Source organism: Elaeis guineensis, chromosome 5 (genome assembly GCF_000442705.2).
Source record: "Elaeis guineensis isolate ETL-2024a chromosome 5, EG11, whole genome shotgun sequence".
NCBI classification, from domain to species: Eukaryota; Viridiplantae; Streptophyta; class Magnoliopsida; order Arecales; family Arecaceae; genus Elaeis; species Elaeis guineensis.
In genome coordinates, this window is record NC_025997.2 from 131,431,024 (window position 1) to 131,483,841 (window position 52,818).

At 36.1% G+C, this 52,818-nt stretch overlaps 2 protein-coding genes across 17 annotated transcripts; one reads left to right on the forward strand and one right to left on the reverse strand.

The window, feature by feature from the left end:
* Positions 1–10,305: 10,305 nt before the first annotated feature.
* Positions 10,306–15,735, forward strand: LOC114914243 (laccase-7-like). The gene is made up of 6 exons (XM_073258657.1): positions 10,306–10,509; positions 11,403–11,554; positions 11,719–11,966; positions 12,123–12,251; positions 12,611–13,567; positions 13,671–15,735. The coding sequence occupies exons 1-6, from the start codon at positions 10,423–10,425 to the stop codon at positions 13,850–13,852; spliced, it is 1,755 nt and encodes a 584-aa protein (XP_073114758.1). The 5' UTR covers positions 10,306–10,422; the 3' UTR covers positions 13,853–15,735.
* Positions 15,736–23,020: 7,285 nt separating this feature from the next.
* Positions 23,021–44,522, reverse strand: LOC105046314 (uncharacterized). 16 transcript variants are annotated; one of them, XM_073258658.1, is made up of 8 exons: positions 44,097–44,482; positions 43,204–43,446; positions 42,851–43,083; positions 40,328–40,576; positions 34,734–34,807; positions 34,024–34,087; positions 32,782–32,867; positions 24,506–32,117 (listed from the first exon to the last, which is right to left on the reverse strand). In XM_073258658.1, exons 1-3 carry the CDS (start codon positions 44,293–44,295, stop codon positions 43,076–43,078), a joined length of 450 nt encoding a protein of 149 aa, XP_073114759.1. In that variant the 5' UTR covers positions 44,296–44,482; the 3' UTR covers positions 24,506–32,117; positions 32,782–32,867; positions 34,024–34,087; positions 34,734–34,807; positions 40,328–40,576; positions 42,851–43,075. The 16 variants fall into 16 exon arrangements, 1 of the variants encoding a protein (XP_073114759.1); XR_012141769.1 differs by lacking the exon at positions 43,204–43,446 and having other exon boundaries at positions 44,097–44,522; XR_012141762.1 differs by having other exon boundaries at positions 42,851–43,483; positions 44,097–44,513.
* Between the last annotated feature and the right edge of the window lie 8,296 nt (positions 44,523–52,818).

A 52,818-nucleotide genomic window follows, 5' to 3' on the forward strand; every position in this document is an offset into this window, starting at 1 on the left:
AAATCGAATAAAAAAATTTAAAAAGGGGGAAAATTTTGTTTAAATCTTAGGTGGGAACAATGATAGTTTAGTCATAGAAATATGAGGAATCAAATCACATACATTTTTTCTTTAAATCTGAATAAAGAAGGTAACATATTTGAGAGAAAAAATCAGTTGACTCATACAAAAAATATAGGACCATCTGCATAGAATCATTTAAAACAATTCTTTTGTATTGGCGCTCCCATAAATTTTTTATGTGCCCCATTCATTTAAAGACCTTTTCCCATATATAGTTTTTATGAGGATGCTCTCATACATCATTTTTTTTATGTGCCAGGAACCCATGGGAATCCTATGCGGACATGCTTTAGTTCTTAAAACCCTAACCCTATCTCACTCTCCCACCGCCACCGCCACCGCCGCTCCCAAAGCCTTCTCCTATCCCTCTGGTTCCCCACCACCACTCCCCTCCTCTCTCGGCAAATGCAGATCCCGATCGCACCCCCCCCCTCTCTCTCTCTCTCAACCAGGAGACCGGCCATGGTATCCTCCCAGCCCTTCCCCTCTGGCGCCCTGCGGCTTGGCCCTGGCTTCAACCCCCAACCCTACTCCGTGGTCGACACACTCCAGAACATCCAGATCTGCCACCCCTCACCACCCACCACCGCCACTCCTTTCTCCTCCCTCGCCTCCTGTTCGGCCCCCTTCCCACCGCCACCAACATCTCCCATCCTGGCCATCCCCCCTTCGCCTCCCGACCCTGTCCCTCATCCACCCTGATCGCCAGTAACAGACCTGCCTTCAGACTCGGCACCCCCCCGCCCAGTAGCCGCTCCCTGTATCTGCACTGGCCTCGATCAGGGTGCCTTCCCCTTCCGTAGCCTCTCCCTAGCCCTTTGTCCGAGTCTCCACTGTCATCTTCCTCCCCATCGGTGCTGACACGATGACATAGGCAACCCTCACTTTTTTCGGTCCTACCATCAGTTTCATTCCATCGAGCAGGAGTAAGGCAAAGCCCATCCCTCGATTTTTCCTTTTTGGTTTTCATCTTCAGAGAGCATGTGGCGGAGCATGATGCCCCCAAAGCCGATCCTATGCCGAGTGGCATAGGTGCTGTGCACCTTGTTCGGATGCATGCCGGCGTTCTCATTTCTGGCCGAATCAATGCAAGCTAAATCTCATTCACGACATCTATAATTCCTAACCTTCTTCCAATTCCTAATGTCTCTGCAGCCCTATCCCCAACCGTATGTCTAACTTGACTCTAAACCCTAACCCTAAGCTGAACCCTAGCCAAGTTATAACCTTAACCTAAGCCTAACCAGATCCTAACCGCAACCTTAAGCCTAACCAAACCCTAAACCCTAATTGAAATCCTAACCCTGACCGCAACTCAAGCCCTAACCCTTAACCCTTATCAGACTACTAACCCAAACCCTCACACCCAACCCAAGTACAACCCTTACTCAAATCTAGATTTTAATCCAAATTCTAGACGCAATCCTAGTCTGTTCTCTAACCCTAAACCTAACAGTTGACCTAAACTGAATCATGACTCCAATCGAACCAACCTTGGTTCAATGACCCATTAACCCAATTACCTATTATCCCAATCGGATTCAATAATGGCGGATATGTAAACCTGTTACTCGATCATCCGCATCCTGATTACTGCACTCGTTAACCCGATAACCTGTATCCTTTTTTTTCAGTTACCCGGATCCATTTTTTCTACCTTTTCTATTCATGGATCCCTCACTTTTTTTTTTCTCCTATTCTTTCTGTTAACTAATCCCTCACCTGATCCCCCAATCTGCATGCATGTCTTCTCTCTGTTCACTGGAAGGTTGCTGAACCTCAGCAGCAACCATGACATATGTTTTTTTTTATTTTGTTTAAGTATAGTGCAGAAGGCTACCAAATCATGGTAGCAATCCTGTGTCCCTTCGTTTCCTCATATGATGTTGCTAAAATAAAAAGTTGGATAGCTGCCGAAACCAATACAGCAACTCTCTATTTTTTATGAGAAATAAAATTTTATTTATTTTTTATATGATGAATAAAAAAATACAAAGATCATTGGATTCCCACCAACAGCCTTATACAAACTGATGAGGGAATAAAGATTTTTAAACAACAAACAAACAAATAAAAAAATTAAAAAAAAATTTAGCACTCACCTTTCCTCAATTCCTTGCCTGTCAAATACTCAAAACACCATCTTTCTAAATTTTTTGTATCGTCAAAAAATCTAACTGAACACAAAAAAAAATAACAATCAAAGAAACTAAAAAAAAAAAAAAAAGATGGTAAAGAAAGATACTATCAAACTCATCTTTCTTCTTCAGTTCTTCTAACACCAAACTTTTCTATCTTTGAATCATCTTCTGAAGCTTCGCACGTATGTATAGCATGATCCAACAAAAAGATGTGATGAGACAGTCCATTGTATTCTCTATTTTTTTTTTTTAATTTTTACAGAAACCTTCTCTCTCCATTTAAAGTCTCTGAAACTTCTTTTCTCTAACTCTCCATCCCTTAATTAAAGAGTAAGGGATGTCTGTGTTATGTCCCTTCGAATCGAATTCGACGTGTCCTCATTTTTTCTTTCGTTTGTTTTTCCTCACAAGTTAAGCTATGAACTTTTACGTGGATGCTGATTCGGCTAACAAGTTGAACGTAGAGAATGCTACTCTATTGCAAGCATGTGAATGCCACACTTTTGCTGGAAAAGAGTACGTGCTGATGTCCTCTCCATCCTACAATATGAGCATGTACATCATACTTTCCTGTAAGTTTTTTCTTTGACTCTCTGCCCGCATGACTTCTCTCCTGACCATAACAGATGATGGAGGGGAGGCTTAAGGCCCAACATGTTGACACGTGTCCCTCTTTGACCCTCTGTATCTTCTGATCGTAACAGCATTCTCTATGTGCATGATTTTTTTTAATAAAATAAAAGAGTTGGATGGCTGTCGAAACTCATGCAGCAACCCTCTATTTCTAATGAGAAACAAAATTTTGTTTGTTTTTTATATGATGAAAAAAAAAATGCAGACTGCCGAATTCCCACCAGCAGCCTTATACAAATTGATGAGAGAATAAAGATTTTCAAACAATGAATAAATAAATAAATTAAAAAAAATTAGCATTCACCTTTCCTCGATTCCTTGCATGCTGAATACTCAGAACACCACCCTTCTCAATTCTTTGTATCATCAAAAAAACTAATTGAACACAAAAAAAATAGCAATCAAAAAAAGAAAAAAATAATAAAAAAAAATACTATCAAACTCACATTTCTTCTTTAGTTCTTCTAACACCAAACCTTTCTATAGATGAGTCATCATTTGAAGCTTCACACGTATATATAGCATGATCCAACAAAAGGATGTGATGAGATAGTCCATTATGTTCTCTATTTTTTTTTTATAGAAACCTTCTCTCTCTATTTAAAGCCTCTAAAACTTCTTTTCCCTAACTCTCCTACCCCTAATTAAAGAGTAAGGGATGCCTGTGTTATGTCTCTTCGAATTCGACGTGCCCTCATTTTTTCCTTCTTTTATTTTTCTTCACAGGTAAACTACGAACTCTTAAATAGATGCTGATTAGGCTGAACGAGCTGAACGTAGAAAATGTCACTCTATTGCAAGTGCGTGGATGCCACACTTTTATTAAAAAAGAGCACATGTTGATGTCCTCTCTATCTTGTGGCATGGGCATGTACATCATACTCTCTTGCAAGTTTTCTCTGACTCTTTGTTCGCATGATTTTTTTTGCCTTATACTTCTCTTCTGACCTTAACAAACAATGGAGGAGAGGTTAACGCCCAAAATGTCAACATGTCTCTCTTTGACTCTCTGTTGATGGTGGATGTCTGGTCAAGACACCATCTCCTAGGATCTTTTCGATACCACACGTCGCAGCAGGAAGAAAGAAAAAATAAAATAAAAACAATCAGATTCGTGGATCAGCCAAAAAAGGACTCGCCTCTATGGGACATGCAAGCTTCACTATGAGAAAAGAGAAAAAATTACAAGAAGAGATCATCCTCAACCCTCATACACCCAATCTCTGCATCACAGGAAACTCTCTTTTATAAAAGCTCTCTTTCTAAAAAGATCCCTCTGAACCCCTGAAGCGATCGCTGTCTGCTGTTCAGAAGCTCTACTCCTGCTCCTCTCAACGTCGCATCTATTCTTGGGTGTTCTGTCGAACGAAATTACCACGCACGGCTTCTCTGTTTGTGAACAGGGGCTTATAAAGGCTTAAAACCCAGGGAACATCAGAAATAGACTCCTGATCGGACTTTTGGCCATCTGATTTGCATCGAATGATCAAAACAACCCACTGGATCACATCCAAAATGCATCATAAAAGCTCTCAGCCGTTGGATCATCATCGGGAGATCAATCCACCATCCGATCGTGCCTTCGATCTACGGAATAACCCATAGATCGTGAGAAATACAGGAGAAACATCTCCCGATCCATGGTGGACCGCGAGAAATCGAGGGGAAATGCCCGCTCGGTCCATAGGCTAGCCCATGCACCACTCGATCCATCGTGGACCGGGCTATCTGGGTGCGTGGGCCTGGGCGCGTGTGCTCGAGCCTGGGCCGCGCTCTACGTGCACTGGGCCGCGCGCTCATGCCCAGGCCTGGGACGCGCTCCACTCTCCCGCAGCCAGGCTACGTGCTGCCGCACCTAGGCCGTGCACGCCGTGCCACCATCGTTCCATCGGCCCGCCACCGACTGCCGCTAGTCCTCTACCGCTCCAAACTTCGTACCGACTTTAATCGGACGTATCTCCTTCATCCAGACTCCATTGGAGGTGATCTTGGGCTCGTTGGACTCCATTCATCATCATAGACCTCATTATGGGCTCAATATAGATCGAATCTCGAAGCATCAAATTCTAACAATCTTCACTTTGACTCGACATTCGGCCTCCTGACTCTGAGAGCTTCTGGATCTCCTCATCCCCATGCTTTGGGACAATCGCCTGCTGTTCATGGATGGACAGACATGAAAATCGAGCCATACCGCTCGATCTCATTTCCATCATATACTGTACTCCTCCTGACATGAGATTTGCTCGGGACATCATCTTGTGGCAATAGAAATCTCACCTTGCGATATCGCCTTTCATCCTCTCGAGTCTCGCATCTCGTGCTCGATCCACCTCCATCTAGAACTTCATCTCGCTCTGAGCTCCTCCTGGCTTTCGAAGCTCCACCTCGCACTGGGCTTCCCACCAGGTAGTAATGTTCTCTTATCTTCTTTTTTCCCTCCAGAATAATCCTATCACCATATAGCACCTTCAGAATTCCTCCATCAACTACCGTCCTGTAGCTTCTCAAATCCAATCTACTCTGTGAGACAAGATTCTGTCTAAAATCGGATATGTATTGGACCTCCTCCAATCTCCTCACTGCACCATCATGTGTCCTTCAGTTGACCGTCCTGATACCTCTGATCGCACAGCTCGATCTATCCGATAGTAAAATAGTATCCTCACTATTCTTCATAGAGTCAAACTGCTCCTCTCTGTAATATACATGATATGTGCATGCAGAATCTAAAATCTACTATTGGAAAGAAGTAGATACCTCATCAGATATCTCTAGGGCATCACCCTCTGAATCGCTATTGGCCGTCGCTACAGTAGCCATCATCCGATCTCTGAGTTGAGAGCAATCTCTGATTAGATGCCCCAACTCGTCATTCAGTAACACATGATCTTGCTCAAGTCCCTCATCCTAGACTTGGACCCCTCTCGTCGCGATTTCCTGTCACTCTGTCTACCACCTCCTGCTCCTCCAAAAATCATCAAAGCTAAGCTGTCGCCACTTGAGCTCGAAGCTGGGTTCTCCCTTCTGAGAACCTCGTTCTAAAGAATCGCCACGGTGACCTCATCCATTTTGATGATGCTCTTCTCCACTAGAAGAGCAGTCATCAAGGACTCATACGAAGGAAAAAGCGACGCTAACAAGACCAGTGCCCTAGTCTTCTCCTCAACATTCTCGTCAATGCTGAGGACGTCGATGAAGATCTTCTGAAAGTGGCTGAGATGCTCCTGCACGCTTTGTCCCTCAGTCATCTACAGTTGGTAGAACTGCCTCCAGAGGAAGAGAGTGTTGGTGAGAGATTTCGTCATGTACAAGTCCTCGAGCTTCGACCACAGTACCGTTGGAGAAGTCTCGCTAAGCGCATAGATCACCACCTCATCCGCTAGGTACATGTAAATGATACTCACTGCCTATATCTGTAGTCGTCTCAAATCCTACACCTCCATGGTGGTTGGCTTCTCCTCACATAAGAGAGAATCGATCAACCCTTGCTGGATGAGCATGTCCTTCACCCTTGTCTGCCATAAGGAGAAATTGCTCTTTCCATTAAATTTGTTGATCTCCATCTTGATTGATTTTGTCTTCTCTATCTTCAATCTTGCTCACCACCACTGCAATCTGCGTCTTTATACCATCTTGCTTTGATACCACTTGATGGTGGATGTCTGGCCAGGACATCACCTCCCAGAATTTTTTCGATACCGCACGTCGCAACAGAAAGAAAGAAGAAATAAAATAGAAACAATCATATACGTGAATCAGCCAAAAAAGTGCTTGCCTCCATGGGGCATGCAAGCTTCACTATAAGAAAAAAAAAATTACAAGAAGAGATCACCCTCAACCCTCGTACACCCAATCTCTGCCTCACAGGAAACTCTCCTTCACAAAAGCTCTCTCTAGGAAGACCCTCTTGAACTCCTGAAGCGACCGTTGTCCGCTGTCCAGAAGCTCTGCTCCTGCTCCTCTCGATGTCACTTCTGTTCTCGGGTGTTTTGCCGAACGAAACCACCACGCACGGTTTCTCTGTTTGTGAACAGAGCCTTAGAAAGGCTTAAAACCTAGGGAACATGGGAAATAGACTCCTGATCGGACTTCTGGCCATCCAATTTGCATCAAATGATCAAAACAACCCGCTGGATCATGCCCAAAATGCATCATAAAATCTCTCAGCCGTTGGATCATCATCGGGAGATCAATCCACCATCCGATCGCATCTTTGGTCCACGAAATAACCCGTAGACCGCGAGAAACGCAGGAGAAACATCTCCCGAACCATGGTGGACTATGAAAAACCGAGGGAAAAGGCCCCCTCGGTCCATAGGCCAGCCTGTGCACCGCTCGATCCATGGTGGATCGGTTTATTCGGGCCTCCGCTCCTGCGCGGGCGTGCATGGGCCTAGGTCGTGCCCGGGCGCACGCGCGCGGGGCGTAGCCCATCCTCTACTGCTTCGAACTTCGTGCTGACTTCAATCGGATGTATCTCCTTCATCCGGACTTCGTTTGAGGTGATCTTGGGCTCGTTAGACTCCATTCGTCATCACGAACCTCGCTGTGGGTTCAATGTGAATCAAATCTCGAGACGTCAAATCTTAACATCCGTATCTCCTGGCCTACGTGCGTGATTTTTTTTTTTTCTACTTTTTCCCTTGATGATGGAAGGGAGGCTCAGGACACAGGATGCTGATACGTGTCCCTTCTAAAAAAAAGTGACACATGTCGCGTCTAGGGAGCTCTGAACTCCCCTTCTATGTATAGTATAGTTATAGATATAGATATGTTCCATTCTTAGATCAGAGATACGCATAGATGCTCTCAGTGCCTTCCTCATCCGGCTTAATGTAACGTGGACGTCAAAAACTACCGCTTGAGTACTTTACCATTTACCAAGAGCCAGCCATCTCTCACTTCTATCTGAGATACGTAACCATGGCATGGATGCCCATCTGACCAAGGTTAGCAGCTCTGTTACGTAAAATGGCATAGCGGTAAAGGTAAATGCGTCAATAACCAATCGGACAACACGCAACTGCGTTAGCCATTTTGTTTTTTGACTTTCCCTGGGAAATTTATCTGTGACTATCAGAATTGCTATGCATTGACTGACTTGCCGATCTGTTTCTCGGCTCATATGCACTTCATGCGTTTTTTTTAAATCAACACTCCCACTTTTTTAAGAAATCCTCGAAGATGAGATGGTACTCTATCTTATCATTATGGTATATTCTAAGTCATGTCTTCTATCCGTTGTTTAGAAATTTTAACATCTACATCGTATTCACATATTTAATCACTATTTTTTTAGAAAAAGTTTCCATACCTCGCTCACCATCCTACCAATCTAGCCAACCAATGGTACGCAATATTGCATCTCTTTTGAGATGATGAGCTCAAGTTCTGGAAACTTGACAACGGACTCCACTTGATTAATGCACAGTATTAACTTTGACAATTCTTGGACGGCTGCTAGGAACCTTGAAATCCAAGACATATCCACGGGATTAGCTTCGGCTTTAGGAAATTACCCAACCAAATTATGTCATGCAACAAGTAATAGGCGCTTACCAAAACCTCCAACGATGCAGGCATTCCAACCAACGTAGAAACAAATGTCAATAACATGACAACATAAGGACTGTTCCGACTGTCTCATCAAAAAAGAGGAATGGTCCAACTCTTTAAAAGGTAATTTGGAGAGGTGGTGCTTCTTTTATATCAATACCAAACCTTTTTGGCAATGGATGTCGACGCCCTGAGATCAGTGGCGTGGCCAAAATTTTCATTATGAAAGTTCAATATATAATTAAAATAAATAAAAATTTAATAATATTATATTAATTAAAAATAAAAGAGAAAAAAAATAGAAAAAAATAAAAAAAAATTCAAATCTAAGACATAAGGGATGAAAGATGGGGTTGAAACAACTAAGCTAACTAAGATTTTTTTATTTTATAAAAATTTAAAAGTCTATATATATATATGCAAAATTTTTTGAGTAATATTTACATACCTCTAAGAATGGTATAATGGATATTGCACTAAAATTTGGGGGTTCAATTAAAACCCCAATACAAAAGGTGACTCTGCCCCTGCCTGAGATGCATTTGTTTGGAAGTAGTCAAAGATGAAACAGAACAATGGTTAGATGCAACTTGATTTAGACATGTAGAACTTACTTGCAGAAATGCAACGAGACCCAACCGGAGTCCCAAAACCTAACCTTGTAAGGCAGAGATGCCACATGGCACAAGAAGGTTGGTGCTTTATTTATAAAATGGTTTCGATTAGGACTGAGCAAATAACTGAAAGCCGAAGAAATTCATCCAATCCGACCCAATAAACATCGGTTTCGATCGGTTGAAAGACATAAATTGGATAGAATCGGATTGGACTTTATAAAAAATCGATTATTTATGGTCGGAATCGGTTCCTACACTTTTAATCTGTTTCAAACTGAACCTAACGGATGTAGTATTTTACAAACTCACTTTTATTTTAGGATGGTGTCATTTAGACTTCAATACTTAATTCTAAAAACCATCCTGTCACCTTTTTGGATTCATGAGAATATTAATGTTGAATTGTTGATGGATGTACATCAATTTGAGATAATTCTAAAATAAAAACTTTCGGATGTAGTTGCTTTCAGATAAATAAATCTTTTTTTTTCTATTTTATTTTGTATATATTCAAAAATAAGTCTAAAATTTGTAATTTATAAAATTTAATCATTTTTTATATTAAATTGACAAAAAAAAATAAAAAGTTTAAGCAGACCGATATTTGATCTAAAATTAATATTAGATCAATATTAAAGTCTAAACCGATACAATCCATCTGAACCTGCTACAAACTGTTCACTTATGTTTCAAACGATTTATACATGATAAACGGTCTGCAGTAGATTAAATTTTTTTCAATCCGATTGGATTCGATCGGATTAAATTTTTTTCTCAACCTAATCAAAATCGACCTATGCTCAGCCCTAGTCCCTATCCTCTTGTGCCATGTTGCATGCCAATTTTGCTGGGAAATGTTAATTCTGATGCCAAATTAGGCCCTGCAGCATTAGGAGAGCAATTAATGCCGACTTATATGTAGTAGTGGAGATGACTAAAATTGCATTGAACATTAATCAAGAATAAGAAACAAACCCATGGAAGGAAAGCCGGAAGCTGGAAGCCAAAAGCCAAAAGCGCATGGAATTTTCATCGCAACTAAAAGTCCATAACCCTTTTTCTTGAAGTAATTGAACTCTTGCTTGGTCGCGGAACAATAAGGATATCGTGTTATTATTATCTAAAATTTAAATAATCTGTCAGGTATTTGACAAGTCGGATAGAGAACTCTAAGCCGGTCACGCAAACGGAGGTCGAAGACCTTCTTTTGAAATCTATGTATTCTAGACACAAATCATAAATACTATATAAGAACTTAGCCCCCCAAAAAAACTCTATGTAGACTTCGATAGTTTGTGCATGGGTAGCAACTCCAGAGAAGGCTTTTTCGCTTCCCCATTTGCAGACTCCTCCCTACCTCACAAGACGGTCCACGATCTATTCGTTCTCCTTCCCTTTCTTTCTTAGAAATGGCTCGGTTGGTGCTCATATTGGCAATTGCTCTGGTCTTCGTCGCATCCATGGCAGATGCTGCCGTTGTCGAGCACACGTTCCATGTAATTTAGCCTTTATATTCTGTCTACTCCAAGCACGTCTTCTATCTTAGTTCTTCTTTGTTCGTTTTAAGTTCTATGGTGCTATAACAAATTTTGTCAAATAAATCCTTGAAAAAATTCCCCTTTTATTTGCGAATAGGCAAAAAAAAAAATCTTTACATTCTCAGGTGGAGGCGACTTGGCAAAAGTAATTTTTCTTTCAGCAAGTAAAATTTTCACCGTTACTTTTCTCTTCTCGAAAAGTTTGACATGTAGCATTTTTTTTTCCAGCTCTCCCTTTTAATCAGAGAGAGAGAGAGAGAGAGAGATGTAGCATGTTTTCCCCCGGATTGAGAGATCATGTAGCATTTTCTAACCAAAAAAAAAGAAGAAGGCAAAGAACGGTTTGACCGTACGTCTGTAAAGTTTTGGAATTAGAATTCCAGGATGCATGGTATCATCATATTTGTGCTCCTTTGTGACCATGCTTCTTTAGGTACATCAGCCCCAATTGCCAACTTATGTTACGGGAGACATATCTTGGCACTCAGGGTGGTTGGCTACAATATACAGAATACTGCTGCCATCCAGGCGCATTATTATATTTTGTCCTCCCCATATTCCATGACCAGAATTCCCAAGTTTTGACACAGAACGATGTCACTAAAATAGATGAACTTGGAGATCAGGCTCGTACCTAGCGTTTAAGTCCGAATTTTTGGATCCAAGATAAGAGTACGTAGCATCTCAACTGATATCCTTGGGTTTGCAGACAGTACAACTTTTAAAAGCATACCATTTCAAAGTCTTGTTCTAGTTAGGGGTGATATTTAGTGATGTCAATTTTGATCTACACGATACATTGTTTATTGTGAAACTAACATTTCTAAGTTTGACGGTGTTGCCATGTTTAGGTTGGAAACCTCACGGTACGACGATTGTGCCAGAGCAGAGTGATCACTGCCGTGAATGGTCGTCTTCCGGGCCCAACCATAGATGTCCACGAGGGCGATACGGTGGTGGTTCATGTCATCAACGACTCACCCTACAACCTTACCATCCACTGGTAAGATAGTATTGTAATTTTATGTTTCCGTATTTCTTCAAAAAAAAAAAATTTTTTTTTGGTAGAACAAGAAAGGAAGATAACATATATTTGGGCTACTTGAGAAGATTTATATCTCAGCAAGGTAGCTGGTCTCAAATTTACATTAATTATTATGACTGCAGGCATGGCATATTTCAGATACTGAGTGCTTGGGCCGACGGGCCAAGCATGATAACCCAATGCCCGATACAACCCGGGAACAGCTACACCTACAAATTCAAAATTACCGGCCAAGAGGGCACCCTGTGGTGGCATGAACATTCCTCGGTCCTCCGAGAAACAGTCTACGGTGCTATCATCATCAGACCAAGGCGAGGCACCAAAGCCTATCCTTTCCCCAAACCGGACAAGGAAGTCCCTATTCTACTCGGTATACACTTTTAACTCTCTCTCTCTCTCTCTCCGTAATCTTGGAAAAAAAAAATGAAGAACTTTTGCCTAGCTATGATCTGACCTTTCTTACTCCCTAGTTAATATCTCTTTACCAACTCCACAACTTTTGAATAACGAAAATATCAACGTACAGGTGAGTGGTGGAACGCGAACATAGTTGACGTGGCCACGCAAGCCTTTCTTACCGGCGACGCTATGAATGTTTCCGATGCATATACCATCAATGGAAAAACCGGTGACCTTTACCCATGTTCAACAGAAGGTAAGTGCTCAGTATATATTGCAGGGATAGCTGATACTTTAGCTTCACATGTGAATGTATACATATCTGAGTTTCGAACTGATGGGGAGTGCTTTGCAAATTACAAATTAGCCTTACAACTGGATGCTTGCATCTATAATTAGCTTCCTAAAAATAGATACGAGAAAAATTGAAAACTAAAATAAACACCAAAGGAAGCAGCTAGCACCTCCATGGCAGGTTTTGTACTGCGGCCGGCACCACCTTGAATAACATGTTCCTCAGATATAATCGAATATCTCCTACATGTGCGTTGAATTCGGATTTCCATGCAGTCTGGAGCATTTTAATGACCAAAATACCCTCTTGTTGACTCGCAGACATCTACGAGCTGGAAGTGGAGACGGGAAAGACCTACTTGCTCCGGATCATCAATGCTGCACTCGATAATCAGCTCTTCTTCAAGATCGCCGGGCACCGCTTCACCGTGGTAGCCGTGGATGCCAGCTACACCAATCCCTACAAGACTGATCTGATCGTCATCTCCCCCGGCCAGACCGTCGATGCCCTCATGGTGGCCGATGCAACACCGGCGAGCTACTACATGGCCGCCCTCCCGTACATCAGCACCGCTAGCCCACGGCCGGCCTTCGACAACACGACCACCACGGGCATCGTCCGATACAAATCCGCCTCGCCGTCTTCGCAACCCGTGATGCCGACCATGCCCTCCTTCTTCGACAACGATGCGGCCTTCCGCTTCTATTCCAACCTTACCGGTCTCCTCAGGCCAGGGGACCGCACCGTCCCTCTCCATGTCGACGAGCGCATGTTCGTTACGGTGGGGTTGGGCCGGACTGCTTGCCAGCCGGGTCAAGTGTTGTGCAATCAGACCGCGGGAGCGCTCGCCGCCAGCATGAACAACGCGTCCTTCCAGTTCCCCACCACCATCTCGATTTTGCAGGCACATTATGAGGGTGTGAAGGGGGTTTACACGGCGGACTTCCCCGACGAGCCGCCGGTGTTCTTCGATTTCACCAACGCCTCCGATCCATCTCTGCAGTACTTGATGTTCACGTCCAAGTCTACGAAGGTGAAGAGGCTCAAGTACAACACGACGGTGGAGATGGTGCTGCAGGACACGGCGATACTGGGGATCGAGAGCCACCCGATGCACATCCATAGTTTCAACTTCTTCGTGGTGGCGCAAGGGTTCGGAAACTACGACCAAGCCACGGCAGAGAAGAGCTACAACCTCGTCGACCCACAACTGAGGAACACCATTGCCGTTCCGACCGGCGGTTGGGCCGTCATCCGATTCACTGCTAATAATCCAGGTACACCACTTCATTGCTTCATGGCTGCCAGCAAGCTAAGCTTGTTGATAGAAAGGATAACTTATTGCATACTGATCTGTATTTTTCTGATTTGATGGTACAGGTGTGTGGCTCATGCACTGCCACTTTGACTCCCACTTGCTGCTGGGGTTGGCGACGGCTTTCGAGGTGGACAATGGACCCACCGCTGAATCCACCCTCCCCCCACCACCTCCAGATTACCCCACTTGTCAGATTCAGCTGAGGTCGGTTGCGGACAACTGGAAACTAAATAAGATAGAATAGGCGAAAGGCAAACGTCTCACACAAGTTTTTATTCTATTATTTTGTTGAAGAATCCCAAGGGATCTGTGCTTTCTACCTACTAAGTGTGTAAGATAATAAACAGTCCATTATTTGAAATAAATATTAAATCATTGGACTCGCAATTATAAGCAAATGTTTTCTTGTTCCTACACCGTTGGAGATCTTTCAACTTCAGCTTTCTAATTTTTTTTAAATGGACCCTTCAAGTGCTTTCAACTAATACGCCTAAATAAAACAATAAAGGACTCCCCATTCGAGAAATGTGATGCCATGATTATCTATAGGCAAACAGAGAAATATCTACTTAAAGGGAACTATGCGAAAGCTGATGAGAGAGAAAGAGATATTTCACGCCTGGTTCCGTCAGAAGAATTTGATGCAGGCAAAATGCAAGTCAATTAATTGGAATCGATGGTTAAGAAGACCACAATACAAGATATGAGAAACACGATCACAAAGAAAGCAAAACAACATTATGGAGAGCACATGAGAAAATGTATAAAACCACAGGGAGAAAACTAAGAAACGAGTCTTAAGCTTAGGTTCCCCTCGGCTATATCCGAATTGGGCAAAATTTATTAAATAATTACACATTTAATTTTAAAAATATTTATAAACAAATTCCTCTTTTACTAATGCTTGCTTTCTATGATATCCAATATTAAATTTCTTTTCCACACAAATTTTTAGGAAAAAAATCAAAAAAATAAAGAGAGAAAAAAAATAAAGACTTCCGATAGGAGCCTTCTTCCTTACCGAATCCAGTTAGAAACCAGACACTTAAGGCTACCAAAATCCTATGAGGCCCTCTATAAATCTCCCCCTCCCTCCTCCGAAGCTGTTCACAATGAGCACCGGCCTTCCTCTCTTTTCTTTCTTTCTCTTTTTTTCTATTGAAATTATGGATTATCCTCACCGTGTCCACCTAAAATCATCGTCGAAGATGTTGCCGAAGCCTCAAATAAGCTCCGGACCTCTTCCTCTCCTTCTCACCATACCATTGTGCACGATCATTGGCCGTCGGACTCGCTGGAAAACCCACAAAGATTGATGCCCTATTTTTTCTCTATTTTTGACTAAATTTTTTCTCTTTTTTGGGCCATCGACACTATCACTCATGATGCTGAACCCCTGAATCATGACCTCTGATCTCCTTACCACCCTTTCTGAAGGTATTGGCCACCAAAGATTAGTAAATGATCAAAAAAATGAAAGAGAAGGGGTGAATCCCTTGTTTTCCATTTTATTTCCTTGATTTTGTTAGCCGGCCACTTGCCGTCAGCCGTCTGCTACCCCATCACCGTTGGCCACTACTGCTATCGCTTATCACAAGCCCTCTGGAAACTAGCCACCAGCCACCACAGTCCCCTATTCGGCCAAGAAGGGAAAAAAAAAAGAAAAAGAAAGAAGAAGAAAATAAAAAAAAATAGAAAAAGAAAGAGAATGATTCTCTCTATCTTGTTTCTCTCTTGGTCTCTCTAGATTTTTTCTCTCTCTTCGATACTCTTAATATTTCTCTCTCCTCCTACTTTTTCTCTCTAGATAATGATGAAACTCTAAATATGCTATTTTTCTCTCTACATTCTCTCTCTAAGAAGACCTATGGATCCTGTATTAAATCATACATTTCTCTTCCAGGGATCTATATTGATCCTGACAAGAAGATTTCGAACCATTTTGGTGCACAGATGGTCTATCGAATCGATCACTTGATCAATAATTTTTTTTATTATTTAATTTTATTAAATTAGTTAAAAAAATTAATTATGATTTAATATTTTAAATAAAATTAGCTGATTCTTCTAACGAAGTTTGAAGATCAAAGACGATCGATGTAAGTGGATCTTGCTTCTTATTTATTTTTAAATTATTATATTTTTCATACTATAATCTGTTGCTGATAAAATCATATTTTTCATAAAATAAAGATCAGCATATGAGATATAAAAAAATATATTTTAATATGATTATTGATGCCATAAATATGTTTTATGAAAATAATATGTTTATAAAGTATGAATTTTATTATTTTTTTATCTACGTATATGTACGTTTTAAAAATATATATATAAAGATTTCAAAAACTCTCAGATAGCTATGAATGAAGTCCTATAGAAAGATCGACATTCAGAACTAGCATCCATAAGAACATAGGCCCTACTAGTAGGTATAAAATTGACACATGAAATAAAAATTTTATTGATTAAGAATATTGATCGTATCATGACTATAAAGCGACCGCAATATGAATATCTGAGAATAATATTTTGAACTATGAGACAAATATATAACAAGAATGATTTATGAATCATGTTTATAAAATATTCAGAATTTATGCATGCATGATTATCTTTATGACTTATTTTATTATATACTCTATGAAATTTATTTTGTAATATCTTTTATTTTTTAAATATTATATTATCATAAAAAAATTTATACTTAATCCGATAAGGAAGCATAAATTTTACGTACTAAGTTAGTATAGCTCATACCTCTTTATTTCTTTTATATATAGAAATAAGATTAGGAATGATAGAAGGTCCAGACTTAGGATTCTACATAGTAAGCTTAAAAATTTTTGAGAATTGAAACTTAGTATATCGGATGATCATGAATTTATAGTTAACTATTTACAAATTTGGAGACATGAGTTTGATATTTGAATATGAATTTAAATGCTCTGAACCAATCTTAATTTAATTATATGATAAATAATCGAATTGAATCTTTTATTATGTTTATTTATGATAGATTTTAGTTGATTACGATTGATGGGCTTCATGTTATCATGGGTTGCACTCCTTGATAGCATAGCTATGTCATATCTCGGATTTGAGATGTGACATTTTATGGTATTAGATCAATAGGTTTAATCATAAGTAGAACTTAAACTTAAATTTATGATATATGGGATTAGAAAAAGGACAAGTATAGAAGAGTGGGTTTAGATCAGAGTAGTACAGCGAAAGTATGGTGGTGTACCAGTTGAAGATTAAGTATCCTTAATTGTAAAAAAGTGAAGATCTGCCAAATTTTGAGGATGAATTTTTTTTTAAAAATGATAAAATATGATATCTAGCTCTAAATTTTTTTCTGCAAGAATCTTAAGATAAAAAAAATAAAAAAAAAAGAGAGAGAAAGAAGAACGAAAACTCTCGATGGGAGTCTTCTTTCCCATCGAATCCGGTTAGGAACTAAACTCTTAAGGCTGCCAAAATCCTAGAAAGCCTTCTATAAATCTCCCCCTCCCTCCTCCAAAGCTATCCACAATGAGAACTAGCCTTCCTTCCTCTACTTTCTCCCTCTTTTTTTCATTGAAATCGCAGACTAACCTCATCGTGTCCGCCTAAAATCATCACTGGGATATCACCGGAGTCAAAGATAAGCTCGAATCCCTCTTCCACTCCTTGCCATGCCATTGTGCATGATCATTGACTGTCGGATCCATCGAAAAACCCATAAAGACCGATGCCCCATTTTTTCTCTATTTTTAGCTATTTTTTTTTCTTTTTTTGGGCCACGGCCAGCATCACTGTCTTTGATGCCACACCCCTAGATCATGACCCTCAATCTCCTTACCACCCTTCTTAGAGGTCTTGGCCATTGGTGATCGATGAATGATCAAAAAAATGAAAGAGAAGGGGCAGATCTCCAGTTTTTCATTTTATTTTCTTGTTTTTGTTGGTCGGGCACTTGCCATTGACTGTTTACTGCTCGATTGCCGTCGGCCACCTACTGTCGTTGCTTATTGCAGGTCCTCTAGCAACTAGTGACCAGCCACCACCATCCCCTACTCGACCTAAAAGGGAAGAAGAAAAGAAAAGAAGAAGAAAAAAAAAGAAAGAAAAAAAAGAGAAGGATTTTCTCTCCCTCTTGTTTCTCTCTTGTTGTCTCTTTAGGGTTTTTTCTCTCTCTCTCTCTCCTTCTTTCTAGTGTTTCTCTCTTCTCTTACTTCATCTCTTTAGATGATTTTGGGACCCTAAATGCTATTTTCTCTCTCTAAAAAAATTTATAAATCATGTATCGAGTTATGTATTCCTCTTCTAGGGGCCCATATTGATCTCAATAAAAAGATCCCAAATCGTTTTGGTGCTTGAATTGTCTATCGAACCGACCACCTAATCAACGGCCTCCTTTTATTATTTAATTTTATGAAACTAACTAAAAAAAATAATTATAATTTAATATTTTAAATAAAATTAACTGATTCTTCTAACAAAGTCTGAAGATTTAAGACAATCGATATAAGTGAATCTTACACCCTTTATTTATTTTTAATTACTATATCTTTTAGACATATTATGTGTTGCTGATGAAATCATATTTTTCATAAAATAAAGATTAGCATATAAAATATGAAAAAATATACTTTAATATGATCATTGATTCCATGAATATGTTTCATAAAAATGATATATTTATGAAGTATGAATTTTATTATTCTCTCATCTATGTATATGTATATTTTAAAAAAAATATAAAGATTTAAAAAGTTCTCTGATAGTTATGAACAAATCTCTATGGAAAGATCAACATCTGAAGCTAGCATCTATAAGAATATAAACCTTACCAGTAAATATAAAGTTGGCACACTAAATAAGAATTCTGTTAATTAAAAATACCGTCTCTATCATGGACATAAAGTGACCGTAGAATGAATATCTGAGAGCAACGCTTTGAACTATAAGATGAACACATGATAACAATAATTTATGAACCCTGTTTATGAAATATTCATAATTTATGCGTATATGATTGTCTTTATGACTTATTTTATTATGTGCTCTATGAAATACTTTATTTTATAATATTTTTTAAAATAAATTATATTTTTTTTAAATTTTTTTTTATTATATTTACACTCAATAATTTATAAAATTTACATTTACCGTCGTATAAGTTAATAAAGTTTGTCAAACCATTTATATAATATAAAAATGATGAAAATATTTTTTAATATCTTTTTTTTTCTTAAAGATGCTTCTCTATCAAATCTTTTCGAAGAGACCCCCTATTAGAAGACAACCAACGGAAAACCATTTATTGAAGTCCTCAAGCAAGGTGGGGTCCTCTTAGGCATCTAAGGTGGACAAAGATACCATGAGAAAATATTCGTTGCAACGATGATACACATCACTGTTGTAATAAATCAATGAAAAGTTAGGAATAAGTGAAATACATTGGGGTAGTATGGGATATTATTCACAAAAATCGATGCAATATATGACAATCGATGAAATATAAAGACTTTCATTGGTTTGTTATAAATTTAATATGATATCATCATTGATGGCCCTCATGATATCAACAAGTGTGCTGAAGTGATGGAGCAGGTGCTTGCTGCTTGTTACAAGGCATTGAACGATCACCATGTTCTCTTGGAAGGAAGTCTCTTGAAGCCAAACATGGAGACTGCTGGGTCGGAGTCGGTTGCTCCAGAGGTGGTGGCTGAGTACACCTCCATCTCCTTCGATGAGGACGTCGAGAATATGATGGACGAGTATGACTGCCTCTCCACCTCCTTCCTAGTGCTGTCACCTCAAGGATCTCGACTTTCGCCTCTTCCTCTTCACCCCCTTTGACCCCTCCTTCAGCCCTTTCGGTTCTGCCATCGACGATGCCGCTTCCACCCACGACCACTGATTCGTCGATGCCCTCAATGGTAGCGACGATGACACCCTCGAGTACAGCAGCTTTGAAGCCTCCTCCATCATCTCCAAGGTCCCAGACTTCCTCTTCGGCTTCAAGACCAACTCGAACGAGCCGGCTCCCAAATACAAAACTCAAGAAAAAACTTCTATAATCAGACCGTCATTGTCTGCCACGTGCATATATTGAGACATCCATCAAAAAATAGATGATGGTTATGTGATATTTATCTAAATTGTTCAAATATCTTAAGATTTATTCATTGCTTTTTTTTTTAGTATTTTAACGGTGCACATAAACACGGGTGACCACCCATCTTTTGATGGACGTTTTCGAAATATATCCGACCATACTTTCTTCTATGGTTGGCCCAACTATAAAAATTTTATCTCAAAACCCGAATGGCCCATGAGAATGCCTTAGACTCATTTTTTATCCTTTGTTTGGGGGCTATTTTGGTCATTTCAAAAATCTACAATGACGTGACAATGAGGCCCAAGTTAATATTAACGGACCGTCCAACGATATGAATAAGACAGTAAGATTGACTACAATGTTAAATATATAACCATAGGATTTGAAAAGTACTGGATGTACCTATAATTTCAATCTATTCTCAAAAATTTTTTATAATTAACTCTATCTTTTATTTTTTAAATATTGTAATATCATAAAAAAAATTATGCTTGATTCAATAAAGAAGCATAAGTCTGACTTACTGAACTAATATATAGTTCATATTTCTTTATTTTTTCTTTTACAAAAGAATAAAGGTTACGAATGATGGAGGATCCAGACTTGAGATTTTACATAGCAAGTTTGAAAATTTAATAGAGCTAAAACTTAGTTTATTAGATGGTCATAGATTTGTAGTTAACTATTTATAAATTTTAAAATATGAATTTGATGTTTAATTATAAATTTAAATACTCTGAATCAATCTTGATTTAATTACATAATGAATGATCGAATTAAATCTCTTATTATATTTTATTTATAATAGATTTTAGTTGATTATAGTTGATTGACTTCGTGTTATCGCGAGCTACACCTTTTGATAGTATGGTCGTATTATATCCCAAATTTGGAATGTGATACTTTCTTGCAATAAGAAAATAAATTAAAAATTACAATGTATCGTTAAGGACAATCTTTAATTCAAATCCCCTTCCCCTCCTTGCCATGTCCATCTTCAACACTCAATCATTGAGGCCCAGTTCCTGGAAGTTCCCTTTCTTTCAGAATTAGTTTTGGATTGACTTTTCAAAAGAATTGCTGTGGCTTCCTAATTTGATTGTTGGGGAAACTATTACGTGAGCAGGAATCTGGTTTGCTGGTAACAATGGATTTTACAAAAGAAGACAAGAGTAAGCTTAGCATCTCGCTTAACCTACCTGAAGTTAGATATCAATAATATCCCAATTCGTAATCACCCTAGGCACTGAGAGCCAATTCAAAGGTCAACCTAGCTCCGACAATATCTACATTCGACTACCTCTGTATTGATTTTTCTATGAAGGAACAATACTTCATGTTACATCTCAAATGCCCAAACATATTTGTGGTTTCTTCTTGCACAACTGCGCTCAATGACAAGGAGAAGATACCAACTAGTCCAGAGAAATGACTTGTCAGTTGCTTCAATTGCCAAATAATAAAGCTAAATAAACGGATACAGTGGATAAATTGACTTTTTTCCCTTCTCTATCTCTCGATGGAAATATGCCTCTCTTTAAAGTCATGTCTCATAGCATTGAGTTATTACCTTACAAATATCAAGACTAAACAAATCGAATCCTGTACTTTAATTGATGCAAATATGATTCTACCTTGATGATAGATTACTAAAGAATCTGCTCCATATCAAGATAAATATTCAGAAGGCCAAAGAGATAACTGCACTATGTAAGTCTCCTTCATTTAAGGGTTGTAAATGATGATCATACCGTTGTCAAAGCGGGTTAAGGGGTGTACCAGCGGCGGTTCAATGGGATCACCACCATTCTTTATGAGTATATGTCACGCACAAGCAAGGGAAGAAATAGTATCCACATCTCTTAAAATATGGCCAAACCCCATCTACAGCAGTTTAAAAATCCATATAATAGTCTTCAGAAAAACCCTTCAAAACCCGCAGCCTCAGGGTTCAATCTACCACCATTTTTATCCACAAATCAAATGCCAGTTATCACCATTGGGAAACACTACTAAAATGATTATCCTTCGACTAGAAATGGTATAAAATCAGACATCAAATGTCTTTACTCTTTAGGAATGATACGCGAGCAAATTACGGCAAGGAATAGACGATTGTACCAGTGAAGGGCTTACGTTTGACGTAAGTGTCGAGTTGGTTGCACCAACGGAGACGGCACGACTTGCCAGAGCGGCCAGGGATCCCCCGTGCGATCAGGCTCCAGTACCTCACCCTGAACTTTTTCACCAGATTGTGCAACGCATCCTCCTCCAATGACCACGGCCCCTTCACTCGATCATCCGTAGAAGCCGCTCCCGCACCCCACACCCCCCCCTCCCCCCCCACCGACACTGGCTGATCCTCCCACCGCCGCCGCCCCGGCATCTTTCGCTCCTCCCTCTGCGACAGGGGATTTAGAAGCAGATTCCTCTGCGGCAGCAGATGGAGTGAGAGGAGAAGAGGAAGGAGGGGGAGATGGCCGTGGTGGGGCGACAGAGGAGGAGAGGTGGAGTCTGCCACCATCTCCGGCTCCGTCTCCACAGTGGTTGGTAGGTGCTGCTCCGAAATGGTAGCGACCCACCTAACCGCAAATTCGGCACTGGCAGGTCCACGCTGGGGTTCGTTTTCGTAGGGCAGATGCTTTGGAATCTTTTATCCGATTTCTAGTTTTGCCCTGAGAACTTCGAGAAATAGCAAATGGACAGAGCTGCTCATGGCGCAGGTCTCCCGCCGAAGCTCTATCCATTTTTAGTCGAATTTTGGATCGGATCTTCAAAAAAATTTTTGTACAAATAATGCAAAAAATTTGACACAGAAAGCATGTGATTGATTCACATAGCCGTCCCTTTTTTTTAATATATATAATTTTATTTTTTTTAATAATTTTAAATAATAAAAATATTTTTAAAAAAAATTATGGCATCTTATATTTATATTATAACATTCTGTATATAAAAAATCATAATTTTAAAATAAAATATTATAATATACCATAGAATATCATAATTTTTTTAAAAAAATAAAAATATTTTCATCATTTAAAATTTTTAAATAAAAAAATAAAACTGCAGATATTAAATACGTGTTGGAAAATAGTTATACAAAAATATCTTTTCTATATTATAACATTTTGAATCATATTATAATATTCTGTACCATATTACGACATTCTACATATAGAAAATCATAATTTGGTACAGTATATCATTATATACCACAAAATGTCATAATTTTTTAAACCATATTATGATATTTTGCATGCAAAAAATCATAATATACCACTAGATGTTATAATTTTTTTCAAAGAGCAACGATATTTTCATCGTTCAAAATTTTTAAATGAAAAAATGAAATTACAAACATTAAATATGCATTGGAAAGCGATGGCTACGTAAACCACCTACATAAAGCAGTGCGCTCGACATCAAATTTTTGCATAAAAAATTTCTCATTTAAACTTTGGCATATTCTGTCACCGATGAGAGTCCTCCAATTGGGCCGAGTAGGACCATGTTAACTTGTTTATAATAGGCCCGTATAGTTATTGGGTTTTGGGATCTCCCTCCGCTATTTCAATAGTGGACAGGACAAGCGTTGTTGGAAAGTCTGGCTAGGTAGGCCCACACTCTCTCTGCCAAAATTAGCGAAAAGAACCAATGAAAGCTTGCATGCGCTAAGATATAAGCTGTTGAGAACAGTGAGGGTGAGGACATTTGTTTTGATAAATCTTGTCTACCTCACGCACAGGGACAAACGAGCGACCCGAGTTACCAGATTCAAAAAATTAAAATAAGGGGGAAAAATATCTCGCATGCTGTTTAGAATATGATTTGCATTTTTTACAGCTCTAAAACTAGAGTTATGATTCATCTACCTGAATGCTATAAAATGGTGGGCCACATGGTCATTGATGAACGAATTGGCTTTCCAGCCAACCAGTAGTCTTCCGCTCTTTGCCAAACGTCAATCCCTATTACAAACACATGGTTTCTGCATGACGGGTGATCATGCCTACACTAATTTGATGTTTTAAATAATTTAAATGGCATGGCAAATGCAATGTTTTGCCTTGCCCAGGACTACGAATTGATATTGGCTGAAGACCATGCAAGATTTTTTGTTCACACTTAAAAAGTTACAACTAGACGAGAGTGCGCCACTAGATTGGCCAGTAGACCGTTGTTCAGCCTCATAATTGATGGGCCTCCGCCGCATTAGGTGATCTGGGCTTTACTTTGCTGTCCAATCTAGATCTGGATGTCAAAGGCTAGGGTGGACAAGGGCAAGATGCAGGATTAGTATTTCATTATTTGTGATTGTAATTGTTATTGTATTGTTGCCAGAAGCGAACATGCCGGAGTCTTAGCAGCCAAGCCTATCTGATAGGTAGGTTAGCACAACATGGCAAACCGTGGAGCACAATTACGGAACCATGACTTTCCTGTCCATCTCGCAACCGAGTCAAACTCATCCAAACTCTTCAACCGGACGAGTAAGACGTCTTACCTAATGGTGGTGTTGTACGTGCACATGCTCAATGTGATGTGTTGAGCAACTGTATGATGCAATTCGCCTCACGTTTTGTCCTTTGGTAGATTTTTGTTTGTCCCCGTATGTTTTATAGCTACAACGCATGGTTCAAATGACCTAATGCTTGTGCTCGTCAACTAGCCTTCCACAATAAAAAGGAAAATAATTTGTGCTCTAGACCCCCGAGAAGTTGCTTGTGATGTTGCCGCTCACCGACCGGTAATGTCGCACTAGCAAAATAACCCATGCTACGCAAAGAGATTACATTGATTCACAATAAAAATAGCAGAAATATAGTGATAAGCAAAAATTAGAGTTATATTGAATATTACATGTTATATCAAGGAATGCACACAAAGTATATCAATTTGAATCAGTCATTAAATATAGAGGAGTCGGAAAGTATAAAATTCCTATAAGACAATGATTTTATATGAAGAAGAATTTTTTCTCTACCATTCAGAGCAGAAGAATTAGAGGCTAAAGCAAATTTCTGTTAGAAGAAGCAAGTTTTACCTAAAAATTTCTCATCCAAACAACCAAATCCTATAGATGAGATTTCTTCTCAAAAGTAAATTCCAGCAAATGGTCTCTTCATTTTTCTCATCTCATTTTGACGAAGCACAGGCAATTCTTTGAATTCCTCTAAAATAAACTTATATATATAGAAGAAATCCAAGTTAAAGCATTCAAAATGAACAAAATTTGATCTTTATAAATCAAACCTCTAACAAACCTCTAAAGTGGATCACAAAATCCCACCATCATCAATACCAAACAATCATCCAAAATAAAACAAACAAACAAAACATACCCATCATCTATCGCAATCCAATCAAAGAATGTACCTAACATACAAACAATAGCTACACTTGCTTAACAAAAAATAAGTCAAACAAAAATATTTACCATCAGAAAAGAAAGAAAGAAGCATGAACAAAATTCTCTCAATAAAAAGAATGAACAAATCAATATCAAGGAACCATATCTAGTGGTATTAAAAGATAAAAGATGACTCATCATTTCTTGAAATTTCTCTTACAAAAAGAAACATGTGTAAATAGATAATTGATGTCACCAAAATCCTTTTTCATAAACTATAAATAAAAAGTAGGGATAAATTAATTCGAAGGCTACCTTTATCATATTATTTTGAAATAATCTCACAGCAAAATACTCAATTAAGATTTAATAATATTTAAAAAAATAAAATAAATAATAATATGTCGAGATAGCTCATCCTCAAAATAGAAAGAAATAAAGAAATATATATAGCTTCTCACTATGAAACATGCAATGTCCTTAAACAAGACTTACTCAGAATTATGATTGATATTCATGTCATTAATTGATAATAAAGTAGTTGATCGTACATGAATTCCTTAATCTACAATAATTTTAATAATTAATTTAAAAAAAATATACTATAAAATATCTAAAACAAAATTCAAAATTATTGTAGTCACTCCATGTGAAATCTGATCGAATAAAGTACCTTGGATATGACTAATTTCTTGAAAACTTATTTTTTTCTTTTAATATTTTTACTTTCTAAAATCTTCTATAAATTTAAATCATCAATGTGTATTATGACAATAAAAAAATATCTAAAATAACAAATGGTAAATCTGATTTGAATGACAAAACTTGTAATTTAAATAAATGCAGTCATATATGCTGATTTTTCTGAATGTCAAAGTTTAAATTCATATAGTTCTGCATCTTTTCAAACTCAAAATTTAAATATTCTTTGAAATTAAACCTAACCTAAATTACGAAACCTGAATTTAAATGAATGAAAATCTTAAAATCAACCAAAAAAAATGTAATCCATAATTTTTAATTTTTTCTAATTATCAAATTTTTAAACCAAATATGTATATACATATTTTAATTTTCTCTAACTAAAATGACCAACTTTATCCATGTCGATCTTTAAATATTTTTTGGACCATATATAATAAATTTAAATATTTTTATATATTTTAATATATATAAAATCCTAAATTTAATCTTAAAAGTCCTCTAAAAAATTTTTTTTCTAATGAATTAGGATCATCCAATTAATACAGTCCACTTTATTTTTAAATTTTCTAATTTTTTTTTCAACCACATATAATAAACCAAGATATTTCATACGTTTGCATATAAATTCTTCAAGTTTATCAAAAAAATTATATTAAAATACAATACATAGATCTAAAAATGTAATAAACTAATCTTATGTGATGCTATAGTGGATTTGATAATAGTAGTCAAATAGTCTTTTTGGGATATCTGACCCAATCCGTTGAATAAAATTCTATAGAATTTGAGATGCATTTAGAATTGAGATTCGTCCCTTGCATATTCACTATCCGAATTTGGTTATCAGGGATGACAGGATTTGAGCCCAAATTTTTTTTTGGTTAAGCTTCCTTTTTGGCCACTCAAACCTCCTATCGGACAGGGACTCTTGATGGAAAAATAGAAGAGAATGGGGAAAACATAGAAAAAATCAACAAAAATGAAGGACGGACGGAAAAAAAATGAAGGGTCCTTTGTAACACTAGAGAACTATCAAACCTTCGGAGGCTTTGTCAATATTGACATAACAAAAATAGGAACAATATCTCTCGGAAGTTGGGTATGCCAACTGGCTTCTTCATTTTCTTCTGTTATTTTAGTTTGTATCCAAGTTCCGGAGGTATGTAGAAGTTACGTACTCTCCTATTATTTAATTTTTACTATCCAAATCAATCAATCTATGGTAGGTTGAGAGCTTTGGGTCAGAAGATATAAAAGTTCCCAGGTTAAGAGTTATGGAAAATAATGAAGCCCTAAATTTTTTTGATGACATTCGGCCACTCTTGCCTCCCACCGGTTTGAAATTGCTAAGAATGGAAAAAAGAAAAGAAATACCCAACACAAAACCCTACCCATTATCTAAGCTTTCCTTTTGGCTGCTCAAGCCTCGTACTCAATTGAGACTCTTGATAGGAAAATAGACGAGAACGGAGGAAATATAAGAAAAATCAATGAAAACAAAAGTAGAACGGAAAAAAATTAAGGGTAAGACGTTCTTTATCCTTTTCGCTTTTTTTTCTTTTCATTCTGTTATCTTTTCCAAAGATCCGTGAGAAAAGAATATTGAATAGATATCTGATCAGAATACCACCTCTCAGAATCTTTTCAGTACCACACGATGCAGTAAAAAAAAAATAATCAAAATATGCAGATCGACTACAAAAGGACTCGCCTCTATGGGACATGCAAATTTCACTACGAAAAAAAAAAATTACAAAAAAAAATCTCTCTCTCAACCTTTGTACACCCAATTTATCTCTCCTGAAGTTCTCCCTCACAAAAACTCTCTTGAAAAATCCTCCTGAACCCCTGAAGCGACCGACGTCCGCTGTTCAAAAGCCTCCTGCTCTTTCTCTCTCAGCAGACGCTGTCTCTCTATCTCTTCTCGGGTTCTTTGGTATCTGCACGAAATTCCACACCCACATCCAAAATAGGCCTCCGCGGGTCTGTTCGCGAACCAAGAAGCCACACACAGCCACATTGTTCACTGTTCCCAGGCTTATATAGGTCTTAAACCTGATTAGATGTTGATTAGGAGTCCTAATCAGGCTCAAACAAACCCCAGATCAAGCTCCAAACCGTTGGATCAAGATCGAAAACTCCCTGGACCGTTCGATTACGATCGGTCCACAAAATAATGTCGTAAACTGCAAAAAATGTCTGAAAAATGCCCAGGCGATCCACGCGGTCCGCCATGGACCGCCCGATCCATCGTGGACCGAGGTACAGGCCCAAGCGCAGTGCTTGGGCCTGGCCTGGGCCGACCCGCGCGCGCCTGCCTGGGCCGTGCGCCTGGGTCGCGCGTCCCACGCATTGGCCCCACCTGGGCCACGCTCCGCCGCCTGTGGCCGCGCCACCGTCGCTCCGCTGGCCGCCGACGGTCCTCCACCGCCTTGGATCTCGTGCCGACTTCAAAAGCTCGTATCTCCTCCATCCAAGCTCCGTTTGGGATGATCTTGATCTCGTTGGACTTCGTTTTTTCCCGCGAACTGCGCTGTGGGCTTAATGTGGACTAAATCTCAAAACGTCAAATCCTAACAATCTCCACCTCGACTCGATATTCGACCTCCTCCTAACTTCGAGAGCTTCTGCATCTTCTCACTCACATGCTCTAGGACAATCGCCTGTTGATCATGGATGGGCAAACATGGGAGTCGAGCTAGACTACTCGATCCCATCTCTGTCGTATGCTGTGCTCCTCCTGACCTGAGATCTGCTCGGGGCATCATCTTGCGACGATAGAAATCTCACCTTGCGACGTCGCCTCTCGTCCTTCCGAGTCTCCTGTCTCGTGCCTGATCCACCTCCACTTGGAGCTCCACTTCGCTCCCGAAGCTCCACCTGGCTCCCGAAGCTCCACCTCGCACTGGGCTTCCCATCAAATAATAATATCTTCTACTCCCCTTCTTCCCTTCCAGCATAATCCTATCACCGCGTAGCACCCTCAGGATTCCTCCACCAGCTACCATCCTGTAGCCTCTCGAATCCAGTCTGCTAAGTGAGATAAGATTCCGTCTGAAATTAGGTATGTATCGAATCTCCCTCAATCTCCTCACTGCACCATCATGTGTCCTTCAGCTGACCGTCCCAATGCCTCTGATCGCACAGCTCGATCCATCTGGCAGATATACAGTGCCCTTATTATTCTCCAAAAAGTCAAACTGCTCCCCTCTGCAACATACATGATAGGGACATGCAGAATCTAATATCCACTGCTAGAAAAAAATAGATACCTCATCAGATATCTCCAGAACATCTCTATTTGAATCGCTGTCGGCCATTACCACAGCAATCATCGTCCGATTTTTGAGTTGAGGACAATCTCTAGCTAGATACCCCAACTCCTCACACTGGTAACACCTGATTTTGCTCAAGTCCCTTCTGGACTTGGACCGCCCTCATCGCGATCTCCTGTCGCTCTGTCTATCGCCTCCTGCTCCTCCAGAAGCCATCAAAGCTGAGCTACCGCCACCTGAGCTCGAAGCCGGATTCTCCTTCCTGAGAACCTCGTTCTGGAGTATCGCCACGGTGACCTCGTCCATCTTGATAGTGCTCTTTCCCACTAAAAGAGCAGTCACCAAAGACTCGTACGAAGGGAGAAGCGATGCTAGCAAAACCAACGCCCTGGTCTTCTCCTCAATATTCTCAGCAACGCTGAGGAGGTCGGTGAGGATCTTCTGGAAGTGGCTTAGATGCTCCTGCACGCTCTGTCCCTCGACCATCCACAGCTGGTAAAACTGCTTCTAGAGGAAAAGAATATTGGTGAGAGACTTCGCCATGTACAACTCCTCGAGCTTCGACCGCAGCACCGTCGGATAAGTCTCGCTCAGCATATGAATCACCACCTCATCCGCTAAATACATGCGGATGATACTTACCGCCTGCATCTGTAGTCGTTTTCAATCTTGCACCTCTATGATGGTCGGCTTTTCATCGCACAAGAGAGTATCGATCAACACCTGTTGGATGAACACGTTTTTCACCCTTGCTTGCCACAAGGAGAAATTACTCTTACCATCAAATTTGTTGATCTCCATCTTGATTGTTCATATCTTCTCCATCTTCAGTCTTGCTCACCACCACTGTAATCTGCATCTTTGTACCGCCTCGCTCTGATACCACTTGTTGGATAGATGTTTGACCAAGACACCACCTTCCAGGACCTTTTCAGTACCACGTGATGCAGCAGAAAGAAAGAAGAAATAAAACAAAAACAATCAAAATACGTGGATCAGCCACAAAAGAGCTCGCCTCCACGGGACACGCAAACTTCACTATGAAAAAAAAAATTATAAGAGGAGATCTCTCCCTCAACCCTTGTACACCCAATTTCTCTCTCCTGAAGTTCTCCCTCAAAAAAACTCTCTTGGAAAACCCCCCTGAACCGACCGACGTCCGCTGTCCAGGAGCCTCCTGCTCCTCTCTCAGCAAACGCAATTTCTCTCTCTTCTCGGGTTCTTCGATATTCGCACAAAATTCCACGCCTGCATCCAAAATAGACCTCCGCGGGTCTATTCGCGAACCAAGGAGCCACACACAACCATATTATTCACTGCTCCCAAGCCTTTATAGGCCTTAAACCTAATTAGATGTTAATTAGGAGTCCTAATCAGGCTCAAACAAACCCCAGATCAAGTCCCAAACCGTTGGATCAAGACCGAAAACTCCCTGGATCATCCGATCGTGATCGATCCATAGAATAGTGCTGTGGACCACGAGAAACGCCTAGGTGGTCCACGCGGTCCACCATAGACCGCTCGATCCATCGTGGATCGGGGTAGAGGCCCAAGTGCAACGCCTGGGCCTGGGACGGCCCGCGCCCGTGCCAGGCGCCTGGGCCCGGGCCACGGCCCGCGGGCCCGCAAGCCTGAGTCGCGCGTCCCGCATGTTGGCCCCGCCTAGGCCGCCCTCCGCCGCCTGTGGCCACGCCGCCGCCGCTCCGCCGGCCACTGACGGTCCTCCGCCTCAGATCTCGTGCCGACTTCAAAAGCTCGTATCTCCACCATTCGAGCTCCGTTTGGGGTGATCTTGATCTCGTTGGATTCTGTTTTTAATTGGAGACCTCGCTGTGCGCTCAATGTGGACTGAATCTCGAAACGTCAAATCCTAACAAGGAGAGCACTTGAGATAGAGATTAGAGGAGTTTATTAGGCTTCAATTGAATTTTTCTCTTAAGCATATGGAATTTTGTGTGAGTTGGTCCCTCGAGGTTTTGAGAGCTTAATCTTGATAGAAACATGATATTTTGTAGGATTTAAAAATTTTTGATCGAAAAGATTTCTTCTTTAGCAACAATATTTTTAATTATAGAGCTCTATTCTCATGATAATAAAGCAAAGGACTAAGAGACCGGCAGGAAGAAGCAATGAGGACAACGACGAGGAGATGGCCATTCATGAAAAAAAAAAACACTGCCACTACTGGGGAGAAAAAACCCATCCAAAGGAAAAACCAAGAAAAAATATTAAAAAAAATCAATAAAAACAAAAAAAATAAAAAAATTAGAAGATAATTTTTTTTTTCAAAATCTATGAAAAAAAAAGCACCTGAAGAAGATCGGAGGATAAGACCGACATCAGTGACGATGGAGAGGAAGGCGATGGCGGTCAACGATGGGAGGTGGTAACAAAAAGAGCAGAGAGGAGGTCAGTTCCGATCTATGAGAAGGAAAGCATCTGAGGGAGATCGGAGGAGAAGAGTGAGAGGAAGGTGATGGTAGAGACCGATGAGATATGATAGTGAGGAGAGCAAGTCGGAGAAGAGATTAGTGTCCGTGAGCGATCAAAGAGCTCGGAAGAGATCCAAAGCCAACAAAAAAAGAAAAAAAAAAAAAATTCAGACCTTGACACATGACACGCCTGAACTCCCCTTCATGTATAACTAGCAAGAAAGCCACGCTGCACAGCGACCAGGATCAAAAATATAGATTTATATCATATATAGTTCAGATTTATTTTTTACAGGTTCAAACAAATTTAATACATAATTTTATCAAAAAAATATACAAAAAAATTATTCATTTTCAAGGGTTCCTTCTGCATCAGTGCTAGAAAAAAAAATCGAATGGTACATGAATATTATTCATAATTTTTTATGAGATCATTTTGAAGCTTTTTCTTCTAAGGTGGTGATGCCAACTCTCTACAGAATTAAAAAACAGATAATTTTTTTAAAAAAATTAATAAATATGATATTAAATATTTGATGCAAATGTTTAATACCTGATCATAGTAGGTGACGTTTTCAGTCAAAAATTTCTGAGTGAACACATTTTTTCGGGAGTCACAATAAATGTTTCATCTGAAATTTGCAACGAAGAGATCCAAAATTGGATGTTTCATGTGTACTTTCCAGTTGAACATTATCTTCTCAAAAAAAATTTTGTAACCCAAAAATTACGATTATCAAAATTAAAGTTCTGCGAACTAAACATAATTTAAAAGGTATAGATGTTATCAAAAATTTTTTCATCAACAAAATCACATAAGAACATTAAAAAAAAATCACTCAATTAATTTACTCCAATAATAAATAAAATATAATAAATTATAATAAAATAAAAATTAAAAATTTTATATTTTTTGATTTATCAATAAACTAATATGGGGCAAAATATAATATCTTTTTAAAAATATCTACTCAATAGATGATCCGAAACTACAAAATCATCCACAAAAAAAAGATAGATATAATCTATTTCATTTTCTAACGAAAAAATATATCAATACCATAAATGTTATTTTCATTGTTAAAAAATCAATTGAGATAATAGAAAACTTATAATTTTTAAATTAAATTTATACTAATAAAATTTTTAATCATCGTTTAATTATCTTCAAGCAGTCCAATCTTAAAATCAAATTAACATCAAGATAATAATAATTTTTAAAATTATCAAATAATAGTAACAAAATAATCTATAAAAAATTTAATAAATTTTATTAAGAGGGAAAGAGAGAATTACCTCGCCTGCTCCAAGATTCCCACTTCATTGAGATGAATCTAAACATCTCTATCCAGTCGCTTTGAACCACCACCCAATCAAGGCTCCTGTGAACAGAAAAAGTAAAAAAAAAAATCAAAAAAAGATAAAAAAATCAATGAAGATTAAAAATTAAAAAAATTAAAAAGCAAGACCTTTTCCCGTATAGATTTAACATTTATTTTTTCTATAAATCAAAAGTTATAAAAATAATAACATATTCTTGAAATATAATAAAAAATTAATAAAAAAATAATAATGAGATTTATAATCTTATCTATTATATAATCGATAACTTCGTTATGTTATATTAAACCTCAAATTCGTATATTGATTTAAGCAAATCTAATTTCTTGATAATTTCTTCCAAATTTCTTCCAAAATTATAATTAAAAAAAATTAAATATTTATAAAAAAATAAATAATTAAAAATAAATTTAAATATATTTTAAAATATTTATAAGATGGATTGCCGTAGCTAGGATTATGAATCTAGAATCATTCAAAATATCTGACTAAAGTTCAAGAAATTAATATATTTTTTCTTAAACCTGCCTAACGTCATACATGTCATGCCTCTTTAAAATTATATTTTTATCTTAACCTAAAAATTTATTTAGGTTGACTTAAAAAATTAAATATAATAAAAAAAAATCATCTAAATGATCAAATACTCCATAGTTAAATGATATGAGCAAACATAACTAAATCAACAAAATCACCTAAAAATATGAAAAAAAATCACTCGATTAACTTACTCTGATAATAAATAATATAATAAAATAAATTTTAATAAAATAAAAAAAAATTTATAATTTTTATTTTTTCAATAAACTAATACCACAAGATGTAATAAATACTTCTTAAAGATATATACTCAGTAGATGGATCTGAAATTATAAAATCATTCATAAAAAATAGATAGTTATAACTGACTTCTTTTTCTAAAAAAATATATCTATATTATAAATATTATTTTTATTGTTGAAAAATTCATTAAGATAGTAAAAAAATCTATAATTTTTAAATTAAATTTTGTACTAATAATTTTTTTCATTATTTAATTTTCTTCAAGCTATCTAATCTTAAAATCAAATAAACATTAAGACTAATAAATTTTTAAACTACCACATAATAATAAAAAATAATTTATAAAAATAATAAATTTTAATAAATTTCATTGAGAGGAAAAAAGTGTTATCTCGTCTGCTCCATGCCTCTCACCCGATTGAGATGGATCTAAAATTCTCTATTCAGCTACTCGAAACCTCCGATCTGATTAAGACTCCTGTGAATAAAAAATAAATAAATTAAGAGAAACCATATAATAAGATTATCCAAACTATTTAACCTCAAGTAATCAACATAAAAATGTATGAATAAACACTACGATTAGATAATATATATTTATGAAAACTATGCATAATAATTTAATTTTTTAAACTCTTTCCCATCACCTTATATTCTCTCTTTTTTTCGTTACTGGATTGGTTTTGATGATCGACACATAAATTTTAATAAATTAAAAATTATAATCTCTTAATTTTTTTTATTTATCAATAAACTAATATAACGCAAAATATAATGAATACATTCTTAAAAATATTTACTTAATAGATGAATCCGAAACTACAAAATCATCCACAAAAAATAAAAAGCTATAACTCATTTTTTTCTAATAAATAAATATATTGATACTATAAATGTTATTTTTATTGTTGGACTCTAAAATAGTAGGAGGACCAATAATTATTAAATTAAATCTATACTAATAATTTTTTTTATCATTTAATTACCTTCAAGCTATCTAATCATGAAATCAAATCAACATCAAGATAATAATAATTTTTTTAACTACCAAATAATAATAAAAAATAATTTATAAAAAAATAATAAATTTCAATAAATTTTATGGAGAGGGAGAAAAAAATTACCTCATTTGCTCCAAACCTCCCATCCAATTAAGATGGATTTAAATTTTTCTATTCGATCACTTCAAGCCTCCCACCTGATTGACATTCCCATGAACAAAAAAAGTACAACAAAAATTAAAAAAAAAATAAAAAAAATCAATGAAAACAAAGAAAAGGTAGAAAATTTAAAAGACCAAACCTTTTCCTATATAGGCTGTTCAAATTTTTTCTCTTTTTCAACGATGAAGATCCATAGGAGATAGTAGTGAGGAAAGCAGGAAAGAATGTGTTTGAGAGAGCTTCTCATCAATTTTGTAGTCTAAAAACATCACCTAAGAGAGTTTTGAAAGAATTGCTACTGCATTTGTAGCAGCCTTCCAATTTCATTGATGAATTGTTTAATGAATATGAAAGCTTAAGTGGATTCGAAGGATTATGCTGAAAAATATTTGAAAAATTTTATGTTTGATGAGTTTTCTCATCAAGTTCGTAGGAGATTGCTGTTTGCAAGATCACAACCTTACAATCCCACAGAAACCATCATTTGAGAAAAGATTTACAGCCTTATCTAATCTTTAGAAAATATTGATGCAGCAAGATAGTGAATAAAAAATGGAGAAAAAAGAGAAAAAAAAATCAATTCATCATTTTCATAAGTTTCTGATCAAAAGAAAATTTAGCACTCACATTTTCTTGATTCCTTGCCTACCGAATGCTCAAAACACCACCATTCTCAATTCTTTATATCATTCAAAAAACTAAATACCAAAAAACCAACAATCAAAAAAGTTTAAAAAAAAAATATTTAGAAAAGATACTATCAAACTCATCTTTCTTTCGAAGGATGAAAGGGCCCAATTTCATCGTCCGCCCCCTTGCTCGCCCATGTGCCCCTGCTGCCATCCTCCCCCCCTCCAAAAAAAAGCCCAAACCGATTTTTGTGGGTGGGAGGGGGTGTGGGGGGAGGTGACATCTCCATCATTAGTACCTTGTAAACTTCCAGAGGCTATTAAATGCAAAGGTTTGGCTTCCAAATCGATGGAGTATCATATTCTATTTGTAGATAATTTATTAAATTTGATCCGATCCGATGGATCGCCTCAGATCTCTAAATATATTATAAAAAAATAAAAATATTATTTTTTGAAAAATAAATTAATATATTATTTTTTAAATTAAAAAATAATATATTATTTTTTAAAATAATAAAAAAAAATAGTATTTTAAAATACTAATAATGTATTATTTTTTTAAAATAATATATTATTAACAACTCAAAGTATGGCCGTTAGCCCACTCCGGTTCAATAATTTAGATCGATTCTTGAGGAGAAGACCAACAGAAAGCCAAATCAACTAACAGCAAAGTGAAGAATGTATAAACTTCCAAAAACGTAAACAAATTGCAGAAAGGTACGATAAAATCAGAAGGAAACCCTGATCCTGAGGAAGAAAGAGAGGAAAAGATGGGATTTTGGATCTTACTGGGGCTTTCAAACATGTTCTCGGGCAGCGGAGCTTCGTGACCATGTTGTTGAGGTTCATGCCCATGGAGAGGCTGCGGCCCCTGCGGTAGTGCTCGAAGCCCTCGGATCGGAGAAGGAGAGCCACCAGCAACACGTGGCTCGAGTCCACATCCCACAGCGCCATAACACCACCCCCCGCCACCCACACAGTCCACCGGGGAAAAATAGAAAAAGAAAACGCTCTCCCAACCCCCTCCCCCCGCCGCGCCTCCAGGGCTCTGCTGGCCGCCGAACCCACAGCTCCGCCGACCCTGCCCCCACAGCTTCCCGTGCCCCCCTCGGGGCTCTGCCGGCTCCGCCCCCACACGGACCACATCGTGGTCCACATCCCACACCTCCCCCCCCCCCCCCCCCCACCCCCGCCGGACGGTCCACTGGGGGAAGGAAAAAAAAAAAAAAACACTCCCCCACCCCCACCCCCTTCCCCCGCCGCGCCCCCTACAACTTTGCCGACCGCCGACCCCACCACCGCAGCTTGCCGTGCACCCAGCCCCCCTCCCCCGTGGGGCTCTGCCGGCTGCCGGCCTCGCCCCTACAGCTCTCCGTGCCTCCCTCCTCACCCGCCGAAGGTGAAAATCCACGAGGCTCGAAGCAAAAAAAAAAAAAACACTATCAGAGAAAAAAAAGATAGAGAAAAAGGAAAGCACCTGAAGGAGATTAGAATGGAAGGCCGACGCCAGTGACTATGGGAGGAAGGTAATGGCGGAAACCGACAGCAGGTGGCGACGAGCAAAGAACGAAAGAGATCGGCATCTCTTTTAGGAGATCTATGAAAAGGAAAGCACATGAGAGAGGAGCGCGGACAGAGGTGCATGAACGGCCGTTGGTGCTCGCACGAAGCCATCAGGGCTCGGGTTCGTCGAAACCAGAGGAGAAAATGGGAGGGGACGGTGGCGGAGCGAGGCCGCAAAGGATGCAGGGGGTGGTCGCATGAGGTGCAGGAGGCGCCCAGGACCGGGGAGGGGAGGCGAGCGGGGTCGGTGGCGTCGGAGCCGAGGGAGGAGAGGGGACGGGAGGGGGGGGGGGTTGGGCAGGACGGCAACGGCAGTGGGGGTTATAGTAGTCCTATCAACGGGTCGGGTTCGAATCGGAACTTGGATATCCAGATTCAGATCCGATCTTAGTTATTGATACGGGATCCAGACTCGAATACCCCACGGGTCTAGTCTTGAAGTATCAGATTCGGATCCTAATGGGTCTCGAATATCCAGATCCGATTTCGAGATTCGAAACTCATATTTAAAATTTTAAAAAAATCTAAAAATTATAAAATAATCTAAAAAATATTTAAAAATTATACAATCATATGACCGTACAAATAAAAGTATAAAAGTTATTCAAATTCAACAGGTAAAACTCCAATTAAAGCATCCAAAAACATAGCAACATACAATTATAATAACAACATCCAATTATAATATATATATATATATATATATATATATATATATATATATATATATATTATTTGGGTCTCGGATCTATCAGGTCTGGATATTAAATATCCAGATCCTATCCGTTTACATGATGATTTATCAGATCCGGATCCGAATCCGGATAAATGGATCCAATATAAATACCAGATCCGGATTCGTCGGGTAAATACCTATAGATCTCTGGTCTGGGCCTGATCCATTGACAACTCTAGGTTATATGTTCGAAGATGAAAAGAAAAAAAATAGGTTTGAAAAAGTTCCATAGAGCGCCGAACAAAAAAAAATAAAAAATATGAAAAAAAAAAAGAGCCAAGGATCCCTTCCAAAATTAAGACTCGTGATAGTTTAAAAAATTGGCACGCAACATACCGAAAGAGCCCAGATAGTAATAAATTTTTTATTTTAAACAACTGATAATAAAATAATAAAATAATAATGATAAAATTATTTCGATTGCTTAAAACTTTTCATCTGATTGAGATGAATCTAAACTTTCTTATTTAGCTACTCAAAACCTCTCATCAAGTTGAAACTCCTATGAATGAAAAAAATAAATAAAAAAATAAAAAATATATATAAAAAATAATAAAAATAAAGAAAAAAATAAAAAAAATAAAAAAAATAAAAAGACAAAATCTTTTCCTACAGATTTAAAATTCATTTTAGTACAAATCAAATATTATAAAAATAATAACATATTTTTGAAACATAATAAAAAATTAATAATCAAAAAAAGATAATAAGATGGAGAGCCTTATCTAGTCCGTGCGATCTATAACTTCATTATTTTGTATTGAATCTCAACTTCGTATATTGATTTAAGCAATTTTAATTTCTTCATAATTTCTTTCAGACAAAATTTCAATAATATTTATTTATGAAATTACAATTAAGAGACAACTAATTGAAAATAAATTATAAATTTATTTTAAAATATTTATAGGATTATAAACTAAAATTATTAAAAATATCATAAAAAATTTTAAAATTTGATATATATATTTTTAAACCTACCTAACATCATATACATCATGTCTATTTAAAATAATATTTTATTTTAATTTAAAAATTTATTTAAATGAAGTTAAAAAATTAAATATAATAAAAAAATTATCTAAATGATCAAATACTCCACTATTAAGTAATATAAACAAACATAACTAAATCAACAAAATCACATAAGAACATGGAAAAGAAAATCACTCAATTAATTTACTCTAATAATAAATAATATAATATAATAAATTTTAATAAAATAAATAAGATAACACTATTTGATCTAATAGAATTTAGCGGCCGTCCATCATGTCCATGAAAATAAAAAAATCTCAAATAAAAATTAATATTAATATTATTCTTATCAGTCTGTATTAAACATATCTTAAATATTGCTTACCAAGAGATTTATAATTAAATACCAACAACATGGAATAAATAACAAAATAAATGCAACTATAAAATATAAAAATATAATTGTAATAATAATCAATATAAAATAAGACAATACCATAAGTTAAATTTAGAATATATTCTAACAAACATACCAATAATAAAATAATTATAACAACAATCAATATAAAATAAAATGATACTATAAGTTAAATTTAAAAAATATCCTAACAAACGTACCGACAACAAGACAATAAAATTATTCATTATACTATAAAACACAAAAAGATAATCACAATAACAATTAATATAAAATAACACAACACTATTTGATCTGATCTGATAGATCAATTCAGATCTCAAGATATATTATTTTTAAAAAAATAAAAATATTACTTTTAAAAAAATAAATTAATATGTTATTATTTTTAAATAATAATAAAATAGTATTTTAAAAAATAATACATTATTATTTCACCTAAAAACATGAAAAAAACACTCAATTTACTTACTCTAATAATAAATAATATAATAAAATAAATTTTAATAAAATAAAAGTTAAAAATTTTATAATTTTTTATATTATTAATAAACTAATATGGAGTAAAATATAACGAATACCTTCTTAAATATATCTACTCAATAAATAGATCCAAAACTACAAAACCATGTAAAAAAAAGACAGTTATAGCTCACTTTTTTCTAATAAAAAAATATATCTATACCATAAATATTATTTTTATTATTAAAAAATCCACTGAGATAGCAAAAAAACTTATAATTTTAAAATTAAATTTATACTAATAAATTTTTTTATCATTATTTAATTATCTTCAACCTGTTCAATCTGAAAATCAAAATAACACCAACACAATAATAAATTTTTTAATTACTAAATAACAGTAAAAAATAATCTATAAAAAATAATAGATTTCAATAAATTTTATTGGGAGGTAGAGAAAAAGTTATCTTATCTACTCCAAGCCTCCCATTCGATTGAGATGCATCTAAACTTTTCTATTCAGCCACTTCGAGCCTCCCATCCAATTGAGACTTCTACGAATAAAAAAATAAAAAAAAATTAAAAAAATTTAAAAAAATCAATAAAAATTAAAAAAATAAAAAAAATTAAAAGAAAAGATATCTTTCTGCATAGATTTAAAATTTATTTTTCTACAAACCAAAAGCTATAAAAATAATAACAAATTCTTGAAATATAATAAAAAATTAATAATAAAAAATAGCAATGAGATTCACAATCTTACCTGCTAAATGCAGCCGATAACTTTGTTGTATTGTATCGAACCTCAAGTTCATATATTAAATTTCAACTTCGTTATGCTGCATTGAATGTCCCTCTCAGAATCTAGAAGCTGTCATATTTGCACCGACATTATTTCATTAAACTAATAAAAAATACAAAATATAATGAATGATCCACAAACTAACAAAAAAGTAAAAGATATATAACTTATCTTTCGTGGCTCAATTCTCTGAGTTTCTTTTCGAGCAAACTGATGAAACAACAAAAAAAACAACAATTAAAAAAAAAATAATCAGTAAAAAATAATATCACTAACCATATCTTACTTTGATTGAGAGAGTTTGTAGCCAGAGCAAAATCAGATAATTTTTTTTTTATTCTCCATTAATATCATATAGCTTTTAACATCATATGATAAACCTAATTCGATTTCTTATCAGCTATATAGAAAGATCGTTGTTTTAGTAACAACAGCCTTCCGCTCTTTATTTTATAACATCATTTGAGGAGAGAATCAGTCGGAAGGTCTGGACACAGTTGCTATCGTGATGTAGTAGCCTTACTATCCCGAAAAGAAATTTCGAAGTACGATTGCCGTTGTGGTGTGACAGCGTTTCAATACCCATGAACTTAGACAAAGATTGCTGCTAGAATTTAGAACCATCCATCATGTTCATGAAAATAAAAAAATTATCGAATAAAAATTAATATTAATATTATTCTTATCAATCTGTATTAAATATGTCTTAAATCTTGTTTATCAGAAGATTTATAATTAGATACCAACAACATGGAATAAATAACAAAATAAGTGCAGCTATAAAATATAAAAAATAATTATAATAACAATCAATATAAAATAAGAAAATATTATAAGTTAAATTTAAAAAATATCCTAACAAACGTACCAACAAGAAGACAATAAAATTATTTATTATACTATAAAATATAAAAAAATAATTATAATAACGAATAATATAAAATAAGACAACACTGTTTGGTCTGATCGAATGGATCGATTCAGATCTCAAAACATATTATTTTTTAAAAAATAATAAAAATATTATTTTTAAAAAAAATAAATTAACATGTTATTATTTTTAAAATTAAAAAATAATATATTATTATTTTTAAATAATAATAAATTAATATTTTTTTAAAAAAAATATTATTATTATTTTTATAATATTTTATTTTTTAAAAATAATACTTTTTTAAAAAGTTATTTTCATCTCTTATCCCTCCCCCACTTTTTTAAAAAATATTATTTTTTTTTAAATTTTTTAAAATACTACTTTATTATTATTTAAAAATAATATTTTAAATTATTATTAATAATAAAATAATAATATTATTTTAAATATTTTTTTTAAAATTTTGTTTCCGTCTCTTACCCCTCTCCTACTTTTATTTTTTAAAATTTTGTTTTTTCTAATTTTTTAAAATATTATTTTATTATTAATAAAAGATAATATTTTAAATTATTATTAATAATAAAATAATAATATTTTTTTATTTTTTTTCCTCCCCACTCCTAATATTTTTTTTTCTTTTTTCTTTCTTTCTCTTTTCCCCCTTCCCTTCCTCTCGTCAACCCCCCCAACCCCCCACCTCCATCGCAGCCCCACCCCACCACCATTCATGCCACATCTGACTTCGCACGACCACCAAACCCCCTCCTCCTCCTCGGCTCCAGCGCCACCAACCCCCCTCCCCTCCTCCCGACACCACCAACCCGAAAATATTTATTATCGTGCCTCCATAAAAAAAATGCCACCCACCCCTTATTAAAAAAAAAAACTTATCAAAAAAAAAAAAAAGAAAGAAAAAGAAAAAGGCCACCCATCGGCCATCCTGTCATATAGCTCCCGCATCCTTATCCTGACAAGGAGCCCATAAACTGAAAATTTGGTAGCCAAAGAAGAATTCTTTGGATCAAAAATCTCCAAAACCTACAAAATATTATGCTTCTATCAAAGATTAAGCTCTCAAAACATAAAGGGGCCAACTAACACCGCCACAGCACGCAAAAAGTTCCATGCTTAAGGGGAAAAAAACAATCGGAACCTAACAAACCACTCTAATCTCTCTCAAATGCTCTCCTTTCCCACATATCTCTAAAAAAGAAAACGATACTATTAAATTAATCATAACCCAAACTCGTCTCAAGAGTAGTTTATCATTCATGCATTAGACTGGTGTATTAAAACCAGAACTTCAACAACAACGAAACAACCCAATCCTTCAAATAATGAATACAATATGAATAAAAATATAAAGATAATATTAACTATCCACCACCAAGTTACCTTCCACAACTCCATTTTCAGTATTCGCAAACAAAGTCTCCAATACGAACGAATTAAAACCTACTCATGCATTTAAATAGATATATATTTAGAAGAAATTAGCATCAACTGGGAAAAAAAACTATTTTTTAAATCCACCAACCCCACAGGCTTTCTTCTTTCTTTCACTAAAAAAAGAAAAAAGAAAAAGAGTAAATGGCTTCGAAGGAACATACCAAAGTCTGGGCTTCTAAGACCTGCTCCCGATCCACCACCTTGCCCTTGAAATCGAATCCACCAACTAAGCTCTGACCATTCAAAGGCTTCTCTTTGGCAGGGGAGGGAATGAAGAATCTCTTAACCTGGGAGCCTAAACCCAGTCGAAATCCCATGGTGGAGTCCGGATTCTTCTGAACCGAAGCGCAATAACCCATCTTTATACCTCTGCTTACCTCGCGGCCTCAAAGCACTGATTTTCCCACCGTTAGAAGAGTGGGAAGAGAGAGTAGCGATGGAGAGAAGGAACGCAGAAAAGAAGTGCAAAAAATAGATAAAAAAAGAGTTTTTATGGAAAGGTAATAGATTCTACCTGGATTAAAGAAGGTCTGGGAAGCGAGGGAGGTGACGGGAGGGGCGACAGTGGCGCTGGAGGCAGCGGTGGGTGGTGAGGGGTGGCGGATCTTGATGTTCTGGAGTGCATCGACCGCGAAGGGGTTGGGTTTGTGTTGGGGTTGAAGCCAGGGCAGGGCCGCCGGGTGCTGGAGGGGAAGGATTGGGAGGACGCCATGGCCGGCCTCGGGGTTTAGAAAGAGGAGAGGGGTGCTATCGGGATCTGCATTTTAGAAAGAGGAGAGGGGTGCTATCGGGATCTGCATTCGCCGAGAGAGAAGGGGAGCGGTGGTGGGGGGAACCGGAGGGGTAGCAGAAGGTTTTGGGAGCGGCGGCGGTGGGTAGGTGAGAGAAGGAAAAAAAAAACAAAAAAACACAAAAAAAAACACGGCCGAAGAAAAAAGACGGAGGGAATGAAAGCACTTGAGGAGATCGGAGGGGAGGAAGACGACCGCACGCTGATGAAGATGGGGAGGAAGGCACCGACGGAGACCGGCGGGAAGCGGTGGCGGCAAAGAGGGCATCGGCTTTTTTTTTCTTTCTTTCTTTTCCCTTCTCCTTCCCTTCACTTCCTCCCGCCGCCTCCCCCCACCCCCCGCCCCCACCGCGTAAGGCCCAGGTCGCAGCCGTCCCCGCCGCGACCCCACCCCACCACCGTCCGCGCCGCACCCACCGTCCGCGCCGCACCCGGCTCCGCGCGACCGCCAAACCACCTCCGCTCCCCTCCCTCGGCTCCAGCGCCACCAACCCCCCTCGCCTCCGCTCCCCGGCCCCCGGCACCTCCCACGTCTCCCCCACCCCCTCCAATCTCCTTCAGATGAAAAAAAAAAAAAAAAGAAAAAAAAAACCGGAGATGTAGGGGGAGGAAAGCACCTGCGAGACCAGAGGAAGGTGGCGGCGAGGAGAGCAGGCCGACACCGGTGGCGATGGGGACGAAGGCCACGGTGGAGGCCGACGGGAGGTGACGGCGAGGAGAGCACGGAAGAGACAAGCGTCCGCGAGTGGCCGGGAAACTTCGAGAGGAGTGAGCAAGGCGTTGGAAGAAAGAAACAGGAAAAAAAAAAAAAACCATCGGAGAGCTCAGGGCCCCTCCGGATTCACGACACGTGGCATATTAAAATATTGACGAGCGTCGTGCCCTCGTTCTGGGAGAGATCAGGGCTCTCCTTGACATAGATATAGACTAACGTGTAACCCACCCTCCGCGATAAAATTTATCTTGAATCAAAATAAAAATTAAAAATATTTTATCAATATATAAATTTTTATATAATATAATATATAATATTTTTATTAACAGATGAACTTCCGTGCATCTATCGTAACTCTATTTAAATTAAAAATATAAATATCAAAATTTTTTATTAAAATATTATTAAATTAAGTTTCATAATAAAATATAAATCAAAATGATAAAAAAATAATCTATAATTTTAAATATTTAAATATTTAATATTAAATTTTAAAATCAATTAAAAATATAATTCATAATTTTAAATTTATTTTTTTAATAATCAATTTTTTAAATCATATATATATATATATATATTGTAACTTTATATCAACTTCATTTATATTGTTCTTTGCATATTTTTTGCATCATATATAATAAATTTATATATAAAATTTTAAAATTAATTTTAAAATACTTAAAAGATAAAAAAAAATTGATGAATTAGTGTTATTCAATTAATACAATCAATTTTTTTTAATTTTTTAATATTTTTTCAACTGTATATAATAAATGTAGATATTTTATACATTTGGACATAAATTTTTAAATAAATCTATAAATTTTAAAAAAAAATAATTACAAAATACAAAATCATAGTGAAAAATAGATTATGTATTTGATCTAAATTAAATGATAAATTGATATGAAAGGATTGCGAGATGGTTCGTCTTTCATGATCAAAATTAATATAGATTTTATGATCCATATATTTATTTATAATTAGAAAATTTAATTATAAAAAGACTCAAAAATTCAAATTTTTTTCTAACCAAATATTATTTAAAATAAAAAAATAAAACTAAGTTTTAGATAAGATATGAAGTACGTATAGATGTCGAACTTTTCTGATCTCATCAAATATAATGCACTAATTAAATATATCATACACTAATATTTGTATTTTATCGATATCCAATATATGAATATATAAAAAATAAATAAATAATATGCACTCACATGCATAGCCCATTCAAAATTTCAGATCAAGTTTCGCATTGTTCTATTTCAAATGAAAAAAGATTCCAATGATTTATTAAACCAAATTTGATTATAAGACACATTCAAATAACAAGTGAGAAAGATACCATTTCAAAAATATAGAAATAAAGGGTGAAAACATATAAACAATAATTAATTAGAATAAAAGAAGAAAAATTGATAATTTACTTTTTTTTTTTTTTTTTTTTCCTTCTTCAGGAGCGGTAAGTATCTTTCTGATTGAAAACTACATCAGTATACCTGACTTTTCCGATCCAGTATGAAACATTGGAAACCCACATCACTGTCACTACCCTCCGAAACTGTTGTAGCTCGTAAATGAAAAAACACACACGCACACACGCGCGCGCGCATATATATATATATATATATATATATATATATATATATATATATATATATATATATAAAGAGACAATGTGAATGCAAAACGAAAGCAATCATGTCAGAAAATACAAAGACATTCTTATTGAATTTATCAAAATGTGCCTCAAAAAAAAATAGAAAAAATAAATTTAATATTTTATGATTTCTAAAAGATACGTAAAAATTTGCATCGTTTATTTTCATCTACAACTAATTCAAAATTTCTTGACAAAATATCATCATATGTTACTTTAAAATTTTTAAAAAATAAATTTTGCTGGTGCCACAGTCAAACTCAAAGTTCCTCCAGATGCCTTCATCATTTTAATTTCAACATTCATGTATAATAATTAAAAAAAATAGTGTCACTCTTGATAATTAAAAAAGGATCAACAACATACAAATAAAAGGTAAGCAACAGTCAAAAGCAGAATACAAAAAGAAGAGACGACTGCCTTACTATAACTAACTTTCAGAACTGGTATGAAACATTAGAAGACACTCAGCACCCCCATCCTCTAAACTTGCCGTAAATCCTAATTAAAGAAAAATATGTATTAACATAAATCGATGAACAAAAGGCATGATGGATTTATAAACTACTCCTAAAATATTTTGCTATTGGATAATGAAAATAATAAAGAAAGAAAGCAATATTTACCTTTCTTCATCTCCACTCCTTCACGAACAGCTGTTGCCTTTAAAATTGATGAGTCTAAATCAACCCAAAGAAAAAAAAAAAAAAAAAGGAGCATTCAATCTGGACGATATGTTTCTGTAGTTGCTATTTTTTCTTAAAAAAATACCAATATGAAAAGTTTCAAAATTTTGGATTTTGGAGAGAAAAGTGGGAAGAGTGGAGAATGCTTACATCATAGGCTTCGTTAATCCGATGAAACTGGATACCGCAATTACTTTCTTTGCACACGTTTGAATGATACTGCGAACAAAAAAAATCTTTTTTTTTGAGAAAATCCAATAAAAATCTTTTTTTATAACAAAAAATACTTAATAAACTCGTATCATCCCACCCCTCCCTTGCAATCAAAGAAAGTAGAATGCCTAAATTAACCAAAAAAGCTAATATGATCTTATCTTCTAGAAGGAAGGTCCAAGCAGCAATCCTATATTTGACCGCGCTATGCAGTAGACTCTACTTAAATAATATTTAAAAAATAATAAAATATATTAATAATAAAAAAAATTAATATTTTTTAGAATGTATAATTTATTTTTAAAAAATTTATATTGATCATATTTATACTTTTTAGAAACATACAATCATTCAATGTAAAATAATTGAAACTTAATAGTGGTACAACAAATAGCTCCATACATCATGTATAAGACATCAAGTGTCATTCTTACTAGAACTTTATTTTTTATTTTAAAATTTTATTTAAAATTAACATCAAAATAGTAATAAATTTGTTAAACTACTAAATGACAGTAAAAAAATAATCTATATGAAAATAATATATTTCAATAAATTTTATTAAGAAGGGGAGAGAATTATTTCGACTACTCGAAACATTCTATTCGATTGAGATGAATCTAAACTTTTCTATTCAGTTACTCCAAAGTCCCACCAAATTAAAACTCCTATAAATGAAAAAAATAAAGAAAAAATAAGAAAAAAAATATGTGAAAAATCAATAAAAAACATAGAAAAAATAGAAAAGATAAAAAGATAAAATCTTTTCTCGCATTGATTTAGAATTTATTTTAGTACAAACCAAATGCTATAAAAATAGTAACGTATTCTTGAAATATAATAAAAAATTAATAATTAAAAAAAGATAAAGAGATTCACAGTCTTACTTAGTGAGTATGATCAATAACTTCATTATGTTGTATTAAACCATGCTCTGTTTATGGATAATTTATTAGGTTTGATTTGATCCGATGGATCGATTCAGACATCGAATCATATTATTTTTAAAAAATAATAAAAATATTATTTTTAAAATAAATTAGTATGTTATTATTTTTAAAATTAAAAAATAATATGTTATTATTTTTAAATAATAATAAATTAGTATTTTTTTAAAAAGTATTATTAATTATTTTATAATAATTTATTTTTAAATAATAATATTTTTTTAAAATATTATTTTCATCTCTTATCCCTCCCCTACTTTTATTTTTTTAAAATATTATTTTTTTTAAATTTTTAAAATATTATTTATTTTTATTTAAAAATAAAATTTTAAATTATTATTAATAATAAAATAATAATATTTTTTTCTTTTTAGAAATAATATTTTTTTAAAATATTATTTTCATCTCTTATCCCTCCCTTACTTTTATTTTTTAAAAATATTATTTTTTTTAATTTTTTTAAATACTACTTTATTATTATTTAAAAATAATATTTTAAATTATTATTAATAATAAAAAATAATATTTTTTTCTCTCCTTCAAATTATTTTTTTTCTCCCTTCCCTTCCCTTCCTCCTACCACCTCCACCCCCCACCTGCCGCCCCTCCGCATGAGACCTAAGTTGCAGTCGTCCGAACCACCCCCACCGCGGCCCCATCCCACCGTCATCCACACCGCACTCACCATCTAAGCCGCACCCAGCTTTGCATGCCCACCAACCCCCTCGCCTCCCCTGCCCCTAGTAGCTCCTGCACCACCAACCCCCCTCGCCTCTCCTCCCCAGTCCCGGGTGCCTCCTGCACCTCCCCCACCTCGCGCAACCACCTCTCACACCATCCACGGCCCTGGCCCCTGCACCCTCTACACGACCCTAATCGAACTCCAACCCCAACCCTTTCAAAACCCTCCTTAGATCTTTTTCCCCGCATTTCCTCTCTGTTGTGCTCCCTTCCCTACCCTCTCTCTTCCCCATATTCTCCTCTCTCTCTCTCTCTTTTGTGTGTGTTGTGTGTTGGATGGGTGGAAGAATAGAAAAGAAAATGAAAAGAAAAAAAAAAGAGAGGTGAAAAAAAGAAGGCACGCACCTCAGGGAGATTGGAGGGGAAGACAACGGCGAAGACTGACCGAAGGTGGCGGTGAGGAGAGCAGAGAGGACATCGAGGGGGCATGCGGTGGGAAGGAGAGGTGGAGAAGGCAGTGACAGAATCGAGAGGGGTGGGGGACATCGGCATTGTAGTTAGGGCCCACATTGCTGGCAATATAGATGACGTCGGCGGTGGCTTCGACAGTGCACTAGCAACGAGGGCAGGGATCGAGCCACTAGCGGTCCCTCCCCACCTCGTTTTCTTCCTTCCCCATCCACTGCTCTCCTAGAACCCCACCTCCTCCCCCTTAAATCGATAAATCTCTTCTTGTTCCCCTCGTCCCTCTCCTCCATCGCTGCCAATGGCTGCCCTCCGCCTCCTCCGACTCCCCTCATCACTTTCATTTTCCAAAGGCCTATAGAAGGGTTCAAAGCAAAAAAAAAGAAAAAAATGGAGATCTAAGGAAGGAAAGGAAAGCACCCATTGAAGATTTTGGGGGGAACCTGACATCGGTGAGGATCGAGAGGAAAGAGGCAGTAGAGACCTGCAGGAGGTGGCAGTGATGAAAGTGAGGAAGAAGTCAATGGAGGTGACGATGGAGAGAAAGATGATGACGGTGATTGGTGGGATGTGGCGGCGAGAAGAGTGTAGAAAAGAGGGTTCAGGAGGGCTCGGGAAGGTTTTAGAGGGAGTCCACAACGTGTCGAACAAAAAAGAAAAAAAAAATACTAGAGGGAGGAGAGCTGGTGGGCTGCCACATGGCATGCTTAACATTTTGACGCACGTCATGCAGGGAGAGGGCTCTCCTTTCATATATTGTATAGATATAGATTTTATATCATCTCTTCTTTTCTGGTCACTACTTAGATCTGTAGCAGTTTGGATGCTTTTTTCTGCTTGGAGTCTTCCTATAAGATTCAGATTAGTCCACTCAAAAGATAGTTTTGAATACTTATGAATAGAAAACTAATCTAATATGTAATTTAATACTCTTGATGGTTGTGCTAACTCAACTCATGAATTCTATAAGATTTTGGACTCAATCATTAAAACAAACTCTTAAAAAGATGGAAAAATCATGAAAGGAGTGATTGTAGCGGGATATGCTGCAAGGTCCGAACAACTCTCTCTATCCTCATGTTTTAGAATAAAAATCAAAGCCAATATATTTATTTTGATCTTATTACAACATTATCAAAGCTGATGAACCTAAGGTATCATGTTGAAGAATTTTATTTTTATGAATGTTTTACTAGCTCACATGGTGTTGACCTACCACCAGTATGAAGAATCAAAATACTACATCTGATATTAAAAGAATCATATGCACCCAGCTGCAACTTGCATACTACTTGCAAATTTTATCCGCCATGATCATATATGGTCCTATATATTAGGGTTGAAAATGGCTCAAATAGCTTTAAGTTAATGAATATATATATAAGGATACAAATGTTAATTAGATGCTAAAATTTATATCTATGTTCATTTTAAAAAAATACAGATCAGATATCAATCGTACAAATATAAATAAATATATAAATTAGATAGTTAAACTTTACGAACCACCATATCAAAGATAAATTATTTTCCTTTAAAATTAATGAGAGCTATATAAAACTAAATATTAATGCAAATAGGATATTTACATATAAATTGCATAATTGTCTATACATAGCCATGTATGCTTTTCCTTGATAGACATGGATGTAAATAATGTTATTATTCAAACACTAAAATTTGTATCAATATATCTAGACAGATTTGGATATATGAAATAGATTCGGACAAATAATATCTAGTCCATATATATGGTCTATAGGATTTGGCCCAGTTTTGTTGATTTAATACTCTACCTGAACTGGTTAGACCCATTTAGAATAAAGGTAAATAGATTTCTTATTGGTAAAGGATAAATTAACATAGCCACTGGATGAATCCTATGCTAAATGAATGGTGAACAATGAGAAGATCAGCTAAACTTGAACAAATATAGAAAAAAGAAGAGGGTTTGATGAGTGTTAATGGAGACCGAAAACACTTGAAACATGCCAACTTACATGATTGCTTGAAGTATTAGAAGACCGGTCTTGCATAAGGAGAATCTTATTTGAATCTTGGATTTTCCATATCAAATTTTGAGGCCTGCTTTAGGGAGGTGTTTGATGACCCAACTAAAATCATCATGATAATCTAAGATCACAAGTGATCCTTATCATGGGATAATTTAATCTTCAGTGATCTAAGATCACCATGTTTGATATATGATGATCCAGTAACCAAAGTTTTCTGAGTATCCATGTATAATATGTTTGATATAGGAATTTAAGATCACCAGCCATATGATGCCAAAAATACCTATGATATATGCCCTAAGAATTTTTATATATTTTTAGTTCTCATGAATTAAGAGAATATAAGTAAATATACTGATTTTTAAAGTGTTTGTATTTAAACAAATAAAGTAATTAAATAAATCATTACTTTATGATAAGAGTTATCATCAGCTCCTCAAAGATAAAGACTTTATTGTTAACCCAAGAAAGAGAAAGAAAAGACTCAACTATTTTCTATTGCTTAACTTGTAGATGAATTTGTATAGTACATTCAACCATATATTCTGTTGCTGTATTTTCATAAAATAGGGAGCAAATATGTCAAGATAAATCAATAATGATAGGTAGATGGAAATCAAAAATTTTTCTAAGTAGTTTTTCCATGTAAATCCCCAACATATATCCTTTTTAAGTATGCAGGTTTCTTGTTGTTCTATTATCATTAGGATAATAGAAAAGAAAATCCCACCAAAAAAAGGAATGGAAGAAAAAATATTTGATATTGGAAAAAGGAGGAATTTTTTTATTGCTTTATGTACCATACAAAGATTTGACATTTGCATAGATTGAATTAAGGAACCATTGTAGTTCCTTTTCCTTGAAGCTATTTTTTGTCCTTTTTTTGGGGAGGAGGAAAATATAGAAGCGAGGTCACAAAAAAACCAACCACCTAAAGCTTATGCTCTTAAGTATTACTAGCCTTCTTGACCAACTAGTTTGCTAACCCGTTATCATCTATGAACTCTACAAATATATGGCTAGTCTAAATATGTGTAATTTGTTATTTCAAAATAAACCAAGGATAAATCCAACATTCAATGCACGGCCACAACTACAAGAAATTTGTGTTCAAAAAATTCTGATCAAACATTTTATGAAGTAGAAAGATTTGTAGGATTAAAAAAATAATAAATCAATGCATCTTAGATATACATACATATATATATGACAAAAAAAAAAAAAGATTTTTTGCATTGATATCATTCAGAAAAACCAAAGGAACTCAACCAAACATAATAAATCATAAAACCTCGTATAAGACCAAAGGAAATCAACCATCCAAAGCTTATACTCTTTGATATTACTAGGCCTTTTAGCCAACCAGCCTACTGGCTCATTATCCTTTATGAATATATGGCTTGCCTATATACAACTTGCCATTTCAAAGTAAAAATAAGTTTGAATCTAACATTCAGTGGGTAGACAATAGTTCAAAGAAATTTGTACTTATAGATTTCTGATCAAATATTTTAGGAGATAGATAAGTCTATAACACAAAATTATACAAAAAAAATCTATGCATCTCAGATTTTACATCAAAAAAAGCTATACATCTCAGATATATAGATAGATCTATTGGACAAAAAAATATGATTCTGCATGGATATTAATGTTCAGAAAAATGAGAGAAACTCAATTAAATTTAAGAAATCAAAAGATCAAAATATTAAAAAAATCAAAAAAAAAATCAATACTTTACGAAATCAAGAAATCACTATGGCAAAAAATAAGGAAAGGAAGAAAGCAAGATAGGAATCCAAATCCCTCATGCACTGTGCTTCATTGTAAATTCTCTTTCTTGGATGAAGTCTCTCTTGTACAACGTATAGGGATTTGGCTAATACTTGACTGCTGGATCGACATACAAAATTATCCCAAACCTTTATCCCAAGATCACTGCATTGAGGTAATC

Excerpts from the sequence above, each read along its gene's own strand:
- LOC114914243 (XM_073258657.1), top strand. The coding sequence starts at position 10,423 with ATGGCTCGGTTGGTGCTCATATTGGCAATTGCTCTGGTCTTCGTCGCA. Across the intron at positions 12,252-12,610 it reads TTACCCATGTTCAACAGAAG|ACATCTACGAGCTGGAAGTG; the intron begins GTAAGTGCTCAG and ends GTTGACTCGCAG. Across the intron at positions 13,568-13,670 it reads ATTCACTGCTAATAATCCAG|GTGTGTGGCTCATGCACTGC; the intron begins GTACACCACTTC and ends TTGATGGTACAG.
- LOC105046314 (XM_073258658.1), bottom strand. The coding sequence starts at position 44,295 with ATGGTTTTTTTTTTTTTTCCTGTTTCTTTCTTCCAACGCCTTGCTCAC. Across the intron at positions 43,447-44,096 it reads ACCTTCCTCTGGTCTCGCAG|ATCCCGATAGCACCCCTCTC; the intron begins GTGCTTTCCTCC and ends TCTAAAATGCAG.